The sequence below is a fragment of the Astatotilapia calliptera genome, chromosome 7 (genome assembly GCF_964374335.1).
Source record: "Astatotilapia calliptera chromosome 7, fAstCal68.1, whole genome shotgun sequence".
NCBI classification, from domain to species: Eukaryota; Metazoa; Chordata; class Actinopteri; order Cichliformes; family Cichlidae; genus Astatotilapia; species Astatotilapia calliptera.
Genome location: NC_137428.1, coordinates 10,244,498 through 10,296,208, shown reverse-complemented (window position 1 = coordinate 10,296,208; position 51,711 = coordinate 10,244,498). Strand labels below are relative to the sequence as shown.

Sequence of the window (51,711 nt, the reverse complement as noted above, 5' to 3'; positions counted from 1 at the left end):
TTCCAAACCACATAGTGAACCCTCACATTACATACATATATTCTCCTCTCAGCCCTGCGGATGGTCTATCCTTCAAGCTCGGGTCCTCTGCCAGAGGCCTGGGAGCTTGAGGGTCCTGCGCAGTATCTCTGCTGTTCCTAGGACTGCGCTCTTCTGGACAGAGATCTCGGATGGTGTTCCTGGGATCTGTTGGAGCCACTCACATAGCTTGGGAATCACTGCACCTAGTGCTCTGATTACAACTGGAACCACTGTTACCTTCACCCTCCACATCTTCTCGAGCTCTTCTCTGAGATCTTGGTACTTCTCCAGCTTCTCGTGTTCCTTCTTCCTGATGTTGCTGTCATTCGGAATCGGTACATCTATCACTACGGCCGTTTTCTTCTGTCCGTCTACCACCATTTTGTCCGTCTGTATCTGACAAATAACAACATTTTTTTTTAAATGCCTTTACTTTTTGTTACTAGCAGCATGTCACAAATACACATAGCTTGTTTCCATTTCATTAACTGAATGTAGAGTATATGCAAATGATAACACAGTTTGACCAGCATAAAACAATATTTTTGCACCAACAAAGTGATTCACAAAGCTCTATTACCCAGTGATGTTTACAGTGTAGTTAGATATTTTGAGGAAACTGGACAAGTAAAAGATAAAGAAGTAGTAAACCTAAAAAAACCCAAACTAAACAAAACACCATCTACAGCAGCTGAACAGCAGCTTTTTAATGTCATTCAAGATGCCTACAACTACTCCTGAATCCTACTTAAAGAAGAGAGCTGCCAAAGAGAGTTAAGGCTGTGTTAAAGAATAATCAAAGTCGGTTGTGCTAAATCTTTACTTCAGGCTTGTCAGAATGGCACGAACTCTGCCTTTGCCTTATGTGCTGCTGCATTTCTATGTATGTTTGAATATGTGTCAATAAATTGCTGCATCTAGTTCCTAAAAAAAAGACGCACTCCTTTTTATTTTCCAGCAATAAAAAGAAGTAACTTTTGTAGTTCAATTTACTATCAAAATGCTTCCTTTTTTAAGCTCGTATTTTTTGAATTTGTTCATGAAAATGTTTCGTTGGGAATAATTGATGTAATTACATTTCACTGAATTTGATTTTGCTCGTAATTACACAGGTGTGTAAATTTCAGCCTTGTCATCCTTTGCTTTCTTCTTCCTGGAAAAAAGAAGAAGAAGAAGAAGACAGGAAGTGTTCCTGTTGCTGTTGACGAGCACGGGCGTGAGATAACGGAGTGCGGAGATTTCGAGGGTTCGTGTTATAATTCCTTCTTTCTTTCTTATTATTATCATTAGTAGTATTTATTTTTCCTTCTGCTTTCGGTTAATAGGCTATGAAGCCAGGAAATCTCCGGTGAACATTACTGATGATGAACTAGCTTCTCAGGCCATATAACGACAGTTCAGTGCTCAGCATCGGTGTGTTTCAAGTGCGGTGCTGAGCCAGTGTTTAAAACGCTGCGATACGTCGCGTTTCTACAGAAATGTAGATAATGTGTGTTCAGTGTACTAACGTTTTGTATGTAAGAGGTTTTTGCTCTCACTAGCGCGGTGAGCCATCTGATTCAGCGAGGAACAGAATGAGTCAGGCCGGTCGTTGGGTGTAACAGCCATTTCTTCCACCTGCGCTATCTCACTTCCTTCGAAAATACGACATTAATATTAAGGTTATCAATTATATCACGCTTGAGATGTACGTGTGTTGGTGTGAAGCCAGTAGCACTGGTATAATAACAATGCTTGTCGTTGCTGCTGCTTTTCCAGGCTTCCTTCGTATGGCACGACTAGCTTCGCCATTGCGCTTGCAGGCGCTGCGGCTATTAGTCCTATTTTTATGGGTGCGGGTCCTCTGTGTCTAAATAGTTCAATTTCTCTTTAAAATTAAAGTCTGGACACATAAAATATCTTGGTTTATAATTGTTTCATGGAAAGAAAAAAATCGCCAGCACGCTTTATTCACACAAATTCATGACTGATTTTCTGGGTTGTTTTTTTTTTTTACAGTATTGCTCCCGGTATTGGCTTTCCTCCCTTTAAGGCCCCTTTTCACTGAACTATAAGATTGCTGTTTCCTCTGCAAGTTAGCAGCATGTTTTTTTCTTTTCTGAGTGGTCATCTGTTATTCTTCAGTAATTATTGACCTTTTATACTGAACAGTTTACTGCATTTTTGCAAGCTTAGCTTAGGATGGAACATTGCATCATTTTTCTTCAAGCATTAAATAAATTCAAGCTACAACTAGGGCTGCTTTTTCAAGTGGAAGAAATATTAATATAGCTAGGCTGCTAGACCCCAAAAGGACTGGTAAATGCCATTACCTGATTAATCTGGTGAGTTTGTAAGATGAGTTGCAGCTCTTTACCATGAGATAGCTTATATGCTATATGCAATAGCTGATCTAGCAGTACAAGCTTGTCCCTAATTTCAAGTCACTAATAACTAATCCTTTATAATAATAATAATAATGATAATAATAATGATAATAATAATACTTTTAATGTACACTATTTTTGCCTTGTATCACGGTGGTCTTGCAGGTTAGCTTTAACCTGATTTAGTGTCTCTTTGTTCATGCTGCTTAATGGCTTACATAGAGCAATGTTTATGTTTCATGTATACATTAGTAGAGATTACGGCAAAGTCATGCCATGCATCTGATCAGATGGCTAACTTTCCCTTTAGTAGCTGACAGGATAATGTGTCCCTCAGAGCTGAGTACATTACACACACACACACACACACACGCACCTGACACCTTACCAATTCTGGTATTCTATGGTAAGTAACAGTCTGGCTTCACAGTGCCAGGCACTGAACTCAGGACGACCCTCATGGAGTCTGTGATTGTTTGGTCTGAGACATTCACACAGGATTGTTTCAGTAACTGATTAATCTATTGATTATTTCATTGATTCTTTGAGTAATCAGATAAAAAAAATGCTTTTGTCTTATTAATGAGCAAATATATGTAGTAAAAAGAGAAAAAATACAGGTCTTTCAAAATGAACTGCTCATTGGCTTCCATTTTAGAAACTGCAATGTTTTTTTTTTGTTTCATTCATCATCTGTTTCATTTGTCCAAAAAACAAAAACATTTGTCTGGATATTTTAATACAACTTCTGGAGGTTTTTTCAAAGTAAATGCTTTAATTGTAATTAAAACAAAGCTTTCTCCAAAGGATGGATGCTGTTTTGGATGTTAGAAACACATTTTCTTTCACTCTGCGCTCTTGGTAATGGCTCTGCCTTTTTGCTCTTGTGTATTGTGTGTGTAAATGGACTCCAGCTTCACGTTAAACTGTGCCTGTGTCATCATCACTGCTGCTGTTGCGTTATCAGTGTTTCTGTTTAAAACTGGGGGCTGTGTGGGCTTAATGTTGCCAAACCTTTTAGTCACACACTGCTCTTAGATACGTTTCTATTGCTCGTCTGTTTTTAGTCGCAAATGTGGCTAAAACGCTCGCTTTTGCCTTCCCATGGTTACAGAGCCGTGCCTTAAACGAAGCATCAACGCAAAGAATTTGTGTTTCACACCAATGGCCTGCTGGAGGTCATTTTGCAGGCCATTTTATTTTATACTTGTTATAGTATAACAAGTAAGATACTGCATGACTTTTAAGAAAAGCGTTATGTGTAACATATGTATTGATTACTTTTTGAATAATGACCCTGATCACAACAAAGAAGGGAAACACCGACAACATACCACATTGACCACATTGCATGCAATTAATTTGCACAAGTGTACTGTGTTTAACATGCTCCTTAACAATGGTGGTAACTGTCAAAGTGGGGCCATTGAGAACCTAATGAGAATGTATAAGAGAATCATAAATTGTAAAACTTTGTGAAAGGAGTCTAATACACGCCAATCAGTCGACAGGTATTAGAAGTGGCGATACTGCGTTTTTGATGCTGGTAGCTGGCATTGGATTATGACACTTAGCCAATTAAACTTTCGTGTGATGTCAGAATGTAAGGAAACTGTTTATCAGAGGGAAAGTGATTCTTTTTTCTGATTTTATTTTGTTTGTTTGTTGGAAAATTGTATGGCACCTGGCAACCATTTATATTCTTTGTTGAAAGGATGGCAGCTGTTGTTATTAGCATATAACCAGAATATTATTAGTGTAATTTAAATATATGACAAAATAACTATTTGTTTATTTTCTTCTCAACTCTTTTCTTCTCTTCTTTTTCCTCCAATTGTCGACATTTTGTTGCATTTTCATGAGAAACAGGGAGCATGGGAGCTAGCTGATTGTCAGCACCTGCTACAATCGCCAGTTGGTGTCTGCTTCAAGCATGCCATGTTTGACTGATCTGGATAGGGCCGGTGCTATAGAGCAACTTCAAGCTGCCATGAATGGCAATTGTCAGCTCACCCGCTGTATTCAAGACAGCAAGTCAACTTGGCTGCTTGCACAAATCTTTGCCCACTTTTACATATTTCTAATAGATTAAATCTAAGTGAAGGCATCAATTTTTTGGAAAATGTAAATACTAATGAGGGTAGATATAGTACAATATTCTCAGTGGTGATGTGCCTGGAGCCTCCTTCTTGGTGCTGGGACCGGCCAACTTCCCACCACCAGCTATGTCCACCCTCTGTTTGATGTTATTGTACAGCACCTTGGTCAGCTCTGTTGTTTTATGCTTTATAAAAAATAAAGTGGTGTGTGTGTCTCAATTCTCATGGCTGATATTTTTTTTCTTTCTTTTTTTAACCTTTTGATCAGTCAGGATATCTGTAACGATGGAAATGGATATAAGTGGAGTATCCAGGACACGTGTCTCCATTCTTCCTACAACTGACATCAAAGCCACATTGAAACCAGAAGCAGAGAGACCTCGCTGTGCCAGCACCCCATGTTCACCAATCAGAGGTACTGTTGCAGGATACCAGATTCTCCACATGGACTCAAACTATTTGGTGGGCTTCACCACTGGTGAGGAGCTGCTCAAACTGGCCCACAAGTGGTCAGAAGGTAATCCTGAGAAGGCCCGTGTATCAGATGCAGTGTCCAGCTCCATCAAGAGCACTGTCCCTAAGTCTGTGGACCTGGGCATCCACCGGTCTTCACGTATTTTCAAAGCCAAAGGCCGGTACTACCAACCATACGACATTCCTGCTACTAATGGACGAAGACGAAGGCGTATGCCCAGTTCGAGCGACACCTTCCTCAGATCTCTGGCCCACGGCGAGTCTGGGAGGGCTCTGCATGCTCCACTACCACTCTGTTTGCTTAAAAGTAAAGGTGCCCAGTCCAAGTCTCTTGACTACCTTAATCTGGACAAAATAAGTATCAAAGAGTCATCAGACACTGAAGTGCTACAGTACCAACTGCAGCACCTCAACCTACGAGGGGAGCGTGTGTTTACCAGAAACAAGACATGAAAGCACAGTGAAACTTTTTTAGATGTGTTTCATCCTCTGGGGTATTTAGGTGCTATTTCTAGACTTGTTTCTTTCTACTATGATTATAAACAGTTCTTTAAGGAGACAGTCTGATGATAATCTTGTTCTATTATTAGTTGGGAGGTTTACCTTGTTCTGTATGCTTAGCATTATGAGGTTTTTGAGGTTAAAAAATTGAATTATATAAATTTAGCAATAACTGATGGACCTATTTATTGACAATTTTTATTGGCATTGTTGTGTGTTTGTAATGGTTGGATACACACTATTATACCAGCTTATAGCTGAGAAAGCACATATCACATACAGTATCAGCTTTAAAATGCACCGTTGACATCAATACAATAGTTTTACTGTGACTGTTCTTGTTTGTTTGACATTAAGGAACTGCATTTGGAGTTGTCAAATTAACAATATAACGTTATTGTATGTTGCACATTTATTTGCGTATTTATTTATTGATGTAGTACTGTTGGTTTAGATGTCAATATGATTTCCACGCTCTAATTTACAGTAATGTAAGTAAATCAATTAAAAACAAAAAAAACATGCCACTTGAAGTTTGTCGTAATATAAGATATGCCATGTGCTTTTAAGAGGTTTTTTTTTTCTTCCTCTGATTCACAAATATAATAATTATCAGTGCTTACACTACCATTTAATCGTTTTGACACACCTTCTGATTTAATGGTTTTTCTTTATTTTTACAACTTTCCACATTATAGGACGAGTTGTGTTGTGCAGAAGTCAGGTTGGTACACAGCTGAGAGCCCAACTGTTAGAATTCATATTATGGCAAGAACCAATCAGCTAAGTAAAGAGAAACAACAGTCCATCATTAATTTAAGAACTGAAAGTCAGTCAGATGGAAAATTGCTAAAACTTCCAATACGTGCCCAAGTGAAGCCGCAAAAATCACTAAGCACTACTATGAAACTGGCTCGCATGAGGACTGCCCCAGGAAGTGACCTTTGCTGCTGAGGATAAGTTGATGCAAGTTAACAGCACCTCAGATTAGAGCCCAGATAAATGCCACACAACAGTCCCAGTAGCAGAACATCTATGTTCAAATTAGGCTTTTATGGTCAAATAGCTAAGAAACCAATACTAAGGAAAAGTAACAAGCAGAAGACATTTGTTTGGGCCAAGAAACACAAGGAATGGACATTAGACCCGTTGAAATCTGTGCTTTGGTCTGATGAGTCCAAATTTGAGATCTTTGATTCCACTCGCCGTGTCTTTGTGTGGGGCTGCTTTCCTGGTGACGTTGAAGGCACACTGAACCAGCATGGCTACCACAGCATCCTGCAGCAACACGCCATCTCATCTGGTTTGTGTTTAGTTGAACAATCATTTATTTTTGAAAACATTACAAGGACCCCAAACACACCTCCAGGTTGCACAAGGGCTATTTGACCAAGAAGGAGAGTGATGGAGTGCAGATGGCCTGGCCTCCACAGTCACCTGACCTAAACCCAAGATCATTTGGGATGAGAGTGAAGGCAAAGGGCCAACAAGTGCTCAGCATCTCTGGGAACTTCTTCAAGACTGTTGGAAAACCATTTCAGGTGACGACCTCATGAAGCTCATCGAGAGAATGCCAAGTGTGTGCAAAGCAGTAATCAAAGCAAAAGGTGGCTATTTTGAAGATTCTAAAGTATAAAACATCTTTTGAGTCATTTCACACATTTTTGTTTACTACATAATTCTACATGTGTTCATTCACAGTTATGGTGCCCTCAGCAAGAATCTACAATGTAAATGTTCATGAAAATAAAGAAAAACCATTGAACGAGAAGGTGTGTCCAAACTTTTGACTGGTAGTGTATGTACTTTCACTTTTGATTGAATCCAATAACTGATGAAAGGTGGTAAATATAAATGACAGAGGAAAGACATGTAAAATATCTCCAGTCAGACTTTAACTAAGGATGCTTCAATTATTTGGTCATCTCCTTAGACCGCTGGTATCGCTTACTAATGTGACTATGAAAGGCATGAGAAAGAATTTTAGAGGGATGCAGAGTTTGCCATGCTTCTTTAAGAGACTCAATTTGCAGCCACACTGGACAGAATGGAGGATTATCGTGTAGTTTGATGAAATTCGACCAAATGACCATGTGTCTTCCACTACAGATAGAGTGTGAGAGAGTGTCACTTCACTTCTTGTAAATCTTTATTGCTTATTGTAGCAAATATGTATCAGTGCATCATTTGTTTTCTGCATTGTTCATGACGGCAGTATGTACAGATGTGAGATGTGTTTTTAATAAGTGTGTAGATTTCCCTTACAGCTCGTAATGGTTGAGTTTTCAGTCCCTCTGTTGCAGAACACTTTTTTTCTGGACGTATTGCACTGTTGGATATGTGCTACAGACTGTCTCTGGAATTCTCTGCTTCTGTCACCACCATGGCACTAACTATGTGTTCCTATAGAAAACACTACAACAACAGTATTGTATATATAAGTAAGCCATTAAACACTTACAGATCTGTACACCCCTTGAGTATGCACCGTTGGACATGCTTCTTTGAAAGAATTGAAATTGTGAATTCTTGTTTCAGAACTTGTGTTTTTTGTTACATTTATCAGTGTAAAATTTATTAATTTAAGCTGTAACAAGCCTTTGTGAAATCTAAATTTAATGTTATAATGGCATCTCCCAAGTTCTGTTGCGTAAAATGAAATAATCTGAGGTGCAATCTGTGAGACCGTTTATCTCAACATTCTCAGGTCAGAGCCATAGAGCATGTCAGTCGCATTGCTGTATGCCACTGTAACTTTCTAATACAATCTGAGAGCCAGAAATTATGAATTATGATGAGCAATAATTATTACCATTTAAAACATCATAAATACTGTAATATTAATTATGTAATGATCAAAACAAGCACATTTCTAAATGAATTTAGCTTTTAGAAAGTGTTGTTTTTGTCTAAAAAGCTGTGTAAAGAAAGAGAATTTTGAGTTAGTTCTTTCTGAATATTTATAATACGAATATTCTCAACTTGGCCCAGACTCAGATGAAGCAAATTCAAATTGGGTAGTCTGCAAAATGTCCTTTCAACAAGTGTATTTTCATTTCTTTTTTAAGTGCATTTCACTTTATCCACAAATACTTGGTGGAAACAAAATAATAATGCAGTGGTTATGATAATATAACAATATAATAATAAAAAAAAAAAGACTTTCACATTTTTAATGTTGTTGTGTGAGCTGACATTAGTGATCTCTTAACATGTTACACTACACCTTCCTCTATGAACTTTAATGTTTGTCTTGATGGGAACAAATATTAATTAGCAATATGAGTGACTTAAGTTAGGTAAAAAATTTTACCTAAAAGAAAAACCTTTGGCAGTAGAGGATGTGAAATTCAGTAGTTTATACAACAGTTTAAATAGCCAGACAGTCTGTGATATGCTGTGAAAGGTAATGTAGATCTCCTGTGTAGCCAAGTTCTTTTTTGTACTTTATTGTGATCACTTTTTAAAATGTTCCTATTTCTTTCAGCTGATAAAAAAAAGAAGTTTTCTAAAGTGCGATGGAGATCACTGTAAATGTTGCAGTAAAAGATTATTTGACAATGTGGCTGTATTGAAAGCTGCTTTTGGAGACACCCCAATAATGATTGAATATGATGACTTCATAAAGAACTTGGGTCACTTTAAAAAAAAAAAAAAAGTCATCCCACTATCTTACTTAGTTGCGCATTAAGTCTCAATTCTGAACTGCATGCAGTCACTTTAATAGAAGGTTGTGTGCAAGGGGCATGAACAGCTAGACTACCATGTAGAAGACACACAGCTCAGAGTGACTATAGTAGAAGGAACAAAATGTTCAAAGGCCAGTAATACAACACATAATACAAGACAATAAAATACAAGCAGAAAACTTGCAAATTGGAGAGGAAATTGCATCTCACTACATTAGAGGATCGTCATTTAGACTGGAAAAAATTCTACTCTATTCTGTTGTTCTACAAAAAAGCCCTACGTAAAGCAGGAATATCTTACTATTTATTATTCAAGAAACTCTATTAGTAGCACATCTCCTAATCCAAGGTTTGGTGGTTCAATCCCTGCATGTCAGAGTGTCCTCGAGGAAGATACTGAATGCAGAAAGAGTTCATAAATTAATTTAATTTGAATCATAACATTTGTAAGAAATGGATGGTAATTAAATGTAAGAAGCAAAATCTCAGGACTTGATTGTAGAATTTATTACAGTGACAGTAATACATTTCTGTCTGTTCTACAGTGGGGGGAAGTATCAAAAGGAAAACTGGTATAAAAACACCATATTAATATAAAAGCATAGAAATGTCAACATGTGATATAAAAAATTTAAAAAAATGAAACCTGCCCAAAGAGTTTTTGGAATTCACAACACAGTATAAATGAAGTACAGAACAAAATGGCTAAAGATTAAAGGGCAATTAGCTAAACTGATGTAATCAATATCTTTTTGTTTTCACTGAGTCTGTTGTTAATTTTAATCTTGTGAATTGTTTTACGAAGCTATCTAAAAACATTTTTTAACTGAAATACGTGCACACAGAAAACAATAAAATGAGTCACATTTCCTTTAAGAAAATGAAAAATATCAGAAGTAATTTTATTAATATCCAGATATTATTTTGCCTATAAGCCTGATGTCACCGTCCTGCAAAATCCTCAGCATTCTTAAGTAGTTGGTGCTGTCTATAGAGACAGGCATACAGGACGTGTAAAGGATGCTTTCAAAGGAAAAGAACATGGTTGTTTAAAAACAATGAAAAGGTATAAGGTATTTTTAGGTATAAGATTAGTTAGGTAAAATAATACATCACAGGAAATGGAAACAAACATGTAATCCTTTTAATACAGTCTACACAGATGAAGGTGATCGATGTGATATTTGAACCGTTTAGCGATGTACTGACTTTTCCCATGTGACTGTTTTTTAATCATAATAAATTTATTTATAGAGTATAAATTTTACGCCTCATTTGTTTGCGTATACAACCTTGATCTAAAAAATTAGAATCCATTGCAAAAATCCACAATGAATTATAAAAAATGAACGAGGCTGAAAGTAAGCAGTGTAAAAAAAGAGAAGAAAGAAAAATCAAATAAATAATCTTGTCCCTCACATATGGAAAGTATAGCAGTCTGCAAACAGGAGGCTTAATCAGTGATCCACAAGATTCTGTCAGTATTTACAGACACATGTTCATTCACATTCTGGTCTCTTCTGGTGGTCCATTCATGTAGTGCTGAAGTGCCTGGTGTAAAGGCAGCCACTTCTTTATTGAAGCTTTGATAGCTATAATCCATCTGTAAAGAAAAACAGAAACGTCAACATGACAGCATCTTTCAACTGTTGTTTTTAAAAATATATATATTTTAAAAAGCTTATGTACGAGATAGTTTGATAAATCCTGCAATTGTCGTCTAATTTAAGCAGCACACTGGGATAGAGAGTGGAGAGTCGGAGGGCAGAAGCAGCAGCAGCAGCACACTGAGAAGCAGACACAACAAAAACACACTAGAAAGATGTCTTTGTGTACAAATAGAGTAACAGAATGTCACCACAGTCCCTGGCGTTGTTGGGTCAAATAGAAGACGCTGTTACAAGTCAGTCACTTTTGATACCTAAACCGCACTCATACAAAGCTCTCTTATACTGACACGGGTGTACTAAGTGCAAGATCACAGGGGTTGCTGTTCCTAGTACTAAGAAGACATGCTGGTCAGCCAACAAGCTCACGTACTAAGCCTGTGAATAAAACAAGAGTCAGTTCCTCACCGTTTATTTTCATTTGCGTTTTCAGCACACAGGTAGAAAGTTCTGAACTCATCAGATGGAGGTTTCAGCTCAATGACTGAATTCTTGGCTCCATAAGACTGCTCTCGCACCATGTAACCCTGAAGGTAGATGCCACCTGAAGAAATGATGATAAGATGAATATATGTTCCATTTTTTTCACAAATGTAGTCACAATGGAAGGTCACCAGACCAGATCATTCATTCGCAGCAGCAGGTCATGTATTTGCTTTCCTTTTTCAATCAAAAGAGCAAAACCACCTTTCAGCATTTATTATAAAAATAATTTCATTTAACTGGTAAGTGGTTATGCAGACACTTGAAGTGAGATTTTAAGGGACAAAACACTGTGAGACATAACCAATAGGTTTGAGTGATTGGCTTACTTGTCCTTACCTAAAAAATAAAAATGGGAATAAACATTAGTGACATTTTACATTGTATTTATGTCATTACATTCATGCTGGTAAGGCATAAAACTAATATGAAACAGAAAGTAAAAAAGCTCCACGGTGGCTGTTACAATAATTTATATAAGACCAAGGTGAAAAAGTATGTTTCTGTACTACAGTTTCTGGCCAATTAGAGAAGAGTGTATACAATAAATTGTTTCTCACCATTGCACACAGATCTGTTTTAGAACATCTGTATCATGTTGAACATGGGTCTAACAAACCCACAGAGATCCATTATTTAATATACAGAATTCCTTTGAGCCTTTATTCGATCCTTATTTTGATTCACCAGTTCATGAAATAGGCTGTCACCAACTTGCCGCTTGCTGTGGATGCACATATATATATATGAGCTGAAAATCAGCCTTGTTGACTGTTGCCAGCTTATCAGAAACAGCCAATGCTGATGATAGCGCTGATGTTTTTTGTTGTGTCACATTAACGTTTCCCCGTCAAGTGTGTTGTTGAGATAAAGAGCATGAACAAAGTTTATGAGAACAGTATTTTTTAGAGTGAATATTTATTTGTTTCCCCAACATAAAAGAGGAATAAAATAGGACAAGAATAACATGACCAAAGAGTTAAAAATTTTCACAGACAGATTTTAAAACACTCCTGTGGCAGTTTATTTACTCCTATAGAAATGTATAGGTTATAAAGTCATGATAACTGACACAAATAAACCTATTAATGAAAATGAGCGTATAGTTTGCTTTTCTAATGAATATACCAAGTTTTGCTATGAGATTGGCTTTGAATTTAAAAACTGGGGCAGTAGAAGTGTCTCTAAAAAACTCGATTGAATTCCTAATACACAGAGGAGCAGATAAGTAATAATAACACCACTCTAAATGTACAGACGAGTACTAGGGCCACATTAAGAAAAAAGAATATTATTGATCATTTTAAGACTAAAGTTACACTTTTGACAAAAGTAATTCTATTTTGAGAAAAGAAGTTGAATTTCTATTTCTATTCCTATAACTATTACCTTTAGTGTACAGAGACGAAAATATTTGCTATTGCATAAAGCTCAGTAAGCTGTTAATTCACCTGTAGTACACTCCCGATCAAAAGTTTAAAATCATATTTTGCAGGGTCTCTCGCAGCGCACCATCACGGCTGAGGTGGGATGCAGTAAGACAGTCATTTGGAATTTCTTAAATGATCCTGAGGGTTATGGAACAAAAAAGTCAAGTGGAACACCGAAAAATATTTCACCAGCAATGAGCCGGAGGATGCAGTTGGCTGTCCGTCAAGACACTGGATGATCCTCGACCGAAATTAAGGCCGTTACTGGTGCCGACGGCAGCCTGATAACCATCAGACGGCATCTGATACTGAAGGGCTTCAAAAATAAAAAACATCTTCAAAGGCCTCGTCTCCTTGAACGCCACAGAACTGACTGTTTGGATTTTGCAAAAGAGCACCAAACATGGGATGTTTCCAACGTTAATGCCGTTGAGAATACCATCACATTTTTGGACCATCCTGCATGTTCCCTTGATCTTAATCCAACTGAGAACCTTTGGGGATGGATGGCAAGAGAAGTTTACAAAAATGGACAACAGTTTCAGACAGTAGATGCCAATGCTTTGTGCAGCCGTCTTCACCACTTGGAGAAATGTTCCCACTCACCTCATGGAAACGCTTGCTTCAAGCATTCCGCAACAAATTTTTGCAGTGATCAACAATAACGGAGCTACTCATTACTGAGTTCATGTCTGGATCTTTGATTTCTGTTTTTTGGGGGGGGGGTTATGGGTTCTTTGAAGGTGTGGTCCTGATCTTTTGATGTAAAACAGCCAGTTTCAGTTTAAGCATTGTTTTCAATAAATTGAATGCTCAGAAAAATGTTTTGTCTCACTCCCATTTCTTCTTGTTGCATGTTGAAGCTTTACTTGGAACCTTGTTAAGATCCAACCAAGGAAAATATGATGTTTTTTGCCATTTTTCAAGTGGTCTGAAACTTTTGATCAACACTGTATAAGTAAGACTAGCTTAAACTCTGGAATCTTGACTTTGAAAATGATATAGTTGATAGTACACCCTTAATTTTTACTGATTGTTAACATCTTATTGCAAACTTCAGTTTTGTTGTTGAGAGCCCAGCACTGGTACTTTCTGGCATTTTCTGCTTGTGACATTTATATGACATCAAATAGTTTTTATAATTACAGTCAATTTTTTTGCAGCCTTTTTTCATCAACATTAAACATTTTAACAGAACTGTCCAAGGCTGTGGGAAGCAGGGGTGCTGAGGGTGCTGCAGCCAACCCCTGTCACCAAAGACAGACATCACAGTACCACCTGCCAAATGCTAAAAAAAAAAAAAAAATCAATAAAACACCAGTTCTGTCATTATTTTTCTCAGAAATATTTTTCCCTTCCTATAATTCTGGAACTGCCACTGCTATGTTCCATGTCAGTGTTTAAAACATGATGTAGAGCTGTACCTTGTGCGTGAGTTGCACGGATGCCACTGTACAAGTAGAGGCACCCATCCTTCAGAATGCAGTAGTGCTGTACCCAGGAATCCTTGCTTTTATCCATTTTATGAAGCAATCCAAGACAGTCTGGATTTTTTACAGCCAGCGGGGGCAGATTAGAGTTGTGTTTAGTGACATCCACCCAAACATGGTTCTAAAACATAAGAGTTATTTGAGATCAGTTTAAGCTTAAACTGGTAGTAAGCCACCACAATCAACAACATGACCTATTTACTCCAATCTGAGGTAAATGTTATATGCAATTAAATGAACATTTTCTGTAACAAGCCCTCTTTGATTTATGAAAATATAGAACTTACTTGTGTAATGGTATGGGTAGATTTCTCCATTGCTTCCAGCCATCTGGAATCCAACAAGACAAATAAGATTTTAAACATGGTTTTTATTTCAATTTCTCTCTTTCGCTTTTTGAAGAAATAAAGAATATAGACTGCAGTTTAAAGAACTGCAATTAGAATTCAGAATACAGAAAAAGAAAATGGTACATAAAAATATTTTAAATATGTTTGGTTTGGAAAGTTATATCTGTCATTCTACCTTTTCATTTCCTGGTTGGAAGTGGCGCAGAAGAAGTAAACTCGAAAACCAGACTGAGGATGACACTTAAACACAAATGGTTTTCCAAGTGAAGTGTCTGGTCCCACCTCAGCCCCTTCCATCTTTATTGCTGAAAGTGCCTGCCTTTTGCCTTCATCCTGTAATGACCATGAAGTAGCGCCAAAAGTACACAAAAATTTCTTTGTGGACTGTTTGATTTTGATGACCTGTATCATGCTTACCCGTTTGTGTCTGTAGTAGTAAAGGCAGCAGTCATGCGTCAGTACAAACCACCTCTTTCTCCATCCTTTAATCAGACCAGACTGAGTACGCTTATGAAGGTAACCACGACAGGCTGGTCTCGGTGCGTTAGGACCACGAGCAATGTCTGAACCAACAGTCAATGTCAGAACATCTGGACCTATAATATCAACAATATCACAGTTACCATCTAATTTACCCTTCTGGCCTCCATATTGGTTCTTTATGAATCCATTCCACAAATGTGCTTTATTGTTTATAGCACAACACACCTTGTCTGGCTAAATCAGCAGCTTCAGAATGAGGAATGCTGGTGACATCAATACCATTGACAGCTAGGACATAGTCTCCTACCATCAACCCAGCTTCCTCTGCAGCTCCATCTGAAACAGAAATAAATAAATGTTAAACTAACAAGGAAACAACACGATGTAAGTTATCAAAACAAATGACAAGCAGAAAAGCAAACACAGTCCTTACGGTACATAATTGCACAGAAATTTTTTCAAGTATTACACAACCTTTTTGTGGAGTTAGATTTTTGCTCATCTGCCTTCCCATTCTAAATACATAGGGCTGAGCCCATTTGGTTTGGAAAACCAAGATTTTTTTTTCAGCTATCTCCAAGTCAGGTCCTATTTCAACAGTAACATAAAAACTACAGAAGAACATAGTGGAGGCCTAGTCCCCCTTATACTAGAAGCTTATAAAGGGAAGATTAAAAATAAATTGATAGCTAAACTTTATCAGAACCTGCAATCACAGATCAATCAACCAATTATATTAAAATTAAATGGGAGATGGAGGCTAAAGTCAACATATCAGAGGAAAGTTGGTTAAATATATGTGGAACACAGATGAAAACTACTAGTTCGGGTTACTGAAGGGAAAAATGTTATTAGGTTTTTTATAACCCCCAAAATAAAATACAAACAAACTGGTCAACCGAGAGACGCTGCTGGAGAAACTGTGAGGAAAATATGGCAGATCACTTTCATATATTTTGGAAATGCCCAGTAATCCAACCATACTGCAGTGAAATGGTGAAATGGTCGAATCAATTTACTTGGTGACTGGTCTCAAATTAAATTTGGATTTCTGTACTGTGTATCTGGGCGATATCCCATCAGCAGTCTTCTTAAGGGACAAATATTTGATAAATATCCTGTTGGGAGCGGGTAAAAAAGCTCTTACCAGGAAGTGGCTGGAGAAAGAGCACCCAACAAAGAAAGATTGGATAGGAATAATGGAGGAAATATACAGAATGGAAAAATTTACATCTCTTTTGAATCTCAAAAGGGACCAATTTCATAAAAACTGGAGGAAGTGGGAGAGATTTGTTGAAGGTGGAAATGTGGGATGATGGGTGGTGGGTTATATAACCAGAGTTTAGCTAAATATTTTTTAATGCAACCACTGGAAGAAGAAAAGCCAGCTAAGGATGTGGCCACTGCTTTTAGAAGGCATAAAATAGACTGGAAATACCCTTCCGAACATCACCAGGGGTGGACTGTAAAGTGCTACGTAGACTTCAGCAGTAACACAAAACCTGAAGACACCTAAAAAGAGGTGGAGGGGAGCTCCCCCAGACCGGGCAGATATGAGGGTTTCACTGTGCCAAGATGTTGTTGTCAGTGTGTATTATGTTTTTTGTTTTTTTTATGTGGATGAATGTCAAAATTATAAAACTTTCAATAAAAATAAAGTATATAAAAAAACAAGAAGTAAAGTATAAATTTGCAGTTTTTTACTAACTCATGTTTTATACCTAATTCTTGATTCAATTTTATTTATTTAGTGCCAAATCACAACAAGAGTTGCCTTAGGGCACTCTATACTGTGAGGTAAGGACCCTAAAATAATACAGAGAAAACAGAGAAACCCCAACAATCTAATCGCCCTACATGAGCAAGTGCTTTGGTGACAGTGGGAAGATAAAACTCTCTTTTAATAAGGAGAAACCGCCAGCAGAACCAGCCTCAGCAAGGGGCAGCCATCTGCCACGACCATTTGGTGGTGAGGGGAGGAATACAGGACAAAGACAAGTAGTGCAAGAGAGTCAGAGAATAATAATAAATTATGATTAACTGCAGAGTGATGTTTTATATGTGCATTGAAGGACATATCGTGGTCAAAATTGACTCTAAGACTCCTCACAGTGCTACTGGAGGCCAAGGTAATGTCATCAAGAGTAAACATCCAGTTGGATTCAATATTTCTAAGATTTTTAGGGCTAAACTATACACTAGGGTGGCTGTAGCTCAGGTGGCAGAGCAGGTCAGCCACTAACCAGAAGGTCAGTGGTTCGATCCCAGGCTGCCTACTGGCTGCATGCCAAATATCCTTGGGCAAGATATTAACCCCGTGTTACTGGTGGTGGCCAGAGGGCCCGGTGGCGCCAGTGTCCGGCAGCCTTGCCTCTGTCAGTGCGCCCCAGGGCAGCTGTGGCTGCAATGTAGCTTACTATCGCCAGTGTGTGAATGTGTGTGTGAATGGGTGAATGACTGAATGTAGTGTAAAGCGCTTTGGGGTTCTTAGGGACTGAGTAAAGCGCTATACAAATACAGGCCATTTACTAACCTATAGCTGAATTAAACATAATCTTAGTGTGTGGTGAGGTCTCTCCATTTACCTGAATGTATTAGATAGATACAGTTCAAACCACTGCAGCGCAGTACCTGTAATTCTTACACCATGCTCTAATTGCAACAATATTGTTGTTGTTGTTATTATTATTTTTATTATTGTTGTTGTTGTTGTATTGTATGGTATGGCCTGTATTTGTATAGCACTTTTCTAGTCCCTAAGGACCCCAAAGCGCTTTACACAATCAGTCACCCACCCATTCACACACACATTCACACACTGGTGATGGCAAGCTACATTGTAGTCACAGCTGCCCTGGGGCGCACTGACAGAGGCGGTTGTGGTCAATCGTATCGACTACTGAACTGAGGACTAGCAGGATAAGCACAAAGATGAGTCCACTGTCAGAGGCCATAAGAAGATTATTTGTAACCTTCACTAAAGCTGTTTCTGAGCTGTGATGAGCTCTGAAACCTGACTGAAACTTTTCAAATAAGCCATTCCTCTGCAGATGATCAGTTAGCTGTTGGGTACTCTTTCAAGAATTCTTGGGACAAAAGGAAGGTTGGAGATTGCCCTATAATTAGCTAAGACCGCTCAGTCAAGTGACGGCTATTTAAGTAATAGTTTTAACTACTGCCAACTTGAAGGTCTGTGGTATGTAGCTAATTAATAGTGATAGGTTGATCACCAAAGTTGTTTTCTTTGGTTGCCTCCCCAATTGGACCAGTAATGACATGTTTAGCAAGTGGTGTCCAAAAATGATGTGGGCTTTATAAATGATTGGGAAATTTTCTACAGAAAACCCAGTCTTGTTAGGAGAGAAAACATCTATCCCACTTTGGATCGAGCAGCTCATGGATGGGTCTCATTTCTAGAGATCTGGCCAATTTTATAAACCCCTCCCCCAAAACGTGACTATCCAGAGTTGGGACCAGGAAGCAGAGTTGCAATCTTACACACCTCTCATCACTGGCTGTGTAGACTTAGAGACTGTGTCAGCTCCCAAACAGACAAACCAAAGATCAGGTAGCTGCTCTGCACTGTTGCCACATGGCATTGAAGAAGATAACAGTGGATTAATTATATCTTTAAACTTAAACCCTCTGGAACACAAACTTGGAGTAATCAGGACCCTACAACACCGAGCAGAAAATGTTCCCTCTAAGCCAGAAGGGGAAAGGGGGTAAAACACACATGTAAAGAAAGCTCTTAAAACATGTGGTTCTCCTAACTGGGCTTTCGACAAATCAGCAAAGATGCACAGAGCAGAAGGTCAGACACAACTAGGGAGAATCAGGACAAGCAGAACAATATTGTCATCTCTTATGTAGCAGGTTTATCAGAGAAACTCAGGAGAGTCTTCTCCAAGCATGACATCCCAGTGTACTTCAGACCCAGCCTCACACTCAGACAAAAACTGATTCATTCCAAGGACAAAACTCCCGTACACAACCTTAACAATGTAGTGTATGCTGTACAGTGCAGCAAGGAATACTCAGACCTCTACATTGAAGAAACCAAACAGCCACTCCATAAATGCATGGCACAACATAGAAGAGCCACCTTGATGGGACAAGACTCAGCTGTCCATCTGGATCTAAAGGACAAAGATCACTCTTTTGAGGATGCCAATGTTCACATTTTGGACAGAGAAGACAGATGGTTTGAATGAGGAGTGAAAGAAGCCATCTATGTCCACTGTAAACGACCTTCTTTGAACAGAGGCGGTGCCTTACAGCACCAACTGTCTGCCATCTATAATCCAGTTTCGAGATCCCTTCCCAGACGCCTAAACGCCCACTCACATCCTGGGCCATCTGACCTCAGGAAATCACATGATAGGTTGGGGCTAGATCTCACAATGGATTCACCTGAAACCCTGATTGTGGCCCACACCTGTTTTCACACCTTGGCTCGTGTGATTAGGTAGAGGATAAACAGCAGGTCCACGAAATGTGTAATTACATTTGCATCCTGGTTACTTTTGCAATGCTTAAATTCCAGAAAATAAAAAAAACACGCAAAATAACAACTACAAAGCAGTTGAGTCAGCACTATGATATAGAAATTTACTTACTTGTGTCAACCTCTGTGACCACAATGGGTTTAGAAAACTGTATTCGAAAGCCCCAGGGATATTCTCCTGTCCCTTTGCTGATCTTAACAGTCCTCTCTCGAACTGGAAGATGTTTGAAGATGATGAAAGAGATGTTTAACAAGAGCAGCAAAATGTACACAGCAGGTAAAAAAGGTATTGAACTCATCACCAATTTTCTAGGTAAATATCCAATGTACACAATCAAACCAAATATGTACATGAATTAATTTATGTGTAATAATGAGAAAATGACACAAAATCGTCATTTTAATAGCACTCTACTTTTTACACAGTCATACTCACTATTTACAATTCACACCCCAACGCATACACCCAACGGGCCACGTTTAACACTGACAAGCAGAGATAGGAGCAGGCAGGTCTTCATGCACCCGTGTTTCCTGCACCTTGTCTGGGGCAGAGGTTGGCTGGTGTTCCAGGGTCAAGCCAACTGCATCCCAGGGTTGCTGTTGGCTCTGGGGATCATCCATTCATCCGCACTTCGAAGGGCAGGGTGGATGTGGATGGTTATCTGTCTTTGTGCAGCTTCATGAGGGGTGGGGAGGGGGTTCCTCTCCCTGCTGCTATCCACTGGTTGTTGTTGCCCCACCCACAGGATATGGGCATTTGCTGGCTCTGGGGTGCCTGGCTGGGCGATTTGGTGTGATTGCTGACCTGCTGCCTGGTTGGCTTGGACATTTTTGTTGCATTGGGGCTCCACCGATTGCGCCCAGGTCATTTCCTCGGATTGTGCTGGGATGGCCGGCCTCTGCCAGGGTCAGCTGCCTAGTGCCTCTGGTTCTTTAGCACTCCTGCCTTTTAGCTGTGGGCTTCCCTCTTCCTTAAACCGGCAGGGACACACTTTGGCCTCGGATTTTCAACACTCTTGGGGGACTGGGTGGGGTCTTCCCCTGTCTGTCTCTCGTCCCCAGGGGACGTTGTTGCAGTCTCTCACCCTCATTATCAAGTACGTTTCATGACAAACACCCATGCACAGGCACTCACATTCTTTCTTTCTCTCTCTGTTTCACACAGACACTCACACACACGCAAAATTGTATGTTCCTCTTGGCAAAGCAAATGTGTTTGGCACCACAAAGCATTTAGATCATGAATCTGGTTGCTAAAACTTCCAGACAGGACAGGTTACTAAAAAGAAAGAAATATATTTACTTAGAGGATTGTTAGTTTGTTCAATACTTATTTCACCCGCTGTATGTACACTACCGGTCAAACGTTTTAGAGCACCCCGATTTTTAGAAGATTATGCAGTTTAATGCCTCATTGCACTCTGAAATGAAAGCATATTACAAATAAGCAATGCAAAGCACAGAAATCGTGGAATCAATTTATAGAGCAAAATGTATTCTAAACGTTTGACTCATCAAAGTAGCCACAGATATAACAGCTGAACATGCCCGTGGCATTCTTTCTACAATAGCAATCAAATATTCTTCAAAACGTTTTTCCCATATCTGTTGCAGAAGTTCCCATAAATGTGTGGCACTTGTAGGTTGCTTTGTTTTCGCTCTTCTGTCCAGTTCATCCCAAACTAGCTTGATGGATAGTAAGTCTGGAGACTGTGCTGGTCACTCCATGTTTTCAAGCTTACCATCTTGTTCTTTTTTCCTGAGGTAATCGATTTTCTTGCTATAGGATGAGCTCTTGACCAACTAGGCACATATCAGACGGTACTGCATGGTGCTGCAGAATGCTGTGGTAGCCGTTTCTGTTCAGGGTGCCTCTCACTCTGTACAAGTCACCACCCCCTGATCCAGCAAAACAGCCCCAGGCTATCACACTTCTTCCTCCACGTTTGACAGTTGATGCCACACACTGTGGAACCATCCTTTTGCTTACTTGACAGCATCCAAAGATTCCTTGTGATGAACCAAAGATTTCAAATTTTGATTCATCAGTCCATTTTCCAGTCTTCTGTAGTCCAGTGGCAGCGTTTCATGGCCCAGGCAAGCCTCTTTGTTTTATTCTGACGTCTTAGCGAGGGCTTTCTTTCTGCAGCTTGTCCTGTCAAACCTACAGCTTGAAGGTTTTCTTCACAGTTGAAACTGAGAATTGCTTACTACAGTTGCTATTAAGCTGTGCTTGAAGCTGTTGTCCTGTATGCCGCAAGCTGTTAACTCTCAGAAACTTGTTCTCTGATTCAGTTGTGGCTTTGCATCTGCCAGACCTCTTCCTGTCAGAGTTTGCCCCAGTTTATGAGTGCCACTGTACTAACTGACACCTTGACTTTCTTTGCAATTTATCTGTAGGAAGACGTACATTTTTAAGTGTTATGCTGGTGTGGCTCTCTTCCATTGTCCATTTTGTTTTTTGCACTGTTTTTTTTTTTTTTAGCAACACACTACTTTCTGCAGTACAGTGCTGTTCAACTGATGCTCACGAGGGTACGGTACCACAGTGTGTTCCTACACTGCTGTTATGCAGACAGAGGGGGTTGTAAGTAATCCAGAAAAGTTGGAACACCTGTAGGAATTAGTTGCACTAGCTTTCAAGGCTTGATCAACCTCCATTGCTGCCGAACAGCTGCACTTTTTTCAGTTTTGGGTAACCTTACCTTTTTTTTTAACCTCTGGCAGTTCACCACGTACCTTTGTACCATTTCAAGCTATTCATTGGAGTAGAACTACTTGAACTGCAATAAATAACTGGAAAAATTGGGGTGTTCTAAAACGTTTGACTGGTAGTGCTAAGTTAAATTCACAGTAATATCTCTGCAGTACTCAAGAGTTTCTCAGTAATTCTCAGTAACAACTAGGATTCAGTACTAAATGACCTGTTACTGTCATTAAATTAAATAAAGTTAACTTTTTTGTAAAAACACAAAAGCTACAGCTTACTTGAGACGGCACGAGTTCTGGTGGTTAGGCTGGTATGAATTCCCCCAGAGCCTACATTATCTCCTTGAAAAATCCATGCTGATGAGTGGAATGTTTCTGTATAAAAGCCCCTGTCTTCATTTTCTTGAAATGCTATGTCCATAGAAGGCGTGTCCTCTGATACTAGCAAAACAAAGAAAGACACAAATCAAACAAACGAACACTAAACAGCACAATTCATTACATATAGATGCATTTCTATATCTGCAGTTGTCAAATCAGCAAAGAAGTGTAAGGAGCTTGGAAAGAAAGCGACTTAAGTTTTGAATACCTGTCCACCTGGTTGTATAAAACTGAAGAAACTTCGCAGATGAGATGTGAAACATCTTCACAAAACTTAAAGAAGTCCAGTCACTTTTTATGGATAATAAACAGATAATACAGCATTCTGCTTGCACCACTTACAGGACTGGCAGATCAAATTTAATCACTAAACTTACTCTTTATGACATTTTTTCCCTGACATTTGTTCAAGCTTTCCATCAAAGTCACCTGATTCCTCTGTGATGTCACTGGTGATTGAGCTTCCTCCAACAGAGCTCCACTGCTTGCTCTCTTTGAAGAGCTTTCGCCTTTTAGCCAAGTGTTCAGAGCCACTTGTTTCCGAATCTTTATGAACCACAGGCTTCAGATGCTCCTTGATCTCTAAAGAAGCTGGGAATGGTCATGAAGAATCACAAATAGGTGAGTTTTACATAACTAATTGGCTGAAACGAATTTAAATGAATATGAATGGAAATAACTTACATTTAGATACAAACTGTTTTTCAGTCCTGTTAGTTTTACTAAGCGTCTCTTTTGCAAGGACCTCTGTGTCTTTAAAATCTTTTGCTGGACCTGGTGATATGCTTGCAGGTTGTCTTGAATTTTCTGTGTCGATTTCCAGATAATCTGTCCTCTCATTTATCAGTGGGAGAATAGGGTCGGTATCTTCCATGTTTTCACTAGTTGGTTTAGGTTTAATGTCCTCTGTAACCTCATTTAAGTTTAATGATTCTACATCTAAGTCCTGCAAGAGGGACATGCATGGGTCGTCCACAGCATTTCTAAAATCCCTCTTTAGACAACTATCCAGGGATAATTGTGAGTCCCTCTGCAAGAGACTTGGCTCAAATGCACCATCTGTTATTGTCTGAACTGAGAACTTGCTATATCTGGGTAAAAAAGAGACTGAATCCTTCTGGTTTGCATTTTTAACCTCATTGTTTGCAGGTAGTATTTCTGGGTGACTCTGTAGCATATGTTCCTCTGAGCCACTGCAGGATGGAGGGATGACTTGTATAGAAAAAGCTCTTCGAGTTAGCTCTTCTGTAAGGGGCTCTGGACTGTGATATTCTCCTTCTCCAAATTCTTGGTCAAATCCACTGTCTGCTACTTCACATTGATCAACAGTATATTCACAATCATCAGTGTCTAGACTTTCCATATCCTTATAAATGCTCAAGTTAGTATCATGTTGACTGTTGAAGTCATGCCTTTCACAGTGTTCAGTGTTCATGATGATTTCAGGATTAATCTCAGAACCAGTCACATAGAATGGACTGAGCAATGGCTGTGCTCTGGCATGGCTGTCTAGAATTTCCGGAACTTGTTTTAAACTCCCTTTGGTTTGTGAAAATGTATCATTTTCTAATCCAAATGCAGATAACCTGTCATCGCCCTTTTCAGTCCTTTCTAGCTTCTCTGTCTGGAGGGGAAGTGAGCACATGACCAAAGAGGAAAAAGATTCTCTGTAAGGTAGCTGGAGATCTTCCTGCATCAGTCCTAGACCCTGTGACATCCCAGGAAATGTTTGACGTCTTTTCTTGGGTAATGAACATACTTTGTGTTCGACGGTGGCAATACTATTATTTCTAATCCAGGATTTTCTTTTCTGACTATTGATGAAGTCTTTCATGAAGCTAGACCTGTTGGTAGACATCAAGGGTCTCATGAACACTGGGTCATAATTGTCAGATTGTGATAACTCATCAAAAGAAGGTGGCAGACCCCCTCTTTCTTCTTCTTGTGCACAAAATAGACATTGAAGTTCCTCAGTGGAGGTCAAGTCTCCTCGTTTATCAACAGCTGGACTAGAAGTGTTGATTCTACAAGAAGCTAAGTCTTGTGTCAGACCTTCTAAACTATTGTTTTTAATATCTGCAAACTCTTGGGGTGGGGGGATGTGCCAGAACCCATCACCAGAACTGAGACTTGTATGGAAACTTTGCCTCTTTCCTTGAGGTTTAATATTTAACAGCAGCGGTGGGCTTGATAGATGATCTGCCAGTTTAAAGTCTCCCGATCCTTGTTGTTTGTCATCACTACAGCATTGACTGCAGTCTGGATTGTCCCATATATTTGCAGATCTGGCACATTTTGAATCACAATAAGGCTCAGTTTGTTTACTTGTGGTTCCAGTGTGATCTTTGTCATTATTGTTGTGATTTTTTTCCTCATCAGTGACATTATCCAATGGTTGTTCAGAAGACTCATTGTCTGGCATCCATGTCTCCTCAAATTTGCTCTTAAAAACCTCAGTACTGGACCAGCTTTTATTCATGAAAACAAGTGTGGTCTTGTTGCCAGATGTATTAAGCTGAAGTTTTAAATGTGATCCAGTGCAGTTAATATTCAGGATGTTAGTAACTGGAATTGGTGAGTGGATTTGATTTTCAGATAAGGGTTCTTGTGACTGCTGAAACATAATATTTGGTGATGAATCTCCTGTTACAGAAACTGAGGTTACTATTTTCACTCCGTTCTTCTCGTCCTTTGTTGTTTTGGTATAAATACTCTTTTGGTGTGCAAATGAATTCAAGTGATAATCTTGCTTAAATCTTTTCTCCTTGGGTTCAGGATTGTTGTATTTTTCCTCATCTTCAGATCTTGACAGTACATTTTCCTTTCGAAAAGAGTCTGTTTCTCCCTTTTCAACAATGTCATCTTTGGTGCAGACAGTGCTTTTGTTCTGCTTTTTAAAGATGTATGGTGAGATACTCTCTGAAAGAAAAAGCAAAATAGTGAAATAATTATATTAGAGGATGTTTGACAGTACAAGTATTATAGTGCTTACTCATAGTTTGTTCTGGTTTCTTTCTAATATTGTAGGCCCTTTACTGTAACAATATAAAGCTCAAATGCTGTTGTGAGTTAGTGCTACATAAATAAAATGATATAACACAATTTTCCCAACACTACAAAATTACTTTGGAACTGGTGAATTTCATTCTGGGGTTGCTTGATTGTTGGATACCTCATGCATTGAGGTTTAAGTACTGATCAATACTTTTGCTTGTTTATTTTAGCTTTTTCTCCATAAAGTTAAAAGCCCATTAGGATTCAACATTATACTAGTTATGCCATAAAACCCACTATTATGAAGCTGCTATTAGTCCTCTACCGGTCTCAAGAAGTACTTGCACGTTGTATGCACGTGTGGAGAAAAATGTGAATCAGCTAAGCACAAGATTAACCTCACTGCGTCCTCCCAAGCTCCAACTCACGTTTGTTGCTGCTGGAGCTCTTCCTCCTCTTGCTATTTCTCCTTCTCCCCCTCTTGCTCATTCTGAAATCCACCACAGTCTCACATCCGCTGGGAAACAAAACACTGAACGAAGACAAACAAGTGTTGTATTTTTTATGGGTATATGTACACATTTTGGCTCAATACATTTTCAGATTCCAGACTAAGCAGATCATATGTCAGTTTGCTCTGACTGTTTTAATGAATGTTTTGCTTGGCATTTTGTACACTGACATGAAAGCAATTATTAAAGAAACAGAAAATGTAAATCATTAAGATGCTTAATTCTCAGTATTTATCACCATTTTTTTTAAAAATACAAACACTAGTAATTATTGAAATGTCTAATTACTGTTGAACAAACTGATACAAAAGGAAAAATTATAACCTGGCAATATCCAGTTATGTACAGAAAGTTTATGCACTGGTATATAATCCTGTGCAACTCAGTTAACATGTGCATCAAACAGTTTCCTGCTTAAGAAGCAAAAAACAAACAAACAAAAAAACCTCCTTTTGTCTGAATGAGCACCATCTATAAACAGATAAAACATCAAAGTGTGTTAACAAGTTAGAGCTGACACCTGGTTTTGTTTTGTTTTTTTGTTTTTTGTTTTGTTTTTCTGAGAAAGACAAGAGATGATTTTCAATAAACGACAATAATGTCAGTAAAGTCAGACATGTGACTTATTCAAATGTGAAAATTAGAGCTGTTAGTAGGGGTGCAACGATATTCGTATCGATATTGAACCGTTCGATACAGTGCTTTCGGTTCGGTACGCATATGTATCGAACAATACAACATTTGTAATTTATTTTATCAACTTTCCTTCTGACGATGCTGTCTGTGTGGAGCGCTCAGTGAATCTGCGTTCGACTACTCCGCCTAGACTGCACTGTCGAGCGCAGATCCACTGAGCGCTCAACACAGACAGCATAGTCAGAAGGAAGAGCGCAGGGCACCTCCCCCACCCTCATTCAGATCTGGCGTTTGGAACTATTTTGGTTTTCATGTGACGTATGACCCTGAAGGTAAGCGCGTCATGGACTAAAGTAAAACAGTATGTTGGATGTGCCATGCAATGCTCAATTACATGGGTGGGAACTAGTGTGTTAGCGCAGTTAGCTCGTTAACGTGTTGGCCGTCTAGCCCCATGCACGGGGCGATCGGCGGTAGCTCGTTAACGGAGATTTGCCATGTTGTGGTTTTAAGGTCATTTCAACGAGATTAACCTGAAAGCACTAGTGGGAACACAACGAATATGACTGCACATTTACGCCGACATCATCCTAGTGCAAAGACAAAAACAACAAGCATGCTACTAACTTTAGCCGAGTCATTTAGACAGCTGTTAGCACATGATTCTCCTTATGCTGCTGAGAATATAGCCCAGAAGAAGCGGATAGTATAGCTTTTATTTTGGAAAGAGACATTTCTCTGTAATAAACTCTCTTTTTCCAAAGATGAGTGATTCCTCAATCAGATACAGGGCTTGCAATATCGCTAGCCTGACGTCCTGGGGCTAGCGATTTTTTCAGTCGGGCTACCAAAATCTATCTCTTCCCTGCCCGTCGGGCTATTGTAGGAAAAATATATGTCAATGCTTTTGCATTCTTTCAGAAATGTAGCTGGGTAATTATGTCATTGGCATCGGTGAGCCACTGTCAATATGTGACATATTGAAGTCGCGTTTGAATTTGCGCTCGTTTTTTTGCTTTCACTTTGCAATCGTGCGAACTGTGTATAGAGAGCGACAGCACTGATCTGTGAGTGATGATAATTTGTGCACCAATTCCTCTGACATCGTCTTATTAATCGTTAGCTTACTATGCAAACATGACAAGTGAAATCTCCCGCAGCTTAAACATGTGAGAGGTTGATCGCGCAGAGAATCGCTGAGCTTATGTGAGTGCGTGTGTAAAAGCAGCAGGATTTATATTTGACTACGATGACCTTCACAGACAGATATATATTTTAGTTCTGCTGAGCCAAATAAGACAGGTCAGGGTGAAGAAGTGACAGCCAAATAAAAGCTTACCACAAAACTGAGAAGTTATGACAAATCAGACTATAAGGCAAAAAGAAAGTGCAGCTTTATGGTTTCATGGACAAAATAATTTCTGTGGCTGCAATATGATGAGCTAAATAACCAGGGCTGCACATAAGTGGTCCGCAGGTGCGCATTCGCTGTCAAAATAAAAAACACGCACAAGGGTTAGGGTTAAATTTAAAAACTGTACTTTTGAGTTAAAATATATATTTATAATTTTAATAAATGACAAATTAAAAAGGCATGAACATTTTTTTGTATCGAAAAAATATCGAACCGTGACACCAAAGTATCGAACCGAACCGTGAATTTTGTGTATCGTTGCACCCCTAGCTGTTAGGTTACTATGTTTAATGTTAGAAAGCTTTGCTCTATAGGGATCATGTTGACCAAGTAAACTTATTTTAAAAATAGAAAAACATCTGACTTACCTATTGATGTGATATCCTGATGACTGCTATCAAACCTTTATGTAGCAGACATGAAAAGATAGACAGACTGCCGGCGAACAGCTGCTTCTTTTCCACTGTCTACATTGCCTGTGTCTCTCAGACTGTTCCAGTTCTTATTGTTTCTATTCTTGATACTAAGCAGCTTATTACGCTTAATCTTGTCAGTCACTGATGATGCAGTACTAAGCCTGCTTATTCAGCTATACTTTTTCACTGGTCAATTGAAAGCAGAAAGCACATGATGCACATTTTTTCCTACATGTTTAAAAAGCATTCACCCCTATCTCTCTATGTCCTTTTTTCACAATACCAACTGTGAATAACTACCTCCCTTTTGCTCAACGATTCCTGCAATTATTTACTTTTTTTAAATGTTTATATTACACTTTGCAGAGCCAAAGCAAAGTGTTGAGTTTCACTAAAAAGACTATTGCCTTTTTGATGAAGGTGCTAAAGTATGGATGCCTCTAAAGAGAAATAGGATCATAACAGAACAGTTATATTAGCAGGACATTAGTTGTAATTAAAAGAATTTTAAATTCAATTCTGAATTTCAACAAAGGTCAACAAGAATGGTGACAATAGACCTTAGTTGCTGCATTCTAAACAAACTGAAGATAAGCTACAGATTTTAGATCAGTTGGAGAGAAATTCAATTCAATTCAATTCAATTTTATTTATATAGCGTCAAATCACAACAAAAGTCGCCTCAAGGCGCTTCATAGGTACAGAGAAAAACCCAACAATCATATGACCCCCTATGAGCAAGCACTTTGGCGACAGTGGGAAGGAAAAACTCCCTTTTAACAGGAAGAAACCAGGCTCAGGAAGGGGCGGGGCCATCTGCTGTGACCGGTTGGGGTGAGAGAAGGAAGACAGGATAAAAGACATGCTGAGGAAGAGAGACAGAGGTTAATAACAGATATGATTCAATGCAGGATGAGAAAGGAACCAGGTCAGAGCAGTTTCCACTTCGGGTAAGGAGACCAGACAATACAAGCATGCAACCTTTGCTTTTTACTTTATAAAACATTCCAAAAGGTAAATCTGGCTTCCTTACACAGACATGGAATTAATGGGGTTAGGTTAATTGGTTATTCTAAGTGTCCAAAGGTGTGAATGTGAGTGTGAATAATTGGCATACAAAAGGAGTCACTATGTTTGTTTCCTACTGTTACCAGTTTGCTCAAGTTGGCAAAAAACAAAGGAGAGTCCACACACACACTTTTTCCAGTTTATTTAATTGAACAGGCAATAAATTGTTAAAGTGTTAGGTATCAGTAGTGCATGGACGAGGGTAAGTACATGCAAGGTGTTGAATAAGGATGCAAGAACCAAAAGATAGCCTAACAAACCAGCACAATGGTGGAGCGGTAGATGGCGCCCAGAGAGAGCGAATAAACCAAAAGCAGGCTTTTTGCCCTTGGCCACTTCTGATGACCCACACAAGCTGTCAGGTTTATATTGTTGATTGTCATTATGCTTAGAAATATTTACTCATATATATATATATATATATATATATATATATATACATATATATATATATATTAGGGGTGCAACGATATTCGTATCGATATTGAACCGTTCGATACAGTGCTTTTGGTTCGGTACACATATGTATCGAACAATACATCAGATCATCAGAAACTTTATTGTCATTGTCATGAGAACAACTAAATTAAGAATGGTCCCCGATCATTGCATCGGGGACCATTCTTACAAAATTTGTAATTTATTTTATCAACTTTCCTTCTGACGATGCTGTCTGTGTTGAGCGCTCAGTGAATCTGCGTTCGACTACTCCGCCTAGGCTCGACAGTGCAGCCTAGGCGGAGTAGTCAAACGCAGATTCACTGAGCGCTCAACACAGACAGCATCATCAGAAGGAAGAGCGCAGGGCAAGCTAGCGAGACAGAAGTTAAGCTCTCCTTACAACATGGACCTCCCGCACCCTCATTCAGATCTGGCGTTTGGAATTATTTTGGTTTTCATGTGACGTATGACCCTGAAGGTAAGCGCGTCATGGACTAAAGTAAAACAGTATGTTGGATGTGCCATGCAATGCTCAATTACATGGGTGGGAGCTAGTGTGTTAGTGCAGTTAGCTCGTTAACGTGTTGGCCGTCTAGCCCCATGCACGGAGCGATCGGCGGTAGCTCGTTAACGGAGATTTGCCGTGTTGTGGCGTTAAGGTAATTTCAACGAGATTAACGCTGACAGCACTAGTGGGAACACAACGAATATGACTGCACATTTACTCCGACATCATCCTAGTGCAAAGACAAGTGGAAGCAGAAAAAAAGCAAGCAAGCATGCTACTAACTTTAGCCGAGTCATTTAGACAGCTGTTAGCACATGATTCTCCTTATATGTTTAATATGCTGCTGAGAATATAGCCCAGAAGAAGCGGATAGTATAGCTTTTATTTTGGAAAGAGACATTTCTCTGTAATAAACTCTCTTTTTCCAAAGATGAGTGATTCCTCAATCAGATACAGGGCTTGCAATATTGCTAGCCCGACGTCCTGGGGCTAGCGATCTTTTCAGTCGGGCTACCAAAATCTATCTCTGCCCTGCCCGTCGGGCTATTGTAGGAAGGAAAAATATATGTCAATGCTTCTGCATTCTTTCAGAAATGTAGCTGGGTAATTATGTCATTGGCATCGGTGAGCCACTGTCAATATGTGACATATTGAAATCGCGTTTGAATTTGCGCTTGTTTTTTTGCTTTCACTTTGCAATCGTGCGAACTGTGTATAGAGAGCGACAGCACTGATCTGTGAGTGATGATAATTTGTGCACCAATTCCTCTGACATCGTCTTATTAATCGTTAGCTTACTATGCAAACATGACAAGTGAAATCTCCCGCAGCAAGCTTAAACATGTGAGAGGTTGATCGCGCAGAGAATCGCTGAGCTTATGTGAGTGCGTGTGTAAAAGCAGCAGGATTTATATTTGACTACGATGACCTTCACAGACAGATATATATTTTAGTTCTGCTGAGCCAAATAAGACAGGTCAGGGTGAAGAAGTGACAGCCAAAGAAAAGCTTACCACAAAACTGAGAAGTTATGACAAATCAGACTATAAGGCAAAAAGAAAGTGCAGCTTTATGGTTTCATGGACAAAATAATTTCTGTGGCTGCAATATGACGAGCTAAATAACCAGGGCTGCACATAAGTGGTCCGCAGGTGCGCATTCGCTGTCAAAATAAAAAACACGCACAAGGGTTAGGGTTAAATTTAAAAACTGTACTTTTGAGTTAAAATATATATTTATAATTTTAATAAATGACAAATTAAAAAGGCATGAACATTTTTTTTGTATCGAAAAAATATCGAACCGTGACACCAAAGTATCGAACCGAACCGAACCGTGAATTTTGTGTATCGTTGCACCCCTAATATATATGTATATATATATATATATACATATATGGTGTCCAGGTTGAGGGGCTATTAAATAGCCCCTCGGCAGTCCGATTGAAGTTGACTGCCTCACTACAAATCTATCTGACTTTCCATGTTTCACAGCTTAAGCCAGTGGTCTCAAGTCCCGCCATTACCTCTGGCCTCTGCCATTTCACATATTCCTGAATATTTATTTCAGCATGATCTCCTTTTAACTCAGTCCATAGAAACTTTTTCTCGTCATGACTCTGTCCTTGTCAATCACAATATACTCAATATAACTTCTTTTTAAATCATGCATGTTAAAGTCAGTTAACACTGATGGTTAGCGTGATGGATGCCAGCAAGCCTCCCCTGATACTGTTCCTTGAACCCACTGCTCCACCCTTCCCTTGCAGCTACAAGCCACACTGCAGGATGACTAAGGATGACTTTGCTTAGTCATCCAGACCAAACACTGAAGGCTTTTCTCCCCCACACAAGATCTGGGCTGTGTGCCATGTGTGCATTCTCCTTTGGTACAAAAAAATCCCAGCAAAGAAGAACACACACACACACACACATACACACCCTAAATCACAGTAAAATGTCAGGAGATCAAAACTCCAGTATAACATTTTATTACAAAGGTAAAATGTCTTGATGCATGCTGAATCATCCAGGTAAGTGAATCCCAAAAGGTTGATACTGTTCATCTGGACGTAGCATTTTCAGTGGTAAAAACGTTTTGTCACTCATCCAAGTGACTTATTCTGTCTCAGCTGACTGCAGGTTTCCCCAATCTTATAAACAGTATATTTGCATAATGACTGAAACCAGCCCATGGAATGAACAATGGGCTGTGAGGTCAGTTCCAGGGACCCAGGGTCCATGAGCAGTGTGGACTCATATTATATTACATGTGTTTTTGCTGCACTGTGCTGCTGTTCATGTGTTCCCATGTTTGTAAGGCTGACAGGCTGGGTGACAGGCACCTTCAGGCCTGGTGGGTGTGGCCCTGCCAGGTGGCTGGCCAAACCTGAAGTTCATGCCACGCACCTGCAGCTGCTCAGCCTCGTTGGGGGAGAAACTCGTTGTGTGAAACTCCATGTGAGTTTTCCTAGTGAGCCAAGTTTAGTGAGTGTATGCCTGCTGTAGTTGAGTGTCCTGACAGCTGCCTATGTTATCCCCTCACCCCCCAGGAGGCAGCGAGCACGGGGTGTGCGGACACAGAAGTGGAGAACATGAAGCACTGACTTCGGGAGCAGAACACACAACACGGGAGTGCATGGGGATTTATTGTGTAATATTTACAGCACTGTAAATAAACGCACTGCTTTCATCACAAGAGTTCTGCATTTGGGTCCTTCTTCCCCACACCCCCACGGCCTGCCACCGCAGACTATGACACAGCCAATGATCAATGACCACTGATCAATGGCCATGAGTACTGTTCACAGAAAATTAGGGAATGGCTGCAATCACAGCATTGTAAGATGGTGAAAGATGAACGCCTCCTCAATTCAGAGATGGTCTTTCCCTTTTCACATAAATGGCCTCCTTGACTCCGTGCTCAAACCAGCGTTCCTCCCTGTCCAGGATGTGTACATCCTCAACATTGAAAGAGTGTCCAATGGCCTGTAGGTGTAAATAGACTGTGGAGTCCTGGCCGGACAAGTTAGCTCTTCTGTGTTGTGCCATCCACTTCTTCAGAGGTTGTTTGGTGTCCCTGGTGCATATATCATGGCAATCATCCTGGCACTGGAGGTGTGGTCCTAAACTTTTGATCAGCTGTAAAACAGCCTGTTTTCAATAAATTGCAAGCTCAATAAAATGTTTTGTCTCACTCCCATTTCTTCTTGTTGCATGCTGAAGCTCTACTTGGAACCTTGTTAAGACCCAACCATGAAAGATATAAAAAAAAAATTTGCCACTTTATTAAATGATCTTAAGCTTTTAATCGGGACTGTACTTTTGTGTGCATAAACTCATCAGCTAACACATCTGCTTTTTCAGCTTCTATTTCAAGCATCTGCAGCCAGAGATCACAATCTGCTTCACACAGCTTATCCTTCTCCTGTGTCTCCTACTGTAAACAAACTTCAAGTTTTGCATCACTGCTAGGTCCATGGGATTCTTGAAAGAAAAGCTTAAAGCGAGGCAGGGTTGCTGGAGCTGCATTGGGCTTGATTTGGGCACCTGGAGGTGTAGCAAGTACAGCATGGTGCTCAGTTCTATCAAGTGAAACAAGATAAGCACTGCTTCCAGGAGGAGCTGAAGCTTCCTGAAAGGAGACATCAATCACAGTCACAGTAGGGTCAATAAAGACATCTAACTCGATTAGTCTTTCCAGCAACACCTGCTTACTATGTTTTTTGTTTGTTTTTTTACACCATATTTTGGTATTTAAAGTTTGTAGTGATCACAAATACTTGGTCCCAACCTATCAGAAGATTGTGTTGTCTATATAATGCCTTCTTTATTTTATCTATTGACAAAAAAAACAAAACAAAATCACACGCAAACACAGAAAGGCACGTGATTAAACATGTTAATCGTCAAAATTATTTATTAATCAAATTGATATGTGTATTTTTTCCACACAAACAAAAAGAAGTTCAAAGCAACACAGAAGTACCCTGATATTTCATTGAACTCTCACATGATATTAAACAGAAGCTGAACACCCAGCTCTGTAGAGTGGCCAATCATACTGAAGCAGTGCACTTCATATTTTTGGCCACCAGATGTCACCAAAGAGGATTTTCTTAAAAAGCTTCAAGTAATGAACCCTTTTTTTCTCGATACAATGCTTCAGAAAACTTCATTTGGCTATCACTAGTTTCTAGCAGTTGTCGCTAGAAACTATATTGTCGCATGTATACAGGGTACCCACAGTTACCTGTCCAGCCTTTCACTACAAACACTCTATTCACATACAGAAAGTGCGAAACAAAAGAGAGTAAGACGCAGCCACAGCTGGTCAAGCTGCCCTTTTGTAATGATCCCTGGGGTGTGATTGACCTACGTGATCAGCCAATAGATGCCTACTAATTAAATTTGAATTTGAGTGGGAGTACTCTAGCAAGCCATTCAATTCAATTCAATTTTATTTATATAATGGCAAATCACAACAACTGTTGGGGTTGAGGGAATTTAGACAGGACAAAGACACACTGTGGAAGAGAGCCAGAGATAATAACTACCAACTAACAGTTAAATGTAGAGAGGTGCCTAAACACATGAGTGAAAGCAGGATTTTGAATTCAATTCTGGATTTAACACAGAGCCAATGAAGGGAAGCCAATATAAGGAAATATGCTTTCTCTTTCTAGTCCATGTCAGTACTCCTGCTACAGCATTTTGGATTAACTGAAGGCTTTAATTTAGTGAGGTATTTGATTGATAATCTAAGTAAAAATCTAGTTTGGAACTTTGTTTTGAAGGGCTTTTTTTTTCAATAAAAATTGGCTGCTGAGTCCTTGATAACTATTTTTGTTGTTTGTTCTTTATTCTGTTTGACTGAATTTACAAAATATATGCTTCAGTTCATTTGAACTCTTGGAGTACAGTCAGCTTCTTCGGTCAGTGTGCATTACTGTTATGGGTTGCGTCCTTCTCCCATATACTCTTCCAGTAGTGTTTCGTCTCCAGCTTTGGTGGGGCTGTTCTCATTCCCCTGACAATGGTAGTATACCTCAGATGGTTCTGTGGAGCACAGCTGGTTTCTCCTGCCTTCCAGCTCCCTGGTATACCTCTTCAAGCAGATGGCCAAGGCTATGAGTCTTTTTTGGCAGTTTCCAGGGCCTCAGGTATGGGCAGCTTGCTGTACTTTGTAGCTTACTATCAGAGCTTGTTAATTTTTTAGTGTCAGCTTTATGCATGCAGCTCCCTCCAACTTTGTAATTTCTCTCTGCAGGGGAAAAACAATCAGCTACAAAGAAGAGAGGCCCCAAAGCTGAAGATCTGTCTCCCATTCCGCTTTTAATTATCCTAGGAACAACAAGTAAGCCATCAGTCTGAAAGTGAGGTATCTATTGGGGTGATATAGTACTATGAGATAAGAATTGATAAGCACTTAGCAATTCCAATTCCACTATCACTATTGCTTATTGATTTAATTCCTTATCAGTTCTCTTATCCATTCTCATTGGCACCACTTTGATATGGAACGCCAGGACTGCCATAACGAATTAATTAAATACACCATTAAATAATTAATTAAATGTGGCAATAATTAATTAAAATTGGAATTAATTAATTAAATAAATAGTTATGACACATGTAATTAATTAATTATTGACACATTTAATTAATTATTTATGTATTTCACATTTTAATTAATTATTGACACATGTAATTAATTAATTATTGACACATTTAATTAATTATTTATGTATTTCACATTTTAATTAATTATTGACACATTTAATTAATTATTTAATGATATATTTATTTATTTCATTTTGGCAGTCCTGACGCCTGGCTCTCGTCATGAAATAATTTTATCTGTCAGCCTCACCCATCAAACTCAGGGGGCGGGGTTAACGCTGCCCATGCAGCTTCTCTAACATTTGATTGCAAAGTAAGTCAAAACAGGTCGATCCTAGAAAATCGATTGCTTGTGTAGACTTGGGGCAGCCAGTTATCCCAGAATGCAGATCAAATCACAAGCAGCAATGGTGGTGGTGTAGTTTTAAAATACCCCGTTTTTCTGTCACCAGCTACACTTTTAACAGTGTTTTAGCCGCGAATGTCGCGACGTATGTCTGGTCAGGTTGTCAACATAGAACATGTTTGCAAAAGTGCTCAGATGTTTTCAGAGATTTCACTAGCTCTGCTAACAGTTAGCATGCAGAGTGCACCGAGGGGGTACATTAACCGGTTTGTTTACATATTCCACTCTCCGTGTTCCACATGTTGCATTCGCAGATTCTCATTTTCACCGAACGATCGTCTCTTTCCGCCTGGTCTTGTGTCTCTGTGCTTCTGTAACATAAAGAACGAGCTGACATTTTTCTCACGAAACCAGCGATCAGCTCAACAGACCCTCAGTTTACCTGCATGCATCCTCCTCCTCATCTGTCAGCTGTTTAACACCTGCTGCTAATTCAAGAAACACGCCTAGTTACCTGGTGATAGTCACAGTTTAACTGGGCAGCCGGTGCTCGATATAACGCAATGTCAGCGCATTTTTCTGCACAAGATAAGTAAATATAGTGTTTTCCCCGAGCGCAGAGCTGCTGGAGCTCGTTTCCTTACAGAGCACTTTATAGGCGAACAGCTTCATCAGCGGCTGATGTCCAATCACCGGCACACAGCTTTCAAACCTCAGCTGAGTTTTAGCTCTCAGTGGTTAAACGCTGGACTTCATTCACTCAGGTTCTGTCTGTCGGGTCACGTTTACTTCGCTGTTTTATTTACAACTGAGCTGGTTTGGCTGAGGTTAAAGTTACGTTTCATAACTGCATAGTTTCACAGACGTTTAATGGTTCACTGGCACATGTGTTAGACTGAACTATCATCTAAATATCATCTGTTTTTTAATAGTTATTCAACTGTGTTCTAAGCACCAGCTGTCTGTTAGAATGTGATTTTTTTTCTCTCTCTGTTGGCAGAGGTATAAAAATGCGCAGGAAAATCTGACGTGCATGGCGAACTTCACCGACGATATTTAGGGAGGAATAAACACACATCAAACATAAATGAACCATTTGTCTGTCTCCATAATTGAGAGAAGTTCCTCTTCTTATGTCAACACTCTCTCTCTTTTTTTTTTTCTTTTTTTTTTCTTTTTCGGTCATGTTATGTTTACCTGTCAAAGGCTTGTTACAAACTATGAAACACATCGTGCAGACTTCTGGATGTTAGAAGAAAACGAATACTGCTCATGAATGAGACTAAAGGCAGGAAGGTGTCCTTTAAAACTAAACATGTTAATAGGACCTCCCTATTTATATCATAGTTTATGATATAGCACGTGTATTTCAGTAATAGCCTGCTGAGGCCACTATACGTGCTGGCCTCATATCAAATGTGAAGGCAGACTGAGTCTATGTTTGACGTTTTTTATATCTAATCTTCCTTTTCAAACATTTAAACAGCAGCGAGTCTGCAGCTGAGGGAATACAAATTCAAATTGTCGGAACAGGTTTGCTCGTTTCTTGGATTCATTTGGTGATTTATTAAATGTATAACTGTTATTCTAATCTGCTGCTGAGTCTCTTACACTTTTCTTTATGCTGTATATTTTCACGTCTCTGGAATAGTTGGCAGTTAGATAGTCAGCTGGGAAACTTTGTGTTAACTCATGGAGCTGAGGATATCGTGGATATGCTGACCTCGCTGCGTGGTGTACAGAGCGAGGTCAGCATGATTAATATTCACAATAAAAATATTAGCCGAACATCATGAAGTCTGTATGTGTTTCATAGTGTCGAACAACCTTTGTACAGTTAAAGCCAGCAATTACTACATGACGGAAACACCAACGTTATCTCTTTTATGTGTTTATACACAGGTCACGCTGATTACTGAACAAAAACCCAAAGATCAGATGTTAAACAGATTTATTTGCTCTCTCTCCTCCTTAAACATGTTTTTAATGTTAGTTATAATTCAGAATTGGCGACTGAAACACGTAGGACACATAAGAACATCAGGAAATAAAACATCGATAAATATAACCTCAGTAAAAGAAGTCAGCGGGGGTTACTACAGCTGTGTACCGGGGCCTGCGCTTTGTCGGTGGGATTGCTTGCGAGGCGAGCGGGTCTATCCCACGCTTTGCCGTGAGACTGGGCAGACATCTCCGAAATCATCGAAACACTTTTGCAAAGAGGCTGTATCTTGACAAACCGACCAGACACATGAAGATTAAACCACTACATTCTCGGCTAAAAAAATATTAAAACGGTATTTGGTAACACACAAACAGGGTTTTTCAAAGCTCAGTTCTGTTAGCTTCCACATGCCGGTTGTTGTGTGCTAGAAACAATGGCCACCAGGCCAAAGCAATGGTTTTGACTCGATCAGCGTTAACCCCGCCCCCTGAGTTTGATGGGTGAGGCTGACAGATAAAATTATTTCATGATGAGAGCCAGGCGTCAGGACTGCCAAAATGAAATAAATAAATATATCATTAAATAATTAATTAAATGTGTCAATAATTAATGAAATGTGTCAATAATTAATTAAAATGTGAAATACATAAATAATTAATTAAATGTGTCAATAATTAATTAATTAAATGTGTCAATAATTAATTAAAATGTGAAATACATAAATAATTAATTAAATGTGTCAATAATTAATTTATTACATGTGTCATAACTATTTATTTAATTAATTAATTCCAATTTTAATTAATTATTGCCACATTTAATTAATTATTTAATGGTGTATTTAATTAATTCATTATGGCAGTCCTGGCGTTCCATACTTTGAGAGTCATTACCATCTCTGAGTAGCAGATATTACAATGGACATTACATTTTGTGCAAATTAATTGCATGCTGTGTGATCAAATATTTGTGCATGTTGGAGTTGTTTCCCATCTTTGTTGTGACAAGTTTTGGAGTCCTTCCAAAAATAAAAAATAAAAATAAAAATCATGTATTGTGCATATTACACAGAACATTTTTCTTACATTATTTAATTACTCACAGGTTTGGATGGAGTTTGAATGGCAAATTCTGATTGCATTCTTATTATAACCAGGAAAGATGAGAGAAGAGGAGATGAAGAGTGCAGCAGGTTGATGAGACACCAAAAGAATGAATGAAAGCTTTATTTGTCACAAGCAGGTTGCCCATGCAGCGAGATGGGAAACCCCCCCCCCCCCGACCTTACACACATAACACAGACATCACATGGGGTTACAAGTCAGAGATCGGTAGCGTTACAGAAAAAAACACTGAAATGTACACAACAACGGGAAGGTACAAGAGGAAAAAAAGAGACCTCCACTCATGCTGTGCTTCCATGGTAGGACAGCATGAGAACAGGAAACAAAAAAACTCCTCTGCACAAAAAAGCACATAAATGTCCACAGCACAACATTGTGGAAGACATGACAAGCCACAGGGATGGGTAGGGGATGAGGAGTAACCCCAGGCAACACAGCAGCCATCCTGCAACGGCGCCGTCTTTAAGCCGGGGGCGCCGTAAGACATCGCCCCGCTCTTCGACAGCGCGTGCCCGGACCCACCTCGTGTTCCCAGGGGGCAACAAGCATCGAAGGCGTTGGAAAGGGAGGGGGGATGAGTGAGTGCTTATCAGTGTAAGTGTATGTGTGTGCGTGTCCATAGTTCAGCTGAGACAGTGTCCTTCGGCCTATCAGGCTAAGTAAACAGTCCTCCAGCCAATCCAGGTGTCCTTGCATGGGATGGGAAGAATAGCCGTAACACAGTCGTTATCAGGGAGTGATTGTTCGGCTCCAGCCTTGGGCCTGCAGCTGGCGCCGTGATGGGGATCCGCAATGTTGATGTTGATTTTGTAAATTTCCATGCGAGCAGCCCAGGAGAATTTTCAGGCTGCCCTAACACTCTGACACTGGTCTCTCAATCGCCGTTGGAGAGCCGCGAGCCTCCCCATGATGGTATCAAACTTCTGTTCCATGGTGTTGTCATTCTTTTGATTCTGAGACCTCACAACTGCAGTGATCCGTTCCGCGATGTCTTCCAACTGTCGCTCAAGGGTCTCATTTTGAGCAGGCCTCTCTCTGATGTATCCCCCCATACGCTCAATGTTGTTGCTTTGAGCCTTCACAGCAGCTGTAAGCGTCTCCAAGGCGTTGACCATATTACGTTCGTTGTGAGAGGTCGCGCCTCGTCCCATCGCTTCGATTCCAGCTGGCAGCCTTGGGGGGGTTTGAACAGCCGGTTCCGCTCTCTTATTTCTCCGATAAACCAGGGCTAAGCCAACTCCGATCAGCATGAACCCTGTCATCACGGTTCCGAATAGATAGATATCTTCAGCGTCCTCGATCGACAGTCCCGCCAGGCACATGATCCTCCAGTTCTGCCACCCGTCCATCGTGTATCCGGCAGGGAAAGTCCCTCCAGGGCACTCAGGCTCTCCCGAGCCCAGACTTCTCGTTGAGAAAAGGGTGTCAATAGCATTCAGAGACCAGTTGATCAAATCCATAATTCTCTTTTAGGTTTTAGAGAACGACAGTGGGAGGCTGTTCCAGGGAAAGTAATGCACACGAGACAAGACAAGGACATAGAGGCTAAGCAGGGAAGATAAGGGTGAGGAGGAGAGGAGAAAAGTGCGACGCATGTATACAGGGCACCCACAGTTACCTGTCCAGCCTTCCAAAAGAGCAGAAAAGGTGAAGAAGTGGTGAGCATCAAAAAGACTAGTAAGAGGGCACCCAATTTAAAAGGAGCCATTATGGAACAATAAAAGCAGAAACTAAAAGCAAGGGCTGGCAAAATTTGGGACCGTCTCCATACTCTCTTCTAAATAAATATGTCCTCAGGATTTCAATTTCTTTTTCTTGACGTTACTCATTCTGCTTAATATAAAAAACAGCAGCACACAATAACTCAAATTGCACTGATGGTTTATTTGAGTATCATTCTGTGACTTCAACCTTTTGGTATAATTTTGGACATTTTATTTATTAATTTTACTATGAAGTATACTAAATAACTTTTTAAAAGTTGCTGTTATCAAAAGGCCCACATTAGCAGATTTTAATATTCATGTGTCTATTGGATTAAAATGGATGCACTAGTCTTTATTCATCCCTTGCCTTGGTGAATCGGACAATGGAGTTCTGTTGATGATGGATGTCTTTCTCTAGTCACACAATCGCTAACCTCAAGGAGACCATACAACCTCAAGGAGAGCTCACTGACATAACACTGATCAGCTTTCTAGACTGGCCAAACTCAGATTTAATCAACTCTGAGTTTATTTTTTAAAATTCAGAATTTGTTGAACATGCTTCTTGGAATAGGTCCCTATTTGTATTTTGCAATGTCATCAAAGCAGGGAAGGGTGTGGCTGCAGTTACCATTGTATTTGCGCCCTGACTTTAGCGTTTTAGGCACTATTTCTCTAATTTAAGTAGTTCTTCAGTAGCAACAGCAGTTTCTGACTTAACCTATATCTGACGTATATCTAAGTCTGTAATCCATAAACTAAAGGTTTCTGAGCATTCTACCGAGTATATAACACTATTGCAATGCCTGTAAGACTACAGACTGGTGGAATCAACCCGCATCCTTTTTTTGGTTGCTACCAGCTGCATCAAGTTCACTGCAGTTAGTACATGTAACCACATTTACTTCCGCTTACTGTTGAAGTAAATTTGCATGCTCCCTACAATTGTCAGAAAAAAATCTAATGCAATAGTGGGAAATACACATTTTATCCTTGATTAATTATTATACCGCATATAATTAACAGAGCATGTGAACAGTGCCAGTTGTTTTTATTTTAAACGCGCAGCACACACACACACAAAACATCGACCTACTAGCAGTTGTCTGTATTATTGTTTTTTTGTACTAAGTGGTTGTTTGCGTTACAGCGCCATTGCTTTTATTTTGAAGGATATGATCTGATGCATGTGCCACACATCCCTTCTTCTGACTTTGACGCCCGTGGGTCTGAGAACAGTGGCGTGTCAGGTTACAGGCGTGGCGCAGTTTGATTCTGATCGTTTCGTAATTCATCATCGCTAAGCAGGAAGTGCAGCCATGGCGCAGGGGCTCAGAGAAAGGTTTGAAAAATTTCTCCATGAAAAGAATCTGCTGACAGATGCCCTGGCAAAGGTGGAAGCAAAAGTCGGAGTAAGCAGGACCTACATTGCTCTCGGTGAGTGTTGACGGGTGGAAAGAGAGGCAGAGGCTGTCCGCATCACTGAGGGACGCATAGATAAAGGAAATAAAAGCCCGATGGACAGACTCACATTTAGCTGCAGTTTCCTTTAGCCATAAGCTAACAAAAGAAATTGTGTTTATTTTACATCACCAGCTCGATACTATAAAAGTAGTCTCCATAATGTAGTTACTGGTTGTAACATAGGTATATAGGTATGATCCGGTTAATGTATTCGTGGGAAGAAAATCTTGACAAATGTGTGATGTGATGTGTTTCAGCTGTCATCGGTGTAATCGCAGTTTACTTGGTCTTTGGATACGGAGCCTCCCTGCTATGTAACCTCATCGGGTTTCTGTATCCAGCCTACATATCGTAAGTATATGTTATTCTCAGAACACTTGGAAATGGCCTTAATCGCCTGTTATTTGCTCCTGTCGTTGTGCTTTCAAGTCACTGAATCTATAAAAAGGCCTGCGTTCATGTCAGCGCTAAGGACAACCTCCTTTAATCGAGATGACCACACCTGTGAGATTTATTTAGGGTATTGTAGCGCTTAAGCTCCAAAAGGATATAGATCTGTAGGCTTACTTAATATTTAAGCTTCTTTTTTGTGCAAAGTTTTTAATTTTTGAGTGCGTTTGCCCTCCACCAGTCTTCAATTATCATTTCCCGCAAACAAACAATGACAATAAAATACATAAGCACCTACAAAAATGTTAGTTTTAAGAAAAAGAACAATTTAAGCATTAAAAAAATCACAAAGGGAGAACAATATAATATCCACAACTGCACCAAAGAGTAAAACAGTGAACTGTGGATTATTAAACTGTATAGGTCTTTGTCTTCTAAGTCCCTATTAGTAAACAAATGATTCATTGATGGTATTTAATTTATTTATACTCAACTGGCTTATCTCAAAATGTAAAAGAACCAGTTTTGTCTTATCATTTCCTAACAACATTTCAATTTACAATAAGTCATTACACAGCAGTGGGGAGTGGATTTCATCACAGTAGGTGTTTCTCTAAAAGTGTTGTAATGAAGTTTAAGGATTTAAATTATCCACTCTTCTCTTCTTCAATGCCATGTGCCAGCATAGTGCAGAGCAGCTACCTGAACTCTACTCCCACAGAGGTCGATTTTCTTGCTAATAATTTTACATCTTCACTGGTTACGACTCTAGATATTGTAGCTCCCCTAATAAAGAAATTCCACGATCACAAGTACATCTGCTGTGATGCTTAGACTTCTGATTAAGTCTCACAAGTGTCAGCTTTGTTTTTATAGCCCACATAGATATAAAAATATGGATATGTTCTGATAAATGATTAGAATATAATATTTCTGACTGTCTGAGTCAAAATTAAATTGAATTGAATCGAATGGGGACCTTGTGAATCGGAACCAAATCAGTTATTGAAATCAGTGACGATACCCAGCCCTACTGCTGATTTGAGTCTTCCTTTTCAGACTAGCTACAGTCGTTCGCTGTAAAGAGGCAATTAACTGAAGAAGCAGCAGCATTTAGGAAAACCAGTGTGGAGGGGCGTTCATTCACAGCTTGGTATTGTATTGGGGAAATTCGCAATGTATGTGCTGGTTTTCCAAAGTAATTAACAGTCATAGCAGAACCTGCTTATTTTTTGGCGTTACTTGATTCATCTGCTGCTAATCTTAATACATCACTTTTTATGATTAATTGTAATACTCTGCTTCAAAAATTTGGCACTGTGAAAGGGACACAGGAGATGCAACAAAATATAAATGTGTTGCAAAAAAGTGTCCAATCTAATACTGCAGTATAAAAAATTATATAATATTATATTATTATATAGTTAGTTTTAGGTGCAAATCTCCAGGTACTGACAGGTAGGAGAGAATTAGCGTGTCATTGGGAGACAACCAGTTCTTAATGAGTGACAATGCAAACACAGACTATTTTTTTAAACCAAGCAATCAACAGATTATTGACAACTAATATCTATTTTTAAAATTGTGATTATGCAGTCAAAGCAACATCACCATATGACCCCTGAGCCTGAATGTAGGGAATAAAACACGCAGCTTTATGGGAAAATGCTGAAAGCCTGCACATCTCAGACAAAACGCTATAGTAATTTTAAGGGGGAAAATCTTATATAGCTCTATCATCAGTGTAATTACAGGGGATTCTTTTGTCACACATAAGGTGACAAACAGATTTCCATCCCTCAGCGAAGGCCAGCAGCTTCCAGCCCCCAAATCACTGCATGTGCCCGGCTGTGATATTGACACAGTACTCGGTTCTCTTTGGAGGAATCGTTAAAAGTATTTAGGACATTTTGAATAGATCCCCAACAACAATGGCTGAAAAGAAGCCTGGAACAATCAGTTTCCACTCTGTTGTAACCCTTTGCTCACCTTCTCCATACCAATTCAGGACACTTGAAAGACCTATGGAGCACTTAAAGAAATAAGAGCGTTATAGTGGAAGTCTGGCCTCTACTATGCAAATATAAAGAAATGGGTGGCCCAGGTTTAAAGAAATGTAAAGGATAAATCAGCTCTCATCCAAGACTCTTCAGTTCTGAAGCTTCATCAGTTCTGGGAACTGAAAGATTACCATGATCTGGATGACTGAGAACCTACACAGATTTATCATCTATTAATTGTAAACTGAACTTCATCTATAAAGTTAGTGGATTTCCCCTGTGACTTACAAAGAAAGCATTTAAAAAATTTTGTCATCAAAAGTTTTAAAACAGTTCTTATCATTGTGATATTATCTCGTAAAATCTCAGGGCTAATACTACATGCAGTCAGCATAGTGTCACATGTTGGCCTGCTGCCGTCACTATGAATGTTTTCCTTGTCTCAAGTTTTTTGAGAAACAGCTTGATAGAAAGTAACCAGAATTGTCCTCAACATTTGATACATTTTATTAATCTTAAGATATCAGTATTTTCTCAAGTCAAAAGTATGGGTGTTACATTATTTGGTACAAGAGAAGAAAAGAGTAATAATGTTAAACAATAAGCTCAGAGTGGAGCTAATAATCTGCATAGGTTTATTTGTACAAACATATGTTATCTTCACTGTAACTCTGTTTATAACAGGTTATTTTATCCTGATTTTGTAAATCTTATTTGAAATGACTCATCCTTTCGAAACTAAACTGAAATCTCTAGAGCTAGCAGCTCTTTAAAAGTTAAGCCATTACTTGCAACATGGTTGCCTGGGTGTTTGCGTGATTATTTCTTAGTTGTGTAACAGTGTTTCTGTTTGTTGCAATAAATCTTGTGGTGTTGGAAATCCTGTCTATTCCCCCCTTAAATAGTACTACATTTGTAAGGAAAATGCATTTGTGGGTTGAGCAGCAGAGTTAAAAAAGTTTGGTTGGTTGCTTGATTAGCTAGGATGAGAATTGGAAAAGGCTGTAGTTCAGGCTGTCCACTACTGTGAATACTGTGAATCCCAGGCGACACCTTGCAAGTGGAGCATGGTAGCTGTGCTTCATTTTAATAATTTTAAATGGCAACGAAATGTCTAAATTAGACAAAATCTGTATCAACAGCATGATCAAAATGTTGTAGCTTCTGTTTCATCACTGTAGAGTTCTGGTGCTTTTCAATAATAGAATAAAAAAAAACAACTTGTTTCAGAGTTGACCCTTTTCACATATGAGTTAAACTGATTGTAACATTAGTCTCCCATGAAAATGACGAGTATGGCTGTAATATTGGAAGGCATGGCATGGTCTGTGTGCCTTGTAGTCACACAAATAAATCAAACCACTGCTGTAAGATTTATAAACCCCTCATTTGTGTGATAAATTCTTAATGGTGTGTATAAATGTTGTTGTGATGTATTCTGTGAACACCTCAACATGCACGTTTTCACCAAATGGCCATATAGACTAAGTGAGTTTAAGTATTAATGACATATAATGGATGTGTTGGTACTACTGGAGGAAAATGAAAATTCATGACCCATTGATTAACAGGCCGATTTCTGTGTATTCATCCTATGCATTCACAAGGTGGTATTGTCTGTTCAATTTATTATTGATGCTTGAATACATCAATACATGCTGCATATTGAAAGCGAGATATGAGCTTGATCCATGTGCACATTCATGGTCCTTACAGAACAGTGCTTACAGGTATGTGTAAAAGAAGTACCAAACATGTCTTTGTTCTTCCCAGGATTAAGGCCATTGAAAGTGCCACCAAAGATGATGATACTAAGTGGCTGACCTACTGGGTGGTGTATGGAGTCTTCAGTGTGGCAGAGTTTTTTGCTGACATCTTCCTTTCCTGGTTCCCATTCTACTATATTGGAAAGGTAATCCAGTTGGTCTCTGTGCCTGTCCTCCTGGCACTTACATTGATAAGGCATTACATTTTGACCACTGACAGGTGAAGTAAATAACACGGAGAATCTCTTGGGAGCAAATAAAAATTTTGCCCTTGAAGTTGATCTGTTACAAGGATTTGAGCGAGTTTGACAAAGGCCAAATTGTGATGTCTGTGTATCTACAAAACTGCAGCTCTTGTAGGATGTTCCCAGTCTGCAGTTGTCAGTGTCAATCAGAAATGGTTCAAGGACAGAACAGTAGTGAACCAGCAACAGGGTCATGAGCAATGTTCCCTCTAATTTTTCATGTGTCTGAGCGAACACACAAACTCCCTGAGCGGTCCCTTGGACCACTGTGAGCAACAGCAGACGTGTGCACTGTGGTCACGCCAGCATCAAATCCATCCAAGTTACATGGTTTATTAAAATAATCAAATTACAGCATTTACATTTATGCTAGACTACTTTTAATTAACTGCTTTAGCCCACTTACAATGAAAATTTAAATAAATCTTGTTCGTGACCTGTGTAGTATTTTTTGAAAACACAACTTTCTTTTTTTTTTTTTAATATTATTTTTATAAAGCTCTGACTTGTATTATGAGTCTGAGTCTGTGGTCTGGGAGAGAGTCCTGTAACTCTCTGTCAGCAAAATACAGTATATAATGACCAATGTTGGGCAGTTAATGATATAGTTACTTCTTCAAAAAAGTAACTGAGTTATGCAAACAACAAAGTTTTTTTGCAGCTGTTTACCTTAAAATGCAGCCAAGGCGTTTTTTTAAACAAACATTTCAAACTATTTACAGAACAATCAGCTGTTCTGCATCAAATCTGATGCCACACAAATTATTTGTGTCAGTCCAAAAAAATAATTTCTGTCCACTATGAGATGAAGGAGAACAACAGCCTGGTACCTGCAGGCCTGACAACAGGAGATGTATCACTGCTGTAACACCTGTAACATTCACCAGTCGCCTCATTGTTCTGACACACACAACAAAACTATCGACTACACTACACACTAACTACACAAGATTTGCGCTAAACGTCGCAAATCTCTCACATCTCAAAACACCGCTCTACTCCTAAAACTTCCCCCCTTCCTAAACAATTAAATGCCTTGTTGCCATATCATTTTTTGATTGGTAGATATGGTACATTTTTCGACCAATAAGAAAGGGTGGGGTTTTCTGGTTTTGTCTTTGCTCACAGGCGGAGAATGCTTTTGAGTGTTTTCCTTATAAAATGCAGTTTTTACCGTTTCTTCCCGCAGTAAATATAAACAACGATAGTATTCAGGAAGAAAACCAAACATTGCAGATACATTTTTATTATAACTCTGGTTTTATCAACACAATTTAAAAACTGGTATAAAGTCCACACTTTTTCCGTCAATTGTTCCGTCTGTCCTGCTCACATCTCCAGTGGTTGTACACGCTGTCATTAAGTGGCTTCACTCCACATCAGCCACGCTGCTTTGCTAGCTAAAACACCGGTGTCGGCACATAAGGACGCTGTCATAGACTGTCAATGACGTTGATTAGCTGCGTATATACGAATGTGAATCGCATTATTGGCTGGACTATGGGATAAGGTGGCATCGTGCTAATTCCATACGGGAGCAGCCAGTAGCTTATTGACTAACACTGCAAAAAAGAATTCTTAAAGTATTAATTTTAATTTCAATTCAGGTTAGATTTTTTTTTGTGCCCAACGCAGATTTTCTGTGCGCAGCGACCGTGCCAGCAGTGCGCAATTGCACACGCGCGCAGCTTAGAGGGAACATTGGTCACGAGCATCCAAGGCTCATTCATGCACGTGTAAAGGCTGGCCCATGTGGTCCAATTCAACAGATGAGTTTCTGTACCTGAAATTGCTATTAATGCTGGTCATGATAGGAGAGGGAAAAAATGCTGGTTATGATAGAAAGCTGTCAGGATACTGTGCATCGCAGTTTGTTGTGCATCGGGCTGCAAAGCCACAGACCAGTCAGGGTCATGTTGAATGTTTTCCGCTAGGCAATGTAAGAAGGTGATTTGGCCTGAAAAATCGTATTTTCTTTTACATCACGTGGATGGCCTAGTGTGTGTGTGTGTGTGTGTGTGTGTGTGTGTGTGTGTGTGTGTGTGTGTGTGTGTGTGTGTGTGTGTGTGTTGCTTACCTGGGGAACACCTGGCACCAGTATGCACTCTGTCAAGTTGACAGAGACGGTATGATCCTTTGGGCAATTCCCTGCTGGGAATCCTTGAGTCCCGAAATCCATGTGAAATGTTACCATGACACATATCACCTACCTAAGCATTGTACGAGACCGTGTGCATCCTTTAATTGAAACGGTAGTCCCTGATGGGTGGGCCTCTTTCAGCAGGATAATGTACACTGCAACAAAGCAGAAATGGTTGGGAGCACAACAATGACTTTGAGGTGCTGACCTGGATTCAAAATTCCCCTCATCCTGTCGGGCATCTGTAGAATGTAATGTGTAAACGAGCCCGATCCATGTAGGCCCCACCTCCCAACCTACACGACTTAAAAGTTCTGTTACTAATATCATGCTGCCAGATACAACAAAATCATTACAGGGGTCTAGTGGAGTCCATGCCTCAATGACTCAGGGCCGGTTTGGCAGCAAAAGGGGGACCAGCAATTTAGGCAGGTGGTCATAATGCCTGAAAGTTATATTATTATTATTCTGTTTAGTGCCAAATTCTATACCTGTTTTAATTTTTTGAGAGAAATTTTGTTTTTTTTCCCCAGTGTGCCTTCTTGGTGTGGTGTATGGCTCCAACTCCTTCTAATGGATCGGTGCAGATATATAACCGCATCATTCGACCATTCTTCCTCAAGAACGAGGCCAAGATTGATGATGTAGTGAATAACATCAAGGACAAGGCGTCAGAAGCTGCAGACAAGTTCAAGGATGAGGGTGACTAAATCATCATAATTGTGTAGTGTTTGCTAAAAGAGCCTAAATGATATATCAGATCCTATTTAAGATGCAATGAAAAATTGCCTTCAAGAGATTTAACTGTAGCTGCTCACATTCAGCTAGCTAAGCTCGGATAAGAGGTGAAACGTCTTCAAGAAACTCAAAAAGTCTACTGGCCTTTCTTTTCAAGCTCCTTAGATATTAAACAGACTTAAACCTCCTAGCAGAGACCACTTTGTATTCATGTGAGTGTAATGCAGATAATGGTCTCCCTCTTACGAGAGGGAAGAAACACGTGTCCTGCTTCCCACATTGCCTGGATAGGCAGCTACTAAGCATCCCTGAAGTGAAACATGTTGTGTGCTAAATGTAAGAACAGCAAACCTCAGACAATACTCCAACTTGAGTTCTTTCTCTAGCTTGGGAGTAATTTTGTGAATTTGTATACATTTCAGTTATTTAAAAAAAATGGCAATAATAAAGTCAACCAAAAACAGAAAAAAAGGATTGAAACATTTTCAGTAAAAAATACAGGAGATTTTCACATATCATCCACTGTACCAAACGTACACAACAACAGCACAACAAGGTCCAAATCCCCAAAACTAGGGGTGGGCCATAATTTAAAATAGTTTCATAGTAGACATGTTTATATTTTGTAGTTGTAAATTAAAATTAAGTTGATCTTGGATTCCATTTTGCAGGTTTCTAAAGTCAAACATCTGCAGTGCTGATGTACTACGTTTCACTGACAGTATCTTTGTATTTGTTTGTGATTTGTCCACAGCTAAGAAAGCCACAGCAAACCTCATATTTGAGGAGAAGAAGAGCTCCTAAGAATGAAGTCTGTCCACAGTGCCAGCTCTGTAGCTGACTCATTGAAGAAATTTTGCCTTGAAAATGTCAGTTTTTACAGCACCTATTCAGAACACATCTGTAAGCTTCATGCCTGTGATATTAAATGTAAAACTGTAGCAGTCAAAGCCGCTCCATGTTTTGTTTGGTTTTTCTGGAAGGCTCTCAGTTTAACTGTATGGTAGTCCTGGTATGCTTCTTGAACCAAATAAAAACTACTTTACTAAAACCATTCCCTAATGTTAATGATCGTACAACAGATTTGATGGAGATTATTCAGTTTGCTGTTGAGGAGTTGATATGACTCAGGTCTTACTGACAACTCATGTACTTCGCTGTTCTTTTGTTTTTCCTTTATCGCTGCCTAAGTAATATTTGGTGCCAGTTTGATCAGCTCATTGAAAAGATGTTAAGTTAACTAGTAAGAGACTTCAAATGGAACAAATTGTGTGTTTTATATCCCCTTAATGAAATGTTTTGAAAAAAAAAAGAAGGTTAAAACTATTCACTTTCGGTCTGGCCTTATATATAGTGTAAATCCAGCTGGGATGTGAGGAGGTTGAACAGGTCACCTAATAATTGGAAGGTTGTTGGTTTGATCCCTGTCTGCTCCAGCCTGTATGCCAAATATCCTTGGGCAAGACAGTAACCCTAGGTTGCTTTATACTCTGATAAAGAGCACTTATGTAGGAAACGCATAGAGGGAAAAAAGTGCTTGTATAAATGGGGGTGAATGAGGACAGGTTCTGTAAATGCTTTATT

The 51,711-nt window shown here is 39.4% G+C and overlaps 3 protein-coding genes across 4 annotated transcripts; 2 read left to right on the top strand and 1 right to left on the bottom strand.

The window, feature by feature from the left end:
• The first annotated feature begins 1,116 nt into the window (after positions 1–1,116).
• On the top strand, positions 1,117–7,941 carry macir (macrophage immunometabolism regulator). Of its 2 annotated transcripts, none has more exons than XM_026172988.2 (2): positions 1,117–1,267; positions 4,759–7,941. In XM_026172988.2, exon 2 carries the CDS (start codon positions 4,772–4,774, stop codon positions 5,411–5,413), a length of 642 nt encoding a protein of 213 aa, XP_026028773.1. In that variant the 5' UTR covers positions 1,117–1,267; positions 4,759–4,771; the 3' UTR covers positions 5,414–7,941. The 2 variants fall into 2 exon arrangements, with proteins under 2 accessions (XP_026028773.1, XP_026028772.1); XM_026172987.2 differs by having other exon boundaries at positions 1,124–1,267; positions 4,755–7,941.
• A 1,694-nt stretch (positions 7,942–9,635) lies between these two features.
• On the bottom strand, positions 9,636–28,723 carry pdzph1 (PDZ and pleckstrin homology domains 1). Its single transcript, XM_026172989.2, has 13 exons — positions 28,578–28,723; positions 26,076–26,179; positions 23,338–25,572; positions 23,083–23,244; positions 22,552–22,713; positions 19,673–19,774; positions 15,279–15,389; positions 14,988–15,166; positions 14,746–14,903; positions 14,508–14,550; positions 14,155–14,341; positions 11,226–11,361; positions 9,636–10,753 (listed from the first exon to the last, which is right to left on the bottom strand). The coding sequence occupies exons 2-13, from the start codon at positions 26,134–26,136 to the stop codon at positions 10,654–10,656; spliced, it is 3,636 nt and encodes a 1,211-aa protein (XP_026028774.2). The 5' UTR covers positions 26,137–26,179; positions 28,578–28,723; the 3' UTR covers positions 9,636–10,653.
• Positions 28,724–42,431: 13,708 nt separating this feature from the next.
• Positions 42,432–51,178, top strand: reep5 (receptor accessory protein 5). The gene is made up of 5 exons (XM_026172990.2): positions 42,432–42,821; positions 43,106–43,199; positions 47,012–47,150; positions 49,923–50,091; positions 50,882–51,178. The coding sequence occupies exons 1-5, from the start codon at positions 42,704–42,706 to the stop codon at positions 50,929–50,931; spliced, it is 570 nt and encodes a 189-aa protein (XP_026028775.1). The 5' UTR covers positions 42,432–42,703; the 3' UTR covers positions 50,932–51,178.
• Positions 51,179–51,711: the final 533 nt, after the last annotated feature.

Excerpts from the sequence above, each read along its gene's own strand:
- pdzph1 (XM_026172989.2), bottom strand. The coding sequence starts at position 26,136 with ATGAGCAAGAGGGGGAGAAGGAGAAATAGCAAGAGGAGGAAGAGCTCC. Across the intron at positions 14,551-14,745 it reads TCCAACCAGGAAATGAAAAG|ATGGCTGGAAGCAATGGAGA; the intron begins GTAGAATGACAG and ends GTTGGATTCCAG. Across the intron at positions 11,362-14,154 it reads CCGTGCAACTCACGCACAAG|GTGGCATCTACCTTCAGGGT; the intron begins GTACAGCTCTAC and ends TCATTTCTTCAG.
- reep5 (XM_026172990.2), top strand. The coding sequence starts at position 42,704 with ATGGCGCAGGGGCTCAGAGAAAGGTTTGAAAAATTTCTCCATGAAAAG. Across the intron at positions 47,151-49,922 it reads CATTCTACTATATTGGAAAG|TGTGCCTTCTTGGTGTGGTG; the intron begins GTAATCCAGTTG and ends TTTTTTCCCCAG. Across the intron at positions 50,092-50,881 it reads AGACAAGTTCAAGGATGAGG|CTAAGAAAGCCACAGCAAAC; the intron begins GTGACTAAATCA and ends ATTTGTCCACAG.
- macir (XM_026172988.2), top strand. The coding sequence starts at position 4,772 with ATGGAAATGGATATAAGTGGAGTATCCAGGACACGTGTCTCCATTCTT.